This window comes from Lytechinus pictus, chromosome 2 (genome assembly GCF_037042905.1).
Source record: "Lytechinus pictus isolate F3 Inbred chromosome 2, Lp3.0, whole genome shotgun sequence".
Taxonomy (NCBI): Eukaryota; Metazoa; Echinodermata; class Echinoidea; order Temnopleuroida; family Toxopneustidae; genus Lytechinus; species Lytechinus pictus.
In genome coordinates this window covers 1,854,562-1,926,650 of record NC_087246.1, presented here as the reverse complement: position 1 = coordinate 1,926,650, position 72,089 = coordinate 1,854,562, and the positions used below count along the sequence as shown (strand labels likewise).

The window sequence follows — 72,089 nt, the reverse complement described above, 5'->3', positions numbered from 1 at the left end:
AATTATCCTCTATGTATCCTCCTCCACTCCTGATATTCACAAATCGAGGCAAGAATTCAAAAAAGCAAAGAAATCAGGCTTAGACACTCATTGGGAACTGTATAGACAATTACGGAATCGCATTAAAATTATTACCAGTAGATTATACCATTCCTATATAAACCGCTTATTTTCTGATGAATCCGATAATAGGAAGAGATTTTTCTCATTCGTCAGGGCCCAGAAAAAGAGTCAAGATCCTCTAACAATCAATGACAATAACATAATATTGTATGAGTCTGATAAGATCGCGGAGTTGTTTGGTCGATATTTCAATTCTGTTTTCACACCCTATTCTGATGCACCAATAGAAACCCCCCAATTAGAGGAAAATCCACTTGCTACATACTTACGTACTATTGAAATCAAAGAAATAGATGTGCTTAATGTGGTAAAAGGTTTGAAGAAGGAAAAATCTCCAGGTCCAGACAAAATCACTCCAATGATGTTGAAATTGGGTTCTACTACCATTACACCTGTATTATGTAAGATATTTCGCCTCTCACTCTCCCATGGTAGGTTGCCTATGTCTTGGAAACGTGCCAATATATCCCCTGTGTTCAAATCCGGGGATAAGGCTCTGGTACAAAACTACAGACCTATTGCCCTAACTTCGGTTGTATGCAAAGTATTGGAACGTATCGTAACAAACCGTATTCAAACACATATCAGTGACCATTGTCTACTTAACCCTAACCAACATGGTTTTGTGAAAGGCCGCTCTTGTGTGACTCAGTTAATGAATATTACAAACAAATGGTTGAATTTTCTTGATACCTCTCCCACACCAAAACTTGACGTTATCTTTTTCGACTTTGCAAAAGCTTTCGATATAATGCCACATGACGTGTTGATGAAAAAGCTCTCTTCACAATTCTTCATTAGTGGAAGTGTCTGGAATTGGATTTTTTCCTTCCTTCATGGTAGGGAACAAAGAGTAATTTACAGGGGTTCAACCTCTTGCTGGTTGCCCATAACTTCTGGTGTACCGCAAGGCAGTGTTTTAGGGCCGTGTCTCTTTAATCTCTTTAATTTGTTTATAAATGACCTTCTCTCCCAAACCATATCACCATGTGCACTTTTTGCTGACGATACGTTATTATACAGACCAATATTTACACCCTCTGATAGTTGTCAGTTGCAAAATGATATTGATAATATTCATTCATGGTGTACGAACAATAGAATGCGTATTAATTCATCCAAATCTAAAGTTCTACGGATAACATGGGCAAAGAACCCTGGAGTACCTTATTATACTTATGACAATATTGTTCTAGAATCAGTTCAGCAATACAAGTATCTAGGAATAATGCTTAATAATAAGTTACAATGGAATACTCACGTTGAACACATTGTTAAGAAAGCAAATCGTATGCTCGGTTTTGTATTGTCAGTCTCTAAGTCCTTGACCGCATCTTCCATATTCTCCTTGTTCAAAACAATTGTTCTTCCGATTCTTGAGTACGGTCAACCAGCTTGGCACTTGCATACGAAATATCTATCCCAAAAGGTCGAAAATGTTCAGAGACGAGCCACCCGCATAATACTCAAACAAAAAAGACAAGAAATGTCCTATCATGACAGATTATTAAAACTCAACTGGCAAACATTGGAATCAAGGAGGAAATTTTCACTACTATTTTATGTTGTCAAGGCTTTGTATGGTATTGTACGTTGTGATGCAGTTAGACGTTCCATTATCATTAACAGTCGGCATTTGGAGGACGTGAAGTTCAACCACCTCCGAGCGCGAACAAATCGACTTCATCTATCAGCTATTAATTCTTTTCCCCGTTACTGGGATGAATTGCCGGTAAGTTTGCGCTCTGGGGTGGTTGTTAGCTCACTTATCTCATGGACGAATGAACTAAGAAACAATTTTGTGCTTAGCCGATGATGAATGACCATGTTTATCTTTGCAGGAGTTTATTATTTAGGATTGTGTTTGTGGCAGTTATCCTTGTTGTTTTTATATCTTCGTAGCGACTATTTTATTTTTAAATTTAAATTCATTGATATTAATATTTTAAGTTAAGATGAAGTGATATCAAGTAGACCTATGTTATTCTATTATAATTGATCTTAAACCTTCTGTTCATACTCACTCTTTTATCCGCTTCTGTTTTATGTAAGCACCCACTGGATAGGGTCAAATGGTCTTCATTGACTACAGTAATTCAGTTAACTTTATTTGACCCTGGCAGTCCAGTGGGTGCTCAATCTATACCCTGTTATGTTTATTATGTGTTGTACTTCACTGTACCAATTTCTATACTTTTCAATGCCGAAATAAATAATAATAATAAAAAAAAATAATAATTATTTTTTTTCCCAGCTCGCTTTGCTCACTGGCGACTTTCTACAAATTTTCCCACATCGCTATGTTTTGCCCCCTCAAAACATTTGGGTTCATTACGCAACTGGGTTGAATGAATGTGTTGTGTAAAAGCTATATCCTGTATATGCCCGCGATTCGATTAAAATGGCGGCAATCTGCGAGGTTTAAATGGCTTTGATATCAAGAAGTTCCGGGGGCTCCGCCCAGGACCCCAACCACATAGCACTGTCGTATGTGAGTATGGAAGGGTTGGGCCATGGCCCCTAAAAGTTCTGCAACAAAAAAGAGGAAAGAAAAGCACAGAAAAAGTGTAGGACTATGATTTTATTTACTGAATATATTGTAAAAAAATATAGCAAAGTTAGATTCTCATGAAAAGGTGAATTTTTTTTCTCGCTCGCTTCGCTCGGGATTTATATTAAGCAGCTTTTTAGTACATGTGCCATACTGCGCCCCTGTTTTTTTTTTTACTCTTCACGCTACTGCTGCAAAAAATCCTATTCACAGTGGCATACAGACCACAACAAAAGAAATGGAAAGAGAGAAGATTGATATATATTCTCTGGATATCATGTCAAAATCTATCACAAAATTGATTCTTTGTATTTAAAAATGTCAAATTTTTTGCTCGCTCGCTTCGCATTCTCGCAACATTTAAAAAAAGATAAACTCTGCCCGATCCGCAATATCTGGCCCTCTCAAAATAGTCGCCTCATTACACCATTACGCCTAGTATACGAGGTTACGGTATGCTATATGACCGGGAAATTTTTGGCTCTTGCCCCCCCCCCCCCCCCTGGTCACCGACCCCTGTTACGCCGCTGGGCAGTGGAACGTATTTTTGTTGAGGGGGGGAAGCAAAAAAGGGAACTTATATGTCAAAATGGGCATTTGGTGCAAACGAATATTTTCACCGAAAAATTATCATATGCGTGAAGTAATTGTGAGTTTTGTGGTACTAAATTTGAGCAAAGCCTTTTTGAAGGGATTTGTGATTGATTACACATAAATGTATGCTTTATTTCTTCTGCGAGCAAACGATTACCGAAAAATTTAAAAATCAGTAAAAAATGAAATTCGATTTTTGGTGAATTTTGGTGAATATTAATGTCAAAATGTCACCTTTGCGAGATGTTACAAGCGCGAATCACCATCTCAAACTTCTGGATATTTTATGTAATAAGACAAAATAAAATACATTACGACCAGTTTTTGTTATGAAAAAAATGTCTAATCTAATTAAATAACTAAAGAATTTACGCAAGCGCGAAGCGCAAGCATTTAGTGACTGATGAATAGGATACATCTAACAAATCAGGTATGGGAGAGCGGGGCTAATCCGCCCCAGCAGCAAGTCCGCCCACAACTTGATCTGACACTTTGCCGTGACTGGATGAATTACAATTCACAATAATACATACATACATACATGATAAACAAATAATAATTGGATTAAGATGTCAATTTCAAAAAGTGAACGTGTATAGAAAATTAACTAAGTATTCAATAACTAAGTCCAATAAGTCGGAGAAGGTCCCTAGATCCCGAAAATACGAATAGTAGGCATATAACTGTAATTTTTCGTAAAATCAAAATATATAATTAGCCCAACACTGCTTATACAATGACTGCATATATTGAACAATTACACAATGTTACATATGTAAATACAAATGAGAGGCACAAATAAAAATTATATAAAAGTGCAAAAATAATTGAAATGAAAAAGCTGATGCAAGATTTTAAAAAAAAGAGAGGGAGAGACAGAGAGAAAATAATTCTTCAAGTCAATCACTGTTGAGTTTTATGTATTTGGAAAACGATATGCTTTTCAGCTATGGTTTAAACTAAGCAAGCTTTGGGGGAACCTTTAATCTATTAGCTAATGAAATCCAGAAATAATCTATTGCCCAATTCATATTTTAAGTGGTAATTCAGTGTTCTGTGTTGATCATTTAGTCACACATTGAGATATCACTATATCACAGGGGAGGCGCGTACTTGAAGCAGGGGACACATGACCCCCAAGTGCCCCCCACCCCCCCCCCAAAAAAAAAATAATAGTCGCAGGAAACTAATCCTTTTCCAAAATAGGATGCATTTCAAAATTAAATACGTCTTTTTCTAACGAATATACATTTTTAGAAGTAAATTATACATTTTTGGTTAGAAAATCAATACATTTTTGGCACGTGCTTCGCGCTCTATCAATTATTAGTGAGTAAGGTATACCTTATCATGTTTATGGTTTTCAAAATGTTTAGAATGTCCAGTATCTAAGTTTGAAATAATAACAAATTTTTCCTCGCGTTTCGCGCTGGCATCAATTATTTTTTTTAAACAAATGTTCATTATATATATTTTTGGTTAAAAAAATGTTAAAATTTTCAGTTTTCAGGGTTGGGATATCACAAATATTAAACTCGAGCCTCGAGCTCGCATTATTTCATTGGCGAGATATGTAGGCCTATCATATTCATAAGTCACTAAATGCTGACCATATCAGGTTCCTTTTCAGGTCAGAAGGTCCTATATATAAACAAAATCAGCTCGAACCTACAGCTGGCATTAATTCCTTAGTTAGGTACACATCTTTTTTTCATATTTAAAAAATACTCGAAATGTTTCATTTCCATGTCTTATTACAAGAAATGTCCGAATGTTTGAGGTCGTGATTCGACCTCAATAATTAGAATTAATGCCCTTTTATCTCAACAGTGAATAGCACCATGAAGCGAGTTTTGAAACTTCAGATTGGAATTTTTCCAAAGCGCTACTCTCTCGCGGAAAAAAGAGCCTATATATCTCGGCAATCAGTTAAAAAACTTACAAATTACTACAAAAACAACCAACTACTCCACGCAGATAGCAGTGTCATATAGGAACATTATACGTTTGCACCAGATGCAAATGGAAACATATGTACCCTTATTATCTTTGCATCCCCCCTCTCCAAATGAAAATATGTTAAGTGCCGGCCCAGATTTACTTTTTAAATCCATGTTATTCTAATTTTTAAAATATTCACGGACAATACACTCTATTAATTCTGGTTAAGTTTTTCTTCCTTTTTGGTTTGTAGTCCATTCTAAAAATACAAATAAAAAAGAGATTTAAGACATATGATAACCTGGTATTAAAGTACCTTTATTGTCTTTGCCTACCCCCCTCCAAATAAAAATATGTTAAGCACCGCCCCAGCTTTTACTTTTTGAATCCATGTTATTCTAATTTGTAAAATGTTCACGCACGAAACACTCTATAGGCTTCTGGTTAAGTTTTTTTCTCCTTTTTTTTTCGTTTTTAGTCAATTCTAAAAATACAAATAAAAGAAATTCAATACATATAATAACCTGATGAAAATAAGTTCCCTTATGTCTTTGCCTCCCCTCCAAATGAAAATATGTTAAGCATTGCCCCAGCCTTTCCTTTTTCAATCCATGTTATTCTAATTTGTAAAATATTCACGCACAAACCACTTTATATGCTTGTGGTTAAGTTTTTCCTTCTTTTTGGTTTGAAGTCCATTCTAAAAATACAAATAAAAGAAATTCAATACATATAATAACCTGATGAAAATAAGTTCCCTTATGTCTTTGCCTCCCCCTCCAAATGAAAATATGTTAAGCACTGCTTCAGCCTTTCCTTTTTCAATCCATGTTATTCTAATTTGTAAAATATTCACGCACAAACCACTTTATATGCTTCTGGTTAAGTTTTTCCTCCTTTTTGGTTTGAAGTCCATTCTAAAAATACAAATAAAAAGAAATTTAGGACATATAGTAACTTGGTAAAAAAAGTGCAGCATATTAGAGGCAATCGTGTGCTTGTGCATGTAGAGGATCCTATGCGTGCATCCGATCCCAAACAACACAGAAGCAAACACAGAGGCACTGCGCACACACACTGGACACATTTTCAATAGGCTAGGGAGCGAGTTACGCTATAGCAGTAGTTAACACTTTAAGACCTTAACAAACGTCAATAAAGCGCTGCTTCTTTGTACCTAATCACACACTGTTTCTAATTATGCATGTAAACCACAACAGCGTGGTCGCAGCGAACTCTGGAATTTCTCCTTCCGATTCGCATGATGCCCGATACTTCACCTTCGCGTTGCATTCTCGTTAACGTCCAACCAATCACGTTCCTTCACACATACTCATCGGCAGAAACTCATTAAAGATTTGACCAATCGGGAGACACGATTGAAGGATTACGGATAAGGTCTCATAATCTATAATGGCTACTGCCTTCCGCTTTTCTTATTAAATCTATGTCAAAGTTTGTTTGTAGACTGTCACGATGGAAGTAATTATTTAATGCATTTAAGACAATTACTCTGTCTTGCGAAACAATTGCTAATTTGTTAATTTTATCCACCATCTTCTGTGTTGAGTTTCAATAGCAAAGCATTTTACAAAGGTTTTCAAAACACAGATGCATGTCATAATTAGGTTTGTGATGTATGAATGAAAGCACTCCTGGGTCCTAAGAGTTTTTTTTTTTACATTTCATGGAGAAGCAAGGAAGCAAGTAGTCGTCACTCCTGTCTTATTCGAAGCAGACGTGTAAATTGAAAATATCATAATTGAAGCTAACAGTGGTCGTTGTCTTGACATGCATTTACCTTTTAAACACACTTTTCATCTCATGAAGGACTTTGTATAACGGAACGAATCGTGGATAATATTCTATTTTCAGAAACAGTCGCCACTGCTCCTAAACTTTTCAGGTATCACTATCAAAGCCTAAGTTGTTGATTTCAAATTCTTACGATTCCTTGGTATAACTGGAAATGAAGGAAGTCTAGGAAACGATTGTTACCATAGCGACTCTCTTCCAAAAATAATTTAAACAAATTCCTGAACTGCAATCGATATATCGATGACGAACTTTCGGACATTATTCGAATGGAGAAAGAAGATGATATAGTCGAAGATGGGATGCTAACCAATAGGATTTTTGCTCGTCATAGTAGTTGATATCAAGATGAACCTATGTCCTCATCTACGTCTATAGGGATTCATTCAAAACCTTTCGTATACACTATCAAGGATCTTCTGACATGATAAGGCTAATCTTCAGGAAGCTTACCAAGATAATTATCAGAACATATTATATTCCTAATTATATTTTATACACAGGAATAGAGACTGGGATTTATTTCCTCAGTCAAGGCAACATAAAGGTCTCAAATCCATCCTCGATCAGATTGATATTTTGGTAATGTTTACACCTCAACAATGACATAGCTTCACAACTTGAGTCAATCATTACAAGCATAATAACATGATATATTCTTTCCATGGAATGCATAATCGCCAGGCATTGGTAATCAATATAGGTATTCAAATGATTATAATCGATTCAGTATCTAGAGACATTTTCTTTATTATTTTGTAAATAACATATCAAATGTTACTCTTTAAATGTAGATATTTAAAGGTAATTGAAACTATATAAGCTGTAGCGACTGCAGAGACAACATGCGTCTGATGAGTAACAATGCCTGATCTTGATAGTTTTTATCCATTCGGTTGATTGACATTATTGTTTCTGTTTGCCTAATATTAATCAACCTTCAAAGCTGAATTACGATGTTCAAATAGCGCGTGCAGACACCCCCTCCCAAGCGCAGAGCGGGGTTGAGGCTTCCTGTATCGAGAGGGGGCATGGAGGGGTGTTTGAAAGATTGTTCAGGGTGCGTGCCAAACTTGGATCCAACTTATTTGTCATCGGCTGTGACTCGTAGCGTGGCTAGTGATGTTTCCATAGACAGTGCCACATCTGTGATGGCCAATGCTTCAGAAGTCGATCTTGATAGCAATATGGACGGTGGTCACGTCCATGAAGATGTGACGTCGAAGACGACGGCGTCGGCGAAATCCAGTTACGGTGCTGTTAATGAAGAGTACAACATTGATGTTTGTGATAATCAGAGGCACGATTGTTTAAACAGAAGCGATTCTCAGGGTTATGAGACTTACGGAGTGGGATTTGAGAGTTTCAGCAGCGATGCTTTTGGAGACTTAACCGCTGTTTTGGAGGATACAGAAGAGCTAGATGATGACGACGACTACGAGGATGATTTCACTGATGATGAAGAGGATATCGAAGAATATTCACCAATGTTACCATCCCCATCATCAAGGAAATTAATGAGGTATCCACGGATTGAGGAAGATGATGGTTATGGTGATAGCTTTGATTATAGTGGAAAGACAGAAACAAACCAAGAGGGAGATGATGAGGATGGTGAGTATTTCTCTATCATTAGCTTAATTGGTAAAGAAATGTTTCTCATTGCAATCACCTTTATCCGTTCAATCATAGCTGCACAAATCAAAATTAAACATAAAGTCATGCGGAACTCTACTTGTATTAGGGGCATATATTTTTTTAATTGTTGCTATATTTATACTGAGTAGTAGTAGTAGTAGTAGTAGTAGTAGTAGTAGTAGTAGTAGTAGTAGTGTCGTAGTTGTTGTTGTTGTAGTAGTAGTATCAGCATCATTATGGTGGTTATTTTTTCTTCCGATGTTAATGTCTGTGATATCCTTGATTTTGATTGGGTGTTGAACATGCGAGTAATGACATCATGAGTACTGGATGATAGCTTATTTTATCATGCTCATAGTTAAATATTGTGCCAATCAGATTAGGTGATCTAGCGAAATCATTTGACTAGAAACTAGTCACTGTTACTATGCTTTGAGTCAGGTTTGACTATAGAGTAAGTCTATAGGTGTTTGTTTATTCGGGGTCATCTTACGTCGGCTAGATCCCATGTCATTCATTTGACTCGTATTATCGTTCTAATGCACAAAAGTTATGTTGATTTAATCTGATTAGGTTGTTCATTCGATGATTTATTTCTTTATTTTTTCAGAAATGTATTCCTATATTCATTTTTTTTTTTCATATCTTTATTACTTCATTGATATAAATTTCGTTCAAAGATTTACTGAAAGATGAAACTGGATATCTTTTTCATAAAGTCATATACTTGTCAATCTAGTGTGAATAACCTTCTTGTTAATTTAGTATTATTAAAAGTTTGCTCGTGTAGAGAGATGGAAAATGAAGTGCATTACTTTTCATCATGTCAAAACAATTGAGAAAAAATTCTATATTAGTTTATTTAATGTGTGCTTTACAATGTTATTTTCAAAAATAATTCATGTGTGAATACTCATATTCAGTTTCATTTGATTCGATTGCTTTGCTGTAATTAATTTTATGTTATATTCTGCAGTTTTTTTACTAGGTTTTTACCTATTTCTAGATTATTGGAATGCTATATTCTGTAATTTTCGTAAATTGCTTTGCTTTTGCTAATAGTTGCAATTGTGTTATGTTAATTTTTTTGTATTATACTATCAAACTATGTGTTATGTATATGTTTCAGATTATTTTTTATGTATGTTTTTTTAACTGAATGATCAATTCAATAAAGATTATTAAAGATTTAAAAATGCAATATTCTTTAATAGATTACATTCAAAAGCGAGAAAGCTCATAATCTACTTTCCTAGAACTAGACCATGAAGAACATCATTTCCTTGTATTAATTAGTTTTCATAAATGGTTTATTAAAAAACTGTCAAAGGTTTGGGTCGTCCAAATTTTACTTTCTAATAATTGACATTGAATCTATATTCATAAGGAAGTATTACCCTCTGACATTGCGCTATCACGATCCGGATGATGTTTTTGACGGAGAGAGATTATACAGATTGGATTTTCCCCTAAAATGTTACCGCATGATAGCAACTAAACCTCCTCGTAACGTGAAATGTGGGAAACATTATACTTCAAAAAGCACCAACTTTGAATATTTTTTCTCTGATATAATCATTCATATGTTGTTGGTGCACAGTATGAGAGCAATTTCAGGTCAATTATAGTGTCTAAAAACAGTATTAAAATCGGGTATATTAGTTGCACCTCATCCGTATTCAATTTGTTGTTATGATTATGGTCGTCTATTAGTTTGCTGTATGGTACTCTAGGCTGAAAATGAAATGTTTTGAATATGCAGAGTAAAATCTAACAAGCACACCACTGGACATTGTCGTCAAAATTGGTTGAAAACAAAAGAAACTATAACAGTTTTTTTCATTATTTCGGTAATTAGCGACGTACACTGTATAATGAAATCCCCCCACCTTTTTTTTTTAAACATGAAATTGCAGTTAAATGTACAGACACTTTCCTCTCCATGAACGTGAACAGAGGATCGACTTCTGATTTAATATGTACAATCATCTTTCATATAAACATTTTTCTTACAAGTGAACATAAATATTTTCTTATAATGATTATAATAAATTTAGATTGAACGTTAGATCATCAACCTACTAATCGCTCATTCATGACAACGTTAACATGGTTAATAGTTTTTTTACAATACTACAGTACTTTGCAATTCATTATACACATTCAATCATGATGCAATTTTCCATTATTCTGTTATAATCTTTTATTCCTTTCAATCTACTCGATTTATCACAATCAGTCTATAGAGTATTCCTTTGGTTTTTTTTTTCAAACTCTGAACATCGAACCGTCTGATCCCCCACATTTGCCCCATTCGTAGTACGTATATTGTCAGCTGTCATCAGCAGAGTTCTTCTCGTTAGACTCAACTAATCATTTCATCCGGAGAATACAAAGAGAAGCTTGCGATGACATGACATCATATGCAGACACTGATATAATTATATACGAACTTTTTGAGTGTAGGACTTTGCTAATCCAAAAAGACAAAATCATAAAGTAAACTGATAGACTGCCATATACAATGATATAGTGTCATGAAAATCTTACAGCACTGGATGCCAAAACCTGACATTCTGTAATATGTTGTTTTTCTTCGGTTTATTTCTTTCTTGTCCTTTTCCCTTAACCCCCTCACCCCCCCCCCCCCTGTTTTACCTCTTCTTTTTCAAAAGATTGGGGATGTTTTCTTTCTAAAAGATGTAATGCGTGTGATCATGATTATTAGGATTGTCATGATTGGTATGAAAATGCACTAATGCTGCATAACCTCCACCTAATATTATTCATGGCAATTACATTCAGTGACGAGCTGCAAATTGGCAACGTCCTCGTGATGCATGTACAACCGACATTGGAAGATAAAGAAATTTTCAAATTAAGGGATAGGATCAGTATTGTCATGATACATGAAATCTGTAATAGTATGTGCTTCAAAATAATAATAATGCATGTTATGTGGCAATTAATAAAACATCTTTATACATGCATATATATTGAATTTCATCGTACAAAAAAACATGACTAACAAGAGTTAGTGTTGTTTTAAACCTATCCTTTGTAACAAGTCTTAATTTTTTTTTCAAAGACAATAGTGATAACCATTCCTTCCTAAACCACATACCATCAAATAATATGATAGCTCTCCCAAAATCGAAAGGCATTGGACTCCCCCCCCCCCCGAAAATATTGACACTCTCCGCTGTTGATTTGGAAAGAGATGACGCATCGAGTAGGTCATTCATGTTTCCGTTTTGAGGATCAAAACGATTACGTGTGCATTAGATAGATACAATCCAGAAGGCACATTACAGGACGGCTACTTCGACAAGAATTATAAACAATAAACGAAGTGGTAATTCTAAGGGAAAAGGATCTTTATCTGATCTTGAAATAATTATTATTAGCCGATCACGGCATAGAATAAGATCAACTTTCTACTTGTCCCACTTTGATCAAAGAATAGTATTACTACTACTATTACTACTACTACTACTACTACTACTACTACTACTACTACTACTACTGCTGCTACTACTACTACTACTACTACTTCTACCACTATCACTACTACTACTTCAACTACTACTACTACTATTACTACTACTACAGCTACTATCACTTCTACTACTACTATTACTACTACTACTACTACTAGTCATCAAAATTGAAATCATCTCAAAACATCTCAAAAGCGATATGCTACTGTAAGGTCAGTAGGTTTTACTAGTAGTAGCCTACTGTTCATCTATTTAAAAAAATTCCTGAGTAAATGTCAAAGGTAGTCTGTCTGGGACTGGGTAATTGGTTGATTCAACCTATGGGGAACAAGGAAATTTGAAAGGTTCCGCCCCACTATGAAGAGGAAGATGACCCACCGTGTTATACCCCTGTCACTACAATGAGATGAAAGTGGTGGCTCATAGGTCAACCTTTCTGACTGGTTTCTGTCGATATGATATCGTCTCTCTCAGTGTGTCAGGGTTATGGTCAAGAATAAATATAATTATATAAAAAAAAATATCATAAGTAATGATCAAAATTTCGATCGAAAATTTCCTAAAAGAGGTAAATTGTTTGACGACAAACCACATTATGTATGGATTTCAACCCCATCCTCAGCCCTAAGCGAGTGCCCGACCACCCTTTTCTGCTAAGCCACCCACCCTCCAAATTCATGTACGCCTTTTTCCAATTGTCTATTTTTTTACTTGTGCAAATGTAGTGACGATATGTAATAAAACGCATATCACATCTAATCTAGATTACTTATCATAAATTGCTGTCAAAATTGACTAAGATGACTAAGATTCATTAAACTAGTCTAAAATTAATTATAAAAAAATGTTTTTGCAATGGATTTTAATGCAACCCTTGTAGTTCTTCGATTTGTGTAAAATTGCGTTTCAAGGATATCGATATGATTTTTACTAAAATGCAATTTCTTTAAAGAATGTTTCCATGAACTTGTACTTTATATTCGAAAAGGGTGTTTTATCATAAATTAAATTTCTACTTGAAATACACAGGGAAAGAGTGTTATTGTTAAAGTGAGTTTAGGCTCGTTAGTTTTGTTGAGTTTTATGGGGGCCAAATGGGTAACAATTGTTAATAAAAATGTACTCGAAACTCCGCTCAATAGGATTCCAATTCTGGTTTTGGGAATGATCATGATTACAACTACGAATGAAAAGTGACAACATCGACTTATACCATTATATGGATCTTAGATTTTCTCATTATACCACATTACTTGTCGATATTTTCAAGTCTATATGAGCTGGATCATCCACACCCAATGGGTAGGTTGTTTACTTTCCTTCATTGCCTTCCTATAGAGAGAAACAAGAGTTTGGCTGAAGGGCGTTAGACAGATCACACCCATCCTAACCGATGGAGCCTGTCATGAAACGGCATATCGAATTTATGAGAAACATTGTTTATCCGACAGTAACCATAGTTACAGTCAGATACCAGTGCTTTCTAGCCAAGCAAATTTCGTAAATGGTTGTGCAAAACCACTTTCAGGCATGGCCCGAACTTTTGGAAACTTACATTTTTTACTGGAAATTTTGACAAAATTCACCAAAAGTATGCACGAAATCCGTAGATTTCACTTGACAAAATGCAAAAACGCCCCTATGACAAGCTCGGTCGCTAAGCTTTCTCGCTTTCGTGTTTTTATAGAAAAATTTACGCCTGTTGCCCTCCACCCAGTAAAAAAAATATGCGTACGCGGCCACGCTTTTAGGTGATTACATGGGAACGCAAGCAAAGCGATCTTTCGAACTAGTTTCCTGAATCGGATTCCAGTAAACATTTTTTTAGGATCGTAATGAGACTCTGTGTCTCTTCAATATTTTATTCTTCGGTTCTTCTCATTCCAGTTCCAGATCTTCACTTATAACCTGAACTTTAAATGTTTCTTCAAAAATTCATGTCTCTTTGTCGATATGTCTCTGTGTGTGGGGGTGCATGTGTGTGTGTGTGTTTTATATGGTATTATCACTCTACATTTATCATTATTTCAATTTATCTCTAAGACCGTCATATTGTGAACCTACAGTAATGTTTTCGGTAACACCTGAGTGGGTTGTGTCAGAAATTAAATGAAAAAAAATCCTGCTACATATCCTTGAAATCTAGGTGGGTATAAAATTTACATATTTTGTGACGTTCCATGTCAACAGTACACGGAAGAATAATATCTGCTTCCTATCTGGCTATTATCCAAACTAAATATCCCCTGTCTGGTAGGACAAACCTACCTTTCCCTTATTTTTTTTAGTGATCCTTCTTCACTTGTATCAAGTCCCTTTTTATTTCCTTATACGTCTTTGCATGGTGAAAAAAAATGCATATTTGTTTTTTTTTCTTTTATGACATAGTACATGTCAAATCACAATTCTGAACGTTGGGCTGTTTTCATAAAAAAATACTTCAAACTAGGCTTCAAAGTTGACTTTTAGTTTTCCTTTAATTTTCAAAACAATATTTGTGGGGAGGTGAAAGCTGAAAATTCCTGGAATATCGAAAATATATTATAACAAGATGATTCTACACTCTGTTATTTAGAAATTTAACAACTACTTACTAACTTAATTGTATTTGTGATCAGTGATGCCAAGGGGCGGATCAATCATTTTCCAGGAGAAGGTGAGACTATTCTAGATTAATAAAATAGACAAGCAAAAACAGTTCTAAATCCTCCAGTGATGAATTCCTTTTATTGCTACACCATTTCAGCTTTCAACATGTTCAAATTATAACTTGATTTTGTGATTGAGCGGGAAAGTTACTTCAAATTTAATTATATACTATATCATCAAGAAATTTATTATCTTACCTTCCTAACTCATTAATTCTTACATAGTTTACAGTCAAATAGAAATATATATGTCTATGTATATGTGTGTGAGGGTGAGGTTGCGTGGGTGTACGCGAGGGTGTGTGTGTGTGGGTGTGTGTGTGTTTGTTTTTGTAACCAGTTTGTTTATCTTTGAAACAGCCATAGATATTCGAAATAAAAAATTGATAATTATTCCTTTGATAACATGAAGATGGTAAGATAACCCTATGACAAAAAGGTAGTTTTGGTAGTATCCAATATGGAAATAAGTCAGGCTGTACAGCACATCACAATAGGATCGTAACCCGGAAGTGGTCGTAGCAACTCACCAAAAAATAACTTCCGGCCATTGAAAATCAATTATACTTACCAAAAAGTAAAATATTTTCATTTAAAACGACCCGTGTGATAAGATTTCATTAATAGATATGCTAATTGGAACAAAAAAATCAGTTTGTCATAATTATATCTCTTTAAAAAGGGAAACAATATAAGCGCATAAGGACATATTTTGGAAATCCAGAGGCGGATCCAGGAGTCGCGTGTTCCGGCCCGCCCTTGATCCTTTCTTCGTGACGTTTACGATGTCAGTCGTCTAAATATCGTTATTTCAAAGATGAACTAAAACTACAATTACTGAAGATGTATGAGAACAGATAAAGTCTTGACGGTAAAATAAAAACACATAGTTTAACAGTTCAACCTGTAATGATGGCTCGGCAGCAGACTGCTAGGTTGTGGGGTTTCATCCTCTACCGAATCATACCAAAGACATTTTGAAATTGGTTTATTCTGCTTTCCTGATTGGCAAATCAACATTATCAGATTGTAAAAGGAAATAAAGAGTAAAAATGACGTATTAGGACCATCTGGTAGAATAGTTATTACAACTTTCATCAATTTCTTACTGTAAATAAAATATCATTAATGCCAACGTTATTTTATCTCGATATCGACTTTGGCCCGGTTTAAACTCAAAACTGATTTTAGTCATCGTTCAATCGAACAACTGTATACATGATATACATTGTGCACAGTGGCGTACCGTGGGTCACGGCATTGGGGGGCACCAGCAAAAATTTTGAGTCACTAAGTGACGAAGCGCGCCCAGTTGCCAGATATACCTAATAGAGACATTTTAAGGACAGTGCCATTAAACGGATATGTCTCTCACTGGTCAAATAATGCGAGCGCGAAGCGCGAGCTTAAAATTTTTGATATTTAGACCTAAAAAGGGACATTATAATAAATCTTTTATAATCATGATATGTACCTGTCTCGCTAAATAATGCGAGCGCAAAGCGCGAGCTGAAATTTTTGTAAATATTGACCCCCCAAACAGGAAGATTTTAAGGACTATATTTTAGGAATCCATTAAGAGTATACACATCTCACCATAGTCATCTAATGCGAGTGCCAATAAGTGCTTGCTGATTTTGTTAGAATTACATCTAAACATGCACATAAAGCACTTGTAATCATGATTAACATACCCATCTCACTAATCAAATCTTGCGAGCGCGAAGCGCGAGCTGAAAATTTAGGAAATTCAGATCTGAAGAGGGGCATTTTAAGGCTTGTTTGTAAAAAATTCGCGAAGACCATACGTAGTTCACTAACCAAATGATGCGAGCGCGAAGCGCGAGCTGAAAATTTTTGATATTCAGACTAGAAAGACGGATATTTAAGGACTGATTCTAGGAATTCATGGAGAGCAGACATATTTCACCAATCCACTACTGCGAACGTAAGCACGGACAGGAAATGTTTTATATCAAGACCTTAAAATGGGGCAATCACTTTCAGTAGTCATGAAAAAGAAGCATACTATTGTACATAAAACAATAACTCGAAGTGCGAGGAAATATATTTGGCAGTTTGGTGTATATTGACTTGAAAACGGGAGGTTTTAGTATAACAGGATTATATATCTCGGTAAACAGACAATGCGAGCACCAGGAACAATGAAGACATAGGCCCTGAGCAAATTATGTTTCATAAAGTTATGAAAAAAAATGTTTCTTATGTAATATAACATAACATAATTATGATGTAATATAACATTATAATGAACAATAATGTCTTCTTTCCCACTACGTTTCTTTTCCTTTCTCCCTCTTGTTCTCCTTTTCCCCGTTTTTTTTTTTTGGTCAGCCGATTGGGGGGGGCACGTGCCTCCATGCCCCCCCCCCCCCGTAGTTACGCCACTGATTGTGCATTTCGATTATGATAATAAGTTGTGTGCCTTGTCATTTTTGTTTTGTTTGGGTTTGTTGTTTTGCTTTTGTATTTACGCGATAATAGTCTTTTACATGTTTGTGTCACAGTCATATCTTCAACATCGACTCCAGACCGCCCAAATCGTTTTACGTATGTCATGACATCGGTCGGTTTGGAGTCGGTTCGTTGGTGTGTCTGTAAAACTAGTCATAGGCCTTCATTGTGTTCACTTATGTCAATTTAGAATAGTTATCATATAAAAATATATTACAGGTGACATCCTACTCGATTGTTTGACAGTTCGACTGACCTTAACATCTTCCTGTCCATTTCACCTAAATGGTTAAACACACATTCAGAGAGGGAAACGTGGAATATCTGTGCAAGGCCATTTCAGTTTCATACCCCAAATTGTAGAGTATATTTACAAGCAATTGCAAAGTCGCTATTTATAAAGCTGATCGTTACAAGCTACCCTTCACGAACTTGATTTACGAAAGACTACGCCAATATTAGATTTTATTTTTATAAATTGTATTCTCAGTCATGTAGAATATCAGCAGTTAAAGTTTCGATGTCTAAACTTTAGTAGATATCATCATTGTTAAGAAGCAGTTCGATACGAAGGTTATAGTAAATTTTGTAAATAAAAATGAATTACATTCTAAAAAAACGAAGAGCTGCGAAGAACTGATTTGGCTCTTAAAGAGCGTGTATAGTGACTGCACTTCTGAGTGCTGATTTTTTCTCGTTCAAATTTGAGCTAGACAAATCAGCACTCCGAAGTGCAGTCATTATACACGCTCTTTAAGAGCTAAATTAGCTCTTCGTTTTTAGAGTGCAGGTTATAGGGAATTCAGTCATTCATTTTAATTCCATTTAGCATAAGGACATATCCCAGTCGTCGATAAGTCATGCGTAACTTTAAATCAAAACAGTCCTCACTAGCAAATAAGAATCATAGTCTGTACGCTTTGTTATATTGGTGTACACTGATCAATTGCATACTGCATACATCATGTTTTGATTAGTTTTCCGAAGCAGCAATAATGTTCCCTCAAATTCTCAAGACTTTAGTTGAACTAAGGGCTCGTAATATTTAACCTTTTCACTAATCTATCTTTTTTTAATTTCCTGAATCAATTCTAGGCATTACGTACAAGGGATTGAGCCATAAGACCACCAAAATAAACTATATTGGCTTCAATTACTGTGACGTAACTTTACACCCCTAATTTGGAAATGGTATCCTCTTATTCATGTCCTTCCTTTCTATTCGATATCGCTCTGATCGCTTGATTCTATCTTACTCATATCGAAAAGTTCGACGGAAGTATTAAAAAAAACTCACTTTAACCAGCTCATGACCGATTAAAAAACACTTTAATAAGCTTTGTATCAAAAGTCGCATTGTCAGGATATCATATACGCGATCAAGGTATATATAGCATGTATACCTTGGTACACTTTGATTCTCATACCAAACAATCATTGATAACTATCAATTTATATCGTGGTCTTCTTCGCGAACTTTATTTTCAGTGAAAAACTTTCATTTGTGCTGAACAAACAAGTGTTCATACTTAAAAGATCCATGGATATACCTTTCGTGTGCCTCGTGTGGGTAGACAATTTGGCTTGAATCTTGAAACTGTCGACGGAGAAAGTTTCTACGGATTGTGTTTTTACTAACTATATTTATTCGGAGTGGATCAAACCATTGTGATTATAATCAAGTATTGTTTATGGGGGCAACGATGGAATAAATATATATTACCTTTTAACTTAGAATTTTTATGACGTCATGGATTCAGCAAACAATGGTAGGTTATCAATTTTTCTATGAAGTCTATTTAACTGTCCTTAAAAATTCCATAATTATAGAATAGAGTTAGTTTTAATGGGTCTCTGATGACTAAAACTTAATTTTTATCACGTTGAAAATACCATCGTAATTTTTGTTTGACAAAACAGCCAAAGTTAACATAAAGTTACCGTGTAACTAAAAGTTATATACAATGGTGCATTGAAATACGATTTAAAAACACTATACATGTCAGCATACCATTCTTTAGTACTTCTTTTATTGAAGGTATATCCGTGAAATCTGAAATAGAAATACTCCGAAAAAAAAAAATTTGCCCAATCGATCGTGGGCCCGGCGGCCATTGTGCAGCGCCAGAATAACATAAAGAAATTAAGCTTAATTAGGACATTTATTTGATAAACATTATTGATTTCATTATTTGGGTTATTCAGCATTTATATAAACTTTAGAAAATACGCAGGATGGTATACATGTTTATGTAAGCTTATGTTTTTTATTACTGCTTTAACATGCATTTCCTCTGTCATTTCTGATCACTCGCATTTGTTTTGTAAACCATGGCGATCCGAGAGTGCATTCCTTCTCAGGACTTCATTAAAACCCTACAACGGGTCATCAAAATAAATGATAAACAAACAATGATAATAATAAAAATATTCAAAATTTAATCAGTTTTTATTTTTATGTGATTTAGTAACGCATCGATATGAATTTGATATTAAATGAATCACCATGAAAACCATTTACTGGCAACGTTTACAAAGAAGTTTCTGATCTCCTTGATCCCCTTTTTGCATAGTTTTGTTTCATGGGCCTCAATCAACCTACTCAAAATGGAAGTTCACTGTCACATCAAATATTGATAACCTTTTCAAACTGCATTCATGTACGAAATAATTTTTATAAAGAATTGTCCTTACATGTCATATAGAATTATGCAAGAAGAACAAGTTATATTGTTCAAACACATTTGGCCTATTTTTCGATTTGTTTTGCCTTGTGCCTTGTGCTGTATATTGTGATGACTTGTGAAACATTATGTTTCCACCTGTCATTTCAAACATTGGAGAACTTTCGATCAAAAGTCGACATCGCTTAAAAGTCTCTAGATATGTTTGTAAAAGTAACACAATGATGAATGATGGATATCAAAGAAAATAAAAGTATCAGAAATTATTTTAATGACTTTACTCATGACGTTGCACGTCTATTTCGTCTTTATTTATAATGCTAGGTACCTCTTTAGCCGATTTAACTGACAGGACCTTTAATTTAAAGTGATTCACTTCCCTCCAAACCACATGCCCTTTATTCATGATCATATTTTCGAACTTAAACATTGTGAGTAACTATATTACCATGGACTTGATGATTGATACTTTTATTTATAGGGATAGTAAAGAATTTATGTCTTTTAAAAATAACTTCCATATCCATAGAAACAATGTTTAACATACACAAGAGTCTGTCTTGCGTCATTACTCCACAGCTTTTTATATGAGGGTATGGACGTACTTCTCTGTCAGAGAAATAGGTCCATGATGAGGGAATGTTCTTGGATAAGGTAAATCCGACTCCCATTATCTGAGTATTATCTTTTTTTGTATAATACGAAACATTTTGAAATGTGAAATATTTCATATTTTTAGATTCGAAGATAAAGTGGTAGGGTATAGGGTTAACCATAGGTCCATGGTTAAACAAAGGGTAGAAGTTGATCATTCGATTAGTGAGTGGAATTTAGAGCGGAGCATTTGTCGCTGGTGCAGATGTCATGGAAACATTTTCAAGGGTATGATAATGCAAGGTAAATGTTTGCAAAAGATTGGCCAACGTAAAAAAACAATCGAAAATATCGAGTAGGTTCAGTAAATTCAATGCCTTCATTCATGGCAAATCCCTGTGGATAATAAGGTGCATAATTATAATATGTTAATATGTGCTCAAAATTAGTTTCCATGACATTTGCTCCTGCGACGATTACTCCGCTCTAAAGATTTTTAGTCTATGTTGGCAAACATTTAACTTGCAATTTGTTTATGAGACTGTTGAAAATACATAAACTAACAATGTATACGGGTTTTAATGGCTATCTAAGGCTGCAGATCTACTAGTCTTTTATGTATATAGATGTCATCATGAATGGAGTCTGTATTATTACAAGCATTGATAAATCGGCATGACTTCGTTTATTGTTGTTCCCAAATGATTTAATGACACAATAGGCACACCGATGAAGGATACTTTTGTTTTGGATTGATAATTACAGAACAACATTATTTCTAAGCATCCGACGAAAATAAACAAAGCGTAATTCAGCTAACGCTCGAGCGAAATAGGATTTTAAATTGATGGTTTGCTTTGTCATGATGAGATGTTTCCGGTGGAAGAATTAACTATTTTTTTATGTGTGTTTGTTTCCACGAATCAGTAAAGAAATGTCATGTCAATGTTTGGGGGTTGTGAGGGAAAACATTTGCTTGTCTTTAACTGAGCCATTCATGGGGCATCGTGGTCTAGTGGTTGACCCTCGTCTTTCAATCTGAGGGATGTGGGTTCGATTCCAAGCCATGACGTGTTTTCCTTCAGCAATAAATTTATTTATCTTATGCTCAACCCAGGTGAGGTGGATAGGTACCAGGTGTGAATCTATTCCTTGAAACGCAGCGCGTGTAACAGTTGCTCTGCTGAAGCCAGGGTAATTACACTCCATTACTGTAGTGACGATAAAGGTAATAAAAGAGCATTTATACTAGTATTGTGCAGCACTGTTATAACATATTCTACTATTCTTAGAGACTTCTATTTCCTTTATGCTATAAAAAACAAGGTTTACAAAATGCTGAGAATAATAGACAGCGATATATCTGACAAATTTGAAAGTGTTGACTTCTCTAGTAAGGTTTTTGGTCCCCTAGCATCTCTTGTGGCACGAGATATACCTTCTCCCACTGGATGCTGATAAAGGGCGATTCCATGCTAGAAAAATCAGCAATTTTCACGACTTTTTTCAACCTGTTGTCCAAAAAAAAAGAGGAACTTCCATTTGATTTGTGGTGATAATAAAGTACTACTGAGTAGTCATGTAAAAAAAATGACATCCATCATTAATATGTCGTTCATGGGGGAATTAGAGGTGAAAATGTTATGGGACACTTCTGAGTCCCGTCCGACACACAACATTTTCACCTTTAATTCACCTACAATCAAACAGTTTTTGTTGGTTATCACTTTTTCACATGACTGCCCACTCTAACTGTATATTTAACAAAAAAAGAAATGTCATTGCTCAAGCATTCAGCTAAAAGACTAGATATTGTCGAAATGTCCCGTACGACACGTATGGAGTCGCCCTGAAATCGATATTTAAGGAAGGCATCTGCCCCCCCCCCCCCCGATCGCCGGCCCATATATGCAATCCTAATAATATATATTAAAGTTTTATAACGCACTTTCCATCTCAATTCGATGATCAAGACGCTCAGCTTATGCAGTTTAAGGCATGATCAGTCTAACATTGGAAACTAAATCTGCTGCATATTCTCGTCAAGAATTAGTATCTTAGTTTTTAAACTGTCAAGTCATTAGTTCGTCATATCGGGTTCCAAACATGTAATATAGGAAGCCACTGCTAGAAAACAAACGGAATTAAAGGTTAAACCCGGTTTCCTATTACGAAGATCCAGACCGGGTCCCGTTTCATAAAGACTTCCAACTATGCTAACTTTCCATCAAGGGCAACTACCATGGTATATATTATAAATAAATAATCAATCACATTCACTGTTTCCGTGGTAGTTACAATTATGGCAATGTTTGTAAGTTTTTATGAAACGGGTCCCAGTCCCCAGATTCTAAGCACCAACCCTGTAAATGTATGTTTTAGTGAACTCTTCTAAGGTTCAACATGGGAATGAAGCAAAAGTACAAATTAATTCATTGTGTATATTGTACATTCAGGTAAACTTCATATCGGTGCATTTTTACATTGACCATTACTGTATGTAGGGTCATCGCGAAATGCTTTTGGGGTATATTTTTTATTCAAAGTATGATTGTGTTGGTCTAATATATGCTGGCATTACATATAAACAGTGGCGTTTCTACGGGGGGTAAGGGGGCACGTGCCCCGGGTGCCACTTTCAAATCTTGCATGCCTTTACCAAGTGATGAATATTTATGCCAACTTTTGATTAGTGACATACTTATTTCTCTTCAAGAATTCCAACAAACAGTCTATGAAATATTTCAATTTCAAACGCAAATATCATAACTTTTCATCTCTAGCTGCGGGTTTGCATTTGAAAAGCTAATATTCATTACTTTGATACGTTAATCTTAATTCTTACAAACAATTCTGAAATACAAATTTTTCTGGCTTAATTTTCAAAGCTTTTTATAACGCGCTGATTTGAGAAGGAATAAACAAATCCTCTTTTTTACAAGCAATCCTTTTATTGCATGGTTAGGATATATTGATAAAAACTCGTATTACACCAATGAGATAGGTACACTCTTACAATTTTGGGAAACATAATTTTCACACAACAATTGGTTAAAAATGTATCCAACTCTGGGTAGTTTTCAACCAATACGAATACTGTGTAGTTTTTACCCAAAGCGCACACATTATTGGTTTAAAACTACCCAGAATTGCATAAAGTTTTAAACATTTGTTGTGTGGACAGAATGTTGCCCAACATTTTTAAGAGTGTATATCCTTTTCATTAATTCCAAAAAAAATAGTCCTTAAAATTTTCCCCTTGGTGAGTTTATCAAAAATTTCAGCTCACCCTTCGGCTTGCGTTTATTGCTTAGTTACATACGCATATTGGGATTACTTGTTCCTAAAATGTCCCGATCTCATGTTTAAATATCAATAATTTTCAGCCCGCACTTCGCGCTCGCATTAATTTTTTATAAATTTATATACATCATGTTAATGATTACAAAAAGTGCTTAGAATATTTAGTCTTATGATCTAAAATAAATTAGGATCGCGCTTCGCCCTCGTATTCGGTCGATTTATTTAACGAGATACATGTCATCTCTATGAATTCCTAAAAAAGGGACTTTTTAAATGCTCCTTTTCAGGTCTGAACATCAATAATTTTCAGCTCACCCTTCCCGCTCACATTCATTGTTTAGGTAGCTAAGCATCATGTTTATCTTTACAAAAAAAATAAAAATCGAGTGTTCCGTCTTAACGTCTGTTGAAAAATATCATCGCACTCGCATATATATATATATATATATATATATATATATATATATATAAAGAGGCGCAATTTTAGCACTTGCCTCGGGTGCCGTTTGTCCTAAATACGCCACTACATAGAAATGTTGCTTTCAAACAATTAACAAAATATGTATTTTAGGTTATACATAAGCAAAATCGCCTGTCATACATTAAGTTGGATGAATTCATAAGATTTCGCATGACTTTAAAACACTTTTTTTTTCGTTAACAGTCCAAATGCAATTATTTTGTAAGCATTCTTCATGCACTGTTAATTGCCGAGGAAGATGATTTGAGCTCAAATCTTGACAATCTGTATTCCTGTTTGTTTGTTTTTTGCAAAACTTGCACTTTACAAAGTCATGCAGAGTGAAAGGCGATGCGTGATATCAAATTTAGAACCATCTTTCATAAGCCGATGAATGATATAAGCTAATTGATATTTGAGAGCAAACATTTCATTTCAATTTATTACTGGATTATGGGGTCTAGACAAATCGAAGTTCTCGTGCATTTATTTCACAAAACAGACTTTCTTGCTCTCAAAATAATCGTTTGTTTTTCGTGCCAAACTGCCATCCTATCCCCCCCCCCTAAAAAGTAAAACTAAATAAATAAATACATGTGCATAAAACAACGAGCTTGTGGCGTATTTTCCTTCGGCAAGAAATTTATCCACATTGTGCTGCACTCGACCCAGGTGAGGTGAATGGGTACCCGGTAGGAAGAAATTCCTCGAATGCTCGAGCGCCCTATCAAGTTATCCGTGCTTAAACCGGGGTAATAATAATAACAGGGCATGCTGGGAGAACAGTTTTCGGAACTGAAGTGGCTACCCTGGGTAAACATGCCGTTATTATTATTATTATCATTAACTTGTTCACCTATACTCAATTAACGTCTAGGCCAATTTATTGCATTGTAGCATGTTTGCGAGGTTGGTGTAGAGACATAGCGGGGTAATATTTATGTTTGGTTTTGTAATATCCAGGGGTGTAGAAAATCGGGTAAAAACTTTTACCCCAAATGTTATTCATGAAAAATCATATTCATGTTCCCTCCTCCCATGCATGGGTCCCGCCTTGATATAAGTTTATCGTCTTATTTGTTTGTCTTCTTCAGATCCCCTGTTTAGTTGACCAGTATAGATTTTGTACCTATTATCATCATTTTATTAGATTCCTTAAAGGTAGCATTTCGTTGATTCAGTCGAGTTTCTACAAGAAAGGTCTAAATAGACTTACACTAGGTGACTTACCAACCAAGTGAAAATCCTGCAGTTTTTAGTCCGCCCAGTAAATCTTTTAGGCGCGTTTCCTGATTTCCTGTTATTGCTATCTCTAACCTTCCCGTTGGGTTGGGGGGGGGGGGGTCAGCGACCAAACTAAAGAGTGACTTCATTGTATACCTGTGTCATTCACATGCATGGATCCAGGAAAGATGGCACATTGAAAGAAGTTGTTGTATTTTTTGTAAGAACATTTTGAAGAATTTGACACACTTCAACCCTATTCCATTCATCATATTACTGACAAAATTACATTTAAGTCGGTATATTCAAGTCTCTATTGCTAAATGTCTAATTTCGGTGATTCATTTACATGATTAGTAGATTTTTCAATCTGATATATCTTTCCCAATGGGGTTGTGAAGTTGTGTAGTGAAAAAGAATTCGTATTCCCAGGGTGTCAACAAATGGTGCTTTAAATAAACTTTGCCTTGTAACATGATCGTGACTTGAGGTTTTTAGAACTTTTTTGGCTAATGAAGAGTCATACTATCAAGGCGTGAAATCACGTCTATCATGTAAACGATTATTAGAAATGACAGATATTTGTTTTTTGAAAAGTGTAGTAAGTTCATGTTTGAGATTTGTGTTAATTTAAATTTCCTTTGAAAATTTATTCAAATCACACAGTATCAATATGTCTTATATTGTTTTACATGTAAATATGATGCACTTAAAATAGATAGGATACTTTTATATTTCAATACCGCTTAGAAGTGATTTTTTTCCACTGGACATTGGAATTGAATGGATGACAGTTTCTCATCTGGTCCTGGATTCTTTTTTAGTTCGTCCAGTTTTTTGTTTTTGTTTTTTAATAATCGAATAAGCCCCCTCTTACATATTTATGTATTAACTCGTAATTCCAATGGATTATATTAACTTGTTGTGTAGTGGCAGACTATTAAAATATAGAATTAATCTTGTCAACCGGATTTGTGGATTACCAAAAACAGTTTTACATCCAACCCTGGATGGCTCCCAAGTTTGTCTTAGTATTAGACTCCTGTATAAGCATGTTAAAAAAGTACCTCATTTCCTTCACTTCATGTCTCTCCGTAACCAAGGAGTTGTGAATACCTTCAAATTTGCCTAATCTTCTTTCTGTGTCAATACCTTTGTTCTATTATTATCATGGTTATAATTTTGAGATATGTAACTTTTCTGGTCGTTCTACTGCTTACCACCCATCTACAATAATAATTATTTTATCTTTGATGTCTTAAAACCTGTACAGTAATTAACGTACGTTACTGAATTGAAAAATACAAATGAATGAAATTGTCGGTGTGTAGGTCATTTTTTTAAATTCTTTTACAAGTTGATGGAAATTCGTATATTGTCATTAATTAATTGCATACTTGAAATTCTTTCAGGGAGAATTATTCGTTCGAGTAGCCTTTCTCGACTACAGGACGAAGATGAAGATAGCAATAACAAAAGCCACGATGGAGAAGACTACCAAAATCAATCTTCACCGAACGGAGCAGTACCTCATCCTGGTCACCGCTACTACACTCCTCAACCTGCTAAGAGGAAGGCCCTGAAGCCTAACCCATCGGTAAAAACTCACATCACTACCAAGCCACAAATCTCACAGAAACCCCAGACACCCCCTGTCCAGGAACATGGCTCCAGACAACCGAAGCTCACCCTTACCATCCCTAAACGAACAGGAACCTTCGGAAGCCCTAGCCCGGACTCTGGAGAGCAGACTGGATCGTTGGATACCAGTTTAGACAGCGGTAATGGAAGCGCCAGTGCTGGAATACTGACAAAGCGAGCCTTAAAACCACCAAGCGCCCAGGTCAGAGCAAGTATCGCCAAGACTAATAGTACATCAAGCACACCCAGTACGGCAGGAAGTGTGTTTACACCCGAAGGGCTCCGAATTACGCCGGAATATGACGAGGGCGAACCCATTCAACCAAAGAGGAAGGTATGACAGCTTCACTGTTTAAAGGGATAGAAGGACTTATATGAACCAAATTTCTAAATATAAAACAAATCAATTATAATCTAAAATCCAATTGGACTTTTACGAGACTGTCATGATGTTGTGGGTGACATTTGTAAATCAATAAAGTATATCCTTCTATTGAAACAGTACTTGTAGATTGAAGTGAGAAAATGGTCAGTGAAATCAATTCATTTTTGTAAATTGTAAAGTGGGTATAGCGATATTCGCTAACATCAGACAACATCACTTCTCCCGAAAACAAGACGTCTACCTCAGTTTTTCCCCTCGGGAATGAATTTGTTTTCAGTTACGTCTCTAACATGAGTCACTTGCCTTAGCTGATGATCTGGTTAAATTTGAATCACTACATATTGAGTGTGACCTTTACAGCAGCCAGTTAACAGCACCAATGCCAACTAAACAAAATACAATACAATATGATAAATCAGAAATGTGCATACCATGTCTCCTTATTGTAAAATTCTTGACAATCTTGAGTACTTCGAAATAAATATATATATATTTTATATAACATAATTCTACCATCACTTCCTGTCTCTTAGGCACCTACTAGGCCTCCTATTGGTCGCCGGAAGTCTGACCCGTCATGTAACTCTCGAATCAGACGAGCAGCCGCTGCCAATAAAGAAAGTATCAACGATTTTGACGATGAAAACACGAAGCCTAGTGAGTTACTCAACGATCAGCAGTATTTTCTCTGCCATGGCATGACCATTATCATATTCATTTATGCGACCATGTATTCCACTCCCATTACAAGCCCACTACCATGTACCTCAGCTCATATATTAATCTTTTTTTGTTAATTTGAGTTTGATATCATTTCATAATACTGCTATTATCACGATAATAGAAAACTCTGTCTCCATACCAGTTGCTCCATTGTGACAGGGGACTGAACACACTATTCAGAGCTCTATAATCATGACGTAAAAGTATTAACCATGTTATGATTTTGCATGCGTATGTATATTTTTGTCTAATTCATTATTCTAATCAGGTTGCTTTAATGTTACATCAATCAAGAGGAGACTATTGCTTGCATCCGGGTATTTTATCATCCGGGTATTTCGTCATTGCTGGTGAGATATTAATGTTGAAGAACTAATCTTAGAAAACATCTTAAATTTTGTGAACTTATGAACTTTTTGTAATCGGTTGATAGACAAAACTTCTCGAGCACTCCCTCTAACATTCAATTACAAAATGGATGCGGTTTTATGAAGCCAGTTCTGAGCTAATGAGATTAATGTTTGTTTTTATCACTGAGATGTGAAAACGATAGCCACTTCTAACAAATCGTATATAGTTCGTAATTACCGTTATTGAAATCAGACGGAGTTAGGTTAAACGACGTCTTAAAAATGTTGAAGAAAATTAAACAAGGCACGACATCTGTAGCAAAGCAACTCAATGATGAGGGCCATGCGATTTGTGTCCATGGTTTATTGGTAGAAACTAGACGAAGTGCATCTATATAGAAGGAAGAAAATCATATGTATGATAATATAAGAATTTTATCGATAATTGGATGATTTAATAACCTCGTCTCATATTTATCTTTATTTAAGATGCATATTTCCTATTATATCATTGCCTTGAGATTTTTTTTGAAATGCTAGTCGCTATACATAAAGGGTAGATCATTAACTTTTAATTAAAGAAAATGAAATACAAATAGATCGGGACTTATTCCTTGGGTAGTTATGTATTTTTTCTTAATTACTTACTCCCCCCCCCCCCTCTCTCTCTCTCTCTCTCTCTTTAGAAGTTATATCTGTATCATCAACTAATAACCTGCAATGTCCAATGAAGATATGTGGACTATAGACACGATAGAGTAATCTATTTCTATACATATAATACCTAGTTTCTTAAACAATCTCTTGGAGTCGTCTTATTTAATGCCAGTGGAAAGCACATTTCTGTGTCTTGTATCTAGTATTTGGTCAGTACCACTAATCTTTAAATTAAAAAAATAAAAATAGATTATCATTGATATGATCGTTGTATCACAGGAGTATCTCGCAATAGGACCCTTGAGGGAGGGATATCACCTTCTGAGATGGAGAAGTACATTGGGAGTCGTCATCGTTATTTCACCCCTCAACCAAGCAGACGGAAGTTTAGCTTTCGAGATGGTCAGGGTCGTGTGGCTTCTGGGAACAGTTCACCTGCTTCTACGTTACAGCATCCTCCTCAATATTCCAGGTCAGTAAACCAGAATTATGTGGTTTGTCCTTAACCCCCCCCCCCCCCCCCCCAACGCTACGCCCAAGCAGCTCTCGTTGCGTCAAATAAAAATGGCCATGACGCAGTGGGAACTGCTACAGCGCTCGGAGAGCGTAGCAAGAACTATTATTGGCATGGCATAGTGTGCATGATCTCAAGAGACAAATATACCGCTCCATGGACTTTGAACATGTCCAAAGTCCACGTAGCGGGAGCGTTGTCTAAAAAGTTCCCTAGTAATGACGCAATAAGAACCTACTGACAGGTCCATCGATGTGGCGGATACTGAAAGAACGTGGCAACAATTTTGTCCATGTCTACTGTACTCCCACACTGACCACTACTCGGCAACCACGCGAACTCAGTTGGCGCTACGTCCAAACAGACGAAGATATGACAAGTCATTGGTGGATGTAGAGAGGACGTAGCGGGATCCGTTACGACGCAGCATGGACCGCTTCTGCGCGCAAAATTATAAACTCAGTGGGAACACCGAACACACAACATAAACGTGACGAGGGTGTAGCATGAACGTGACAATTTCACATTTTTCTCGAGAAAATTAAACAAGTTGGCGTCGCGTCCTTGGTGTTCTTATTAATTTCAACAACTAGCCGGAGCTTCATCTGGTGTTAAGAGGGCTTGATACAATACTCACGTCATATTTCCAATAAACCTAGGTGATATAAATGTTGGTACTCTTTATACATATTCATCCTCTCAAATTGTCCCATCCCCACGGAAGACCAGCGGGCTATCCACCGTATTTTATGGCATATAATTGTGCTTTTAATACGGAAATAAATACTACTACTACTACCATGACTACTACTACTACTAGGTTTGGAAGTAGTAACATGTCTGCGTGCATTTTTTTTTAAATCAATCAGATGCAACTATGTCTTCGGATTGATCTTTATAACAAAATATGTGACACAGGGCACAGCTCCAGTATTTTGGATAAAAAAGGTGTATTTTCTGTGTATTATCTTATGCTCCAATAATAAGTTTCCATTAGCCCGCATGTACGGCGATGTATTAATATTGTTTAGTAGTTTCTGTCGTGGAATTAAAAGCATTTATTCATATAAAAGTTCAGGTTATGATATTTACCAGAGCTTGGTGATGTGAATTATGTACATCTTTGCTCAGCTTTCCTTTGGGAAATAGATTTATCCAGATCGTCTCCAAAACGATTATCAGTAACATTACCTTCACACGCGTTAATTCTACGGTCACTGATATCAATATTATTATTGATATATTAATCAATCGTATTAATATTCGTTGAGACATGAACGTACGACTTATAGTTATACAATCCAGCAATCCGCTACTTGCTGATAAAAGAAGATGAATTAACGACGAACGAGTTGCACAATAATTTCAAGAAGGAATGCAGTTGTTGATGTTATTGTTGACGTGTTTCAGATTTGGAATGTGGCTTGCCTTTAAAATCACGCTTGTGACTCAGAAAACGAATTAAAAAAGGAATTCGTAAAAATTGAAGTAATGTCAAACAAAACTGTATAATGTGAGAGCTACTTTAATATTTGTTCCAAAACACATACCAATATTTTTTTTTTTTCAGTCATGTATTTTCGAACGGAGTTAATTCGATTACCGGCTTGACTTAAGGAAATATTTGCCAGCCGCAGCTTGCACCATGATAAGAAATTGTTTTGGCTTTTCTGTAAGATAATGTCAAAGAAATGAGCTGTTCAACCTTTTAGCAGTTGGTCGCCCACAGTAAAACTAAATAGACCATGGATTAGGCAGTGAAAAAAAATGAACATAGATGGAACGGAGGTGGCGGTTCCGTTGCTATATCACTGCGGTCGCTAAGTTACGCAGACTGTGTTCTCCTTCTCTTTATGTCGAGCCAATGTTTTAATCTTTTTTATAGCGTATGATTTTCCTCAAAGATAATTTAATTTATCTTCCTCTAATTCACGCCCTCGCTAATGACGCAAATCCCTAGCCCACCGTTCCAGAGACTAAATGATATACTGATAGGTTGGCTACATGCTCAGTATTAACTAACATAGTTTATAGAGCCCGCTCTAAATACATCACTCGTCTCCTTAGTAGCTGAATGTTTCACGCGTGATTCGATTTTTCTAATGGGCGAGCTTGGTTCTGTTACTAAGTTTTATAATATGTGTTAGTTTGTTACGGTATTCTTAATGCTCAACACTGAGAAAACATCGCGAACCTAATCTTCATTTTTTTTGTCTGCCATCAAGAGTAGGTTCTTGGTTGGACATACAGCGTTCTATTCCCTGTTGGAGGAATATAACGGAATGTAACTCACACACTGGAAGATAGGTGACCATTGTAAAGTTGTATCATAAGTGGATTATGTATCCAGGCTTATGATCCCAAATCCATCTTAGTACACTTTTTTCCTTTTATATAGTAAATAATCTATATATTGAACTATGGTCATCCCTACACCTAGATCCCCTGTCGAGCGTCTTGCGAATCAGATGCGGAGTAATAAACAGCTTGATCGAGCACCAAGCTCTGAGGCAATGAGTCCAGAGACCACTCCGGTGAACTCTCCATTGAAGAAACCAAGAACACCAACAAAAGCAGCACCTCCTCCTCCTACTACTCAGGCAGCCAAACCAGAACCCTACGACTTCGTTACTGATGAAGGTTTGTTTCATGATATATTTTGAGTACCATCGTTGTAAGACTTGGTTTATGGTTTTCATTTTTTTTTTTAATATCCACATATCGCAACCAAGTAGGCTGAATTGCATTGGATTTACAAAATGTAACAATTCAATGATAAAATGATATAGCAATCAAACATTATAAATGTACCATTTACAAATATACCGACAAACACATTATCTTGGTTAGTCATGACAGATTTAGGAGAAGATGACCAGAGTACAGAGAAAAGGGAAAGAGACGATGATTCAGTTGGGGATGAGGTAGATAGACAAGAGATATACGGGGAAAATGTGAATCCTCGAGTCTTTTTCGGGTTTAAGTGGGGAACAGGTTCATTTCACACAATTAAAATGTGTTAAATCTGTTGAGACCTGTTCCCAAGCTGATTTCTGATGGTTTGACCATCAAATTAGCTTAAACAAAATGGCTGCCAAATTGACCACTATTTTAGAATCGTATTTCTGCAATATTCAAAGAGGGCAAAATAGAGGGAAGAAGATCAGAAATATACAGCAGATATTATTTTGATTTAAACCTAGGAGAAAATCTGAAGAGCGAAAAACAGCTCGTTAAATTAAAAAGGGTGTCTAAAATTATAAACATACGGTAATGATATGTCAATTACCTTTGCAATGTTGTCGAAACTAAAGAGAAATTTATGCAGGTATAAAGTATCATCATTTTATCAACAACAACAACTAATAAACACATGCATTCCTTTATGTGAAAATATCCCATGAAATAAAACGAAAATCCATATGATATTAATATATTCGTGGTCTGATTCGTGTTCTATTTAATTGGGTTCCTACTATCCAGTATCTTCAGTCTAGAAAATTGGAGAATACTACATGCAGTATATCCATTTAGCAAATATCTATTTCGTAAACAAAACATTACTTTGAATCAGTCTTTAATCAACAATATTGGTTAAAAAAAAGTAAAATCCCCTTTAATTCAATTTAAAAATGGTTTAATTGAAGGGAACGTGTGTCGCAGCCAAAAGCAGAATAAATTTACATATCTTGATGTAGTAGCCATGTTTACCCAATTTGGTTTTGTTGTGTTGGGGGGGGGGGTAGAAAATATCAATTTAACTTACATGATAATTTATGTTCATGTATATCATTCGATATATTTTGGTTTCGGTGAACATCGTCCCTTTCCCTTAACCATGTTAACATAATCCAATTTGCCATATTCCCCTATCCCATTCCGTTTGCAGAAGTCAATGTTGCTCAAAAGCATGTAGGTGGTGCACGTCGAGCCCGTTCAATGAGTGGAGGATCCATGCAATCCATTAAACGGCGACCCCTCCCATCTGTGCCACATCGACCTAGGTCAGGATCAGCCTCAAGAGCAGACAAGGATATACCTACCGTGAGTAGCTTGATTGGCTTAACGTAGGATTAGAGTCGTACTCACAGCCAAGGAAATCTCATCGCTAGGGGTATTTACATACATGATAAGTTCAACATGTTCAATGATGAAGCAATTACTTCATTCCCGAGGCTATTTAGTCATGACAGTAGGCCCTACCATGTAAGGACTTCTACAAAATGGAAAAGAAGTAGAACCAAAGCATTCAAAGTTGGAGAATACAGAGTCTGTTTTATTGCGCGTGCAAAGCTGACGGAGATTAAATTGTTAGTTCTTATTCCTTGGAAATATATCCTGGGATATCCTATAGGCACACTTGATTGTCGAACCCAACGCGTATATATTAACGCTCATCGTGAATGGACTGTTTTCCAACTCAATGATAAAAAAAACTTTTCCTTATTTTCTAGGTTTCAAACAAAGCAATTCAACGAAAGCGACGCAATCGGCAATCAGCACCGGCCGGCCGAGTGGCTAGTATTCTGATCGACTCCAACACATCCCTTCACAACGCCGCAGCTCATTCTGTTCCAGGTGAAAAGAGAAGAGAAACATTACGTGAGGAACTCCTTCGATCTTTGGTGGATGGTAGTCCTAAGAGTGCAACTTTACCTGTTAAGATGGACGGAACGACCATTGATGGTGACAAGATCAACGGCATGAAACAGGTAGAAAACTCCTTGAAGGTCAACATGGTTCGACAAAAGTCCGGTTACGATGAGCCAGACACGGCGCCTCGATTCTCTCCTTTGCCGGAAAAGGTACCAATACTTTACAAATTAGTCATAAGTATCTCACTAACTCCTTTGTTGCTTTGAAGACAATTTAAATTCAAATCCATCAAAATCTGTGTTAGAGAAAGTATCACATATTTTCGTATTTGTTACTACCAGATATACTTTAACGAATTCGTCAATATAATTAAATTTATCTTCTCGTCCAACGATATGTGGCAAATGTTCTGACTTGAAGTCCTAGTGAAATGTATCTCTTATGCAATTAAATTTTTCAGTAGGCCTATATTTTTTTGCCATCATTATCATTTTCCTATATATATATATATATATATACAACTTTCTTTATTTTCTTTAGAAAAAATCTTTCTCAAATGGTGGCAACACACCCTCTCCTCCGTCAACACCGACTGGCTCACCTTCAAGACAACATCCTAGAAGAAGACGAAATAAAAGTTCTTTGAGTAGCTTGGTTTCTGTACCTAAGAGTCTTGTGGCAAGCAATGAATTCCTCAACGACATTCTGCTTAGTGATCGAGGCTCACATAAAAAGGTATTTGGCGAAAGTATTTTTTTTCTTTTATTTTCTTTTCGAAGACGTAAGATTTTTTCTTCAGAAATCAGTTACTGATATCATATACCATCCAGACTGAGTTATGGCAACATATTTTTTATGTAAGTTATTGGGAATAATTTGTATACTGCAAGTATTTACTTTGACTCGGTTCAAAATGCAAAGGTCATGGAATGATAACCATATGATAGTCTGATGGGCAGACAAATGGAAGCAATTACTAATGTTAACTGACTACTAGTACCGCATAACCTAATCGCTTTATGTTTGTAATCTAAAGGCCAGTCCATTAATTACAATTATGTACATTTTCCACATGGTTTTGCAGCTGAAAGCCATTGTAGGGTTCCTGGTTGGACTCATCCTAGGTGGTCTCCTTTTCTTAGGACTCTACTACGGCCTCGACTATCCAATATATCCTGCTCTTATCATCGCCGTACTCGGGACTGCATTCATGGCACTATGTCTCGCCTTTACTGGTAAGAGATCAACTACTTTGTTTTAATCTTCGGCCTGCAAACCATATCAAATAAGTGTTCTCAGACAGCAAACTTATTTCTTTCACTTTCATATTGCAAATGTGATACTCCACAGCACTAAACTGGGACAGATACTGCCATATGCCATGTAGACGGAAGAGGATGGCGAACATTATTATGAACTGCCCTTCATCAGGTGCAAAGTACCCAGTGGTATTATTTTTATCCTCCCTGCCCCTGTCCTTGCCCGCAGTGTTGATCCTTAATTGGAGAGAATGTTGCTATATCAGTACGCACCACTGAATCGGTAGATAAAAGCCTTTTGATAATTCATATATATTTTATGTTACAGTACGTGCAAGGTGTGTTGCAGCCCTGATGGTGCCAACAATCTGTACCTCAAGAGGGCGGGCTGCCTTCCTGACCTTTATCGTAACCCTCCTACTCCGTGGACCTATTCACAACATCTATCTGAACTCCAACGAAGTTTCCGACTCGATGAGCTGCAGTGCACAGGTATACCAAAATATACTCGTTATACTTACTTCTGGTAACATCTCAGAATGTCAGAAATTGATTAGTACAATCTCCATTATTTTCCAATGCTGATTGATTCAATGTTTCCATTATGGATTATCTTTCATCTGAACTCGTGTATTACAGATATGAATGTCTTCCAAAAAAAACTACACCTGCATCCATATGATGCCATGTATCGACATTATTCATGGGTAGTAATGAATGATTAGTTTAAACATGGAGCTCCATGGTTTAAACGTTCAGTCTCGTTTCATATATCTTCCATCAACTCATCTCTCAATGAAACACTTTAATAGTCATATTTGGTATTTGATACAATTACTAATGATGCTAGAAAATGCGCAAGGCGCTGTAAGAAGACCACAAAACAGTAGGCAGAAAAGAAGAAGTTTAGTGCCTTTTTTTAAAACATTTTGGTGTTATAAAACAGAAGAAATAAAGCATTAATCATCCGCCCTTGTTTTTCCCTTTTTTCTGTCTCAATCCAGCTCGCTTACAACCAGTCCCGTGAAGTACAGGAAGCAGCACAACGTGTCCTAGATGCTTATGTCAGGGGTCTCCTAGACAGTGTAGATCGAATCCAAAGTTCTGTTGCTCAGGTGCAAAAAGTCTTTGAACCGGTTGAAGATGGTCTAAACGTACTCAATCAAGGACTCGATGTAAGTTGTATTTGTATTGATCGTAAATCGCATGTCAAGCATGAATTTGTTACCTTGCCTACCGAATCTAAACACACATCCCACGCGAAACCTTCTTGCATTTTGGTAACAAGCATTTGTTTTCAAATTTTAGTTGTGAAAAGATTGATCACAGAAAGGGGGCACGTGCATGTGATAATAAGGATGAACCCGCATTATTATTTGTATTTACAACTCCCCATCCAATTGATTGAACTGCATTGTGATTTGCATTTCTCCCCCCCCCCCCTTAACATATATACCTTATCATCGAGCTATCGTTGACGAAGTGTCGGAACAGCGGAATATCGAATGGTCAGTCAATCACAGTTTTGGTTGTAGGTATTTTCAGCCGTTTGAAACCTCTTAGTATGAGGCAAAAGCGCGAGTTTTTTAGATAGTCCATTATCTCATAGAACATGTAGAAGACGACTCGCGACCAGGAACATAAAGTGTCGAGGACCAAAAACATATCGTTGGTTTCTCCTTGTAGCAAGCCTCAGAGGCGCTCCGCCGGGCTGCAGCCAGTTGCACTGATATCATTACAGGAACTCATACAGCGTGTGTCTCCTCCATTGATAACGTGCGTTCAAGTTGTGCCGATTTATTGTCGCAGCAGAATTTGTTCGAGTCTGTAGGTAAGAATGATATTACTAATATACACACCTCAAAAGTAAAATTGATTGCAGTAAATCAAATGACATAATCAATAATACTTTCTGTAGGGCCGTACATACATGTCCAAATAATTGATTGATAAGTTTTATTCAGGGAGAAAATTGTATGTTAAATATATTCACCATCACGCATCTTGCTGTTTTGAGTATTATTGTTGATTTTGAAGTGGCACAAAGATGCACATACCCTTTTTTAACAATAATCCAGAGTTTGGGGTCTTTCTTACTGCTTTTCTTATTTGTAGTATACCTGAAAGTCATGTTAATCGATAATATTTTATAAAGTACCCTCTCAGTAACTAACGTAAATTGATTTCGCCGATGTCATCTTCTGCAAAATATTTCTAGCACGAATTTTGTCGAGTACAATTATGAAGAATAAAACTCGTTCTTAATAAACAGTTATACAAGACACCCATATGTGTTTTTGTATTTAGGTGGAGTCTGTAACATCTTCGACGCACGACCATTATGTGCCATTCTGAACATCGATACAGTCTGTGTTGTACCTGCTTACGTGGATGATTATATAGAAGAGTCATTGGCAGGCACTCGGAGGGCCATACAGATAGTCATTGATACCTTCTCAGCCGATGTGGATGTTTCCCGCGCGTTCGATCGCGACTTTAATCAGAGCAAGACCGCTGAGAACATACAAGAAGCCATTCAAGAGGAACTACAAAGAGCCTACAGCAAGGTCGACTGGGTTCTGCTTATTTCGGATAAACTCTTGGCACTCACTTTCGTTTGGCTTTGCATAAAGTCCTACATCTACCACTCGAGCTACCGCTCTAAAGATTCATTTGATAACCATTACATTACCGCTCAATTTAAAAGGTTGGACGCCGATCGTAAGGAACGTGGAGTGTCTCATATTCTCCCTCTAAAGAAGCATGAACGGAATCATCTCATCGACGTCACCGATTTACGTCTTAGCCGGACAGAGAAACGGTACCTAACCATGGGTCTCTCACGAGTCATCCTTCACGTCGTCATTGCAGGCATCCTAATGTTTGTAGATTTCGGTCTCTACTGGCTATTGAGTAAGATTAAAGAACATGGCCAATATGAAATTGAGGTGTCGAGTGGAACAGGGGTTAATATACAAGGAAACGGCATTCTCGCCAATTTCATCCGCATGCTCTATGTAGATGGCTTCAACGCTACGGCTTTTAACACTACAATTAACACAACTGTGTGTCTCCCACAGCCAAGTCCACCAAACAACAACATGGCTGTTGCTATAAGCTTTCTTTATGCATTCACCGTTATCATGGTGCTGTCTCAGGCATACGCGCTCCGGTTACTCCGTTACATTGCCGCCTATTACTATCCCGAACGCGAAGCAGAACGAACAAAGTATCTTTATGGACGCACTTTGCAGAAGCGCCAAACACTGAAGAAAATGCTGCGCGATGCAGTGAGAATAAACAAGAAAGAGCATGATGCTAATGATCGTATCAGCATCACAGCGTACCTTGCTAGGAAATTTTCTTGTTGTAAATTTCTTCTAGATTGCTTTGGAAATTGCTGTGGATTTAAAAAGTTGGAATGTCTTGGGTGCCGGTGTCCTGATGATGGTTACCTTGTGTATTGCTCAGATAGAGAATGCGATGGTGTATACTGCGAGGAATGTGCACGCACATTGAAGGGAAAATGTTCCGTTTGTGATGATATTATTAACCTAGGACATAAACCTTTAGAAGCGGAACACCAATTCTAGAGATTTCTTATTCTAAGATATAAATGAAATTACAAACGAAACTATCAAAGTGCCCTGGTGCACTGGTTCTGACTCTCGCCTTATAAGCAATGGTTGTCTTTTTAATTCCACCGTTGGCCTATATATCCTCCTTCGGCAAGGCGTTGATCCACACATGACTCATCACCCATATGTTAAATGGGTACCCAATATGAGACAATAGCCAGTGTACTATGTCTAGCAATTGCTTTTGGAAAATATCGATAAAATGTTCCCTTTGAAGTGGAGAATGTCTTACATTGTGTATGGGCAGGTCACAATCCCACAATTGTGGTGATTCTTTATAGCACTTAAAGACATCGCGATGTACTTTACATATAAGCTGGTCATGACAATTATTAACACGTTCAATAACTTATTATTGATTATCATATTTTATGTGTCTCTCATGTACTTCTTAAAAGTAATGTTACCCTTTAACCCTTGTTTTAATATGTTATGCAATCACATAACACATTAAAGATTCAATAATATTACCATGTTTACACGAAGGGAGTCGTTTAATCGTAGGAAGTCTCTTTAAGATTAAAACAAAATTGAAGGTCAATTTATAAGAAACCACTGCGATACAACTTTTCCTCTTCAATACGCTATGGAATTACTGGATCAGCATTGAACTGGTTTCGCTCATACTTTAATATCGTACTCAAAATGTTGTTGTAAATAGTACTCTTTCTCATCCCTTTGTCCTTAGCTAAGGCGTTCCTCAGGGTTCAGTAATGGGGCCACGGTATTTCTCAATGTACACATCACCGTTAGAAGATGAAATAGAGAAATGCGGTATTAGCAGAATGAATGGGAATGCCCCTGCTTACCTCGGTGATTTAATTCATAAATATCAACCCAGTCGAAATCTTCGCTCACAATCAAAGGATCTTCTCTCTGAAATACGAGTAAAGTCCGATACTTTTGGTGATAGAGCTTTTGGAAAAATGGCACCAAAATTGTGGAACAATCTGCCTCATAATATAAGATCAGTAACATATATTTCAACATGATTCAAATCTGTGTTAAAAACATATCTTTTTAAGAAACACATGTATTAGCCCTATAAAAAACAAAAATTCTTCTACACGCATATAGAATATTTATATGGTATTATGCGTCTCTAAGAACTGCATATTATTATTATCATATCCTTCCATAAGCTGCTTTAGTGATTATGGTGATGCAACGCTTGTTCAGCCCATTCCGTTTGCCTATATTCATGTATTTCATTGGCAACCTAAATATATTCATTCATTCCTCTCATCAAAACACCATGCATAGTAGAGTGGTAGCAGCACTGCAGAATGGAAAAATAACGTTTGGTGATTGATTATTAAAATCCCGTGTTATCAATACAAATACAAACTTGCACTCCTCTATCATGCCTATGGTTATTTGTTATGTACTAATTAATTTCTCACTGGTGTCATCTCTCTCATTCGTACTATGTAATACCAACTCCTTTACAGTACTTTTATTGAGTAAGGAACTTACAAATGTACTATTTCTAAAATCATTATACTCCCACCTTGCACTAAATATGCTTCTGGATGACTGTTTTTTTCGTGTGCAAAGTACGAAACTAGGTAAGAACTTTCTTAAATTATAATTTTACCTCCAATTTCTTTACAGTGTAAGTAAGAAAGATGTACTACTTGGAACCCTAAAGAATAGCTTTCAGCTGAAAAGGGTGTTCCACTCATGAGTTGAAATAAATGAATAGATAATTATATAAACTTAAAATCATTCGTTCCATTTCATAAAGTTAAATGCATTTTCTCATCAATTGTTTTAGTTCTAAGTCAGAAACTTAATATGTACTACGTTCTCTCTATATCTGTATATATGAGTGTACTACATTATTTGACATAATTTTCATCATTACACTAAGTAAAAGATATCGACTGCTCTAAAAACATTACTTAAAGTAAAAAAAATAATGGTCATGATGTTCATGATGGTAATTTCGAATCCTTCATTCCAACTTTGCATCCAATGTACTACTTTATATAATTTGATGTACTAATACTAATAATAAGAAAGTAAATGGTCATGATATTGAACTATTTCAAATCCTACATTCAATCTTTGTACTCGAGGCCCTATATTTTCAATATTTTACGGAGTTTTTAAGTAAGGAAATTGATGGTGTATTTAAAACCATACATTCCCTTCTTACACTAAAAGTAGTACTTATTAGTTATTTCTTTACAGATTTTGTTTAATACACCGAAAAGAAACTTAAAAGTCTACTTATCGACTTAAAAATTACACCTTTGCGCTAATGTTATAATCTTCGGTAGTTTTACAGAAAAAAAATCAACACATGTATTATTTACAGTACTGAATCTTCGTACTAAGATACATACTTAGTGTACTATTTCATAATCATACATTTCCTCTTTCCTCCAAAGGCACGATTCATCGATTAATTCACTTTTTTTCTTATGTTCTAAGTGCTAACGTGTTTTGACACATTCCCTTTTTCGCTACATGATAACGTTTTACCGAATTGCTTTTTAAATGTGTATTTTAAACTTCCCTTCTAATACTAAAATTTTAGATAGAAGTACTTATGTATCTTGTTTATATCATCTACCTTGTATATGCAGTACATATGTTTATTAAATTCTCTCTTAGTCTTACGAAGTAAAATTAATTTGTGTTTCTTATTTTTCAATGTTCGATTCAGTTAGGCATACATATTATATCTCCAAACACATTTTACATTATACCATGTGTCAATTGATATTTTAAAGACATTTCTTCTTATTACTGATATGTTTCATACTAAATGATAAAAATATCACAAGAAGTATACACAAAATAGTTTTTCACTGTATAATAATTTTGACACTTTGTTCTACAGTTTGTTCTTAATTTGATAAATATTCTTGAACTTTTTAAACAAGGTGCACTTTTATCGTGAACTAACTTTATCGAAATTCACTTTATTCTATCCATGCATTGATTTTCGGTATTCCCATTTTATTTATTTTTCAACGAGATTTAGACAAAGAGGAAGCCAAGGTTTTTGATGACCATGATATTCAATGTTTAATGATTATAATAAGGCGATGAAGAAGACCATGATGATGATGAGGAGCATGATGATGATGATGATGATAATGGGGTTCTGATGATCTTTACGATGATAACGATGGAGAGATTATAGCGATGATGACGATGGTGACGACCACATAATGGTTGTCATAGTGTTATTGTTGATGCTGTTCGTTATACAGTGCGTTTCAGAAAAAAGGTAATCCAAATCTAAAGGGCTGATATTCGAAGCATATTTCATTTTGTGACATTACTGTGCATGAATATAAAAGAAAAACCCATCAGCTTTCCATTGATACCCTATTTGTGCCATTTGCGCTACGCATGACCGAATTAATTCATGTTGAAGACAAAAGGTGCAGAGACCACTTTTTCCAAGTTTTGAAAACTTGATGAAAAGGCAGATGCTGATGTAAATACTTTCATCAATGTCTGAGCTGGCAAAAATCTTTTGATTGGCCCCTTTTTCTTCCAAAGGATTGTTAATAAGTGAATGTACTTGTACACCATTAACGAGGAGATCGTACCACATTCATGACATTTGGACCAACATTTTGAGAGACAGTTGTGAGGAGTGTACAGGCATCTTTAGTGGATTTAGGACGGCGCTCCTGCCCATCGTTCCAGCATCATTCGTGATAGACTCTTTGGACATTGCGTTGTTGCCCTCAACCATGGCATTGAAAGGCCACCAAGAGCGCCTGACCGCACGCCCTGTGATTATTTCCTTTAGGGACACTTAAAAAAAAGGTTTTTGCAACTCTTCCCCAAGATTTTGATGACTTGCATGGCCGAATTCGATATGAGGTGGATGCTTTGGACAATGATCCAGCATTGCCATTGTTGAGACGAGCTGTCCAAGATATCCTTCCACGCTTCTGGCTTTGTTTTCAAAGGAGAGGAAGACATGTTCAAGGTGTGGGTCAATAAGTCTAGGTCCATGATAAGACATAAACTTTTCACTCATCATTTCAGAGAAATGCCTCAAGGAACACTTCATTCCAAAATTACTTTGGAAAACATATTATTCTATCAAGTTCACATTTTACCCACTTTAACAAAACTTGGAAAAAGTGGTCTCTGCACCTGTTGTCTTTAAAAGCGATTGACTTGGTCATGCGTGGCACAAATGGTACAAATAGGGTATCAATGGAAAGAAAGCTAATGAGTTTTTCATTTATATCCATGCAGAATAATTTCACAAAATTAAATAAGATCCGAATATCAGCCCTCTAGATTTGGATTACCTTTTTTCTGAAATGCACTGTATAGGACGACGCATGTTGTTGGGTGATGGAAATGATGGCAATGATGAAAGGCAACTGATGATGATCGGTATTAAGATGATCAAGACGATCATAATGGAGGAGGCCGAAGATGGTTATCTGACTTATTTTGAATTACGTTACTCATTGCTACTATAGTGCATGTGCATTGTGAATGCAAGCATGAAATCGAAGTCTAGTATAATGAAAATAATAACATTCGAATTGACATGGTCCCGTATAAACAGCTTTCCACTCAATGGCCATAAAACAGAATTCAAATAATTATTCTGACAAGAGGATAACGGGTATGCTAAGTCATCAGTATGATACGATCTTTGCAAGTTTTAACAAGACATTTCAGCTTTCCTGTTTCGAAACCTTATTCGCTGCATTCAATTGTTCTCCAAAATTATTAATATCCAGATTCATTGTATAAAACAATCACTTTTATTCAGAAGAAAGGCTTAAACCACTAACAATTCTCAAATAAGTAACAAAACACTCATCGGACTTGAATAAAAAAAAAAACAACGGTCAATGAGTGTATTCGTAGCGCTGTATCGTTTGAAAAATGCACGTTCTATAGGTAAAGTAAAAGTTAATTGATCTTAGTACAGAAAGGGTTCGATCATCGATTTTTTTTTGCCTGATGTGAGAAATGCCAACTTATATCAACCTCCTTAATTATGGAGTTAAACTGGACCCTTCCAATTGATCCTATGATTCACTTTCAACTTTGAAAAGTCATTTAACATGATGGTTACTTTGTCCAGGTGGTAAATGCTAGCTGACTAAAACCATGAAAACGATAACAAAATAATAAACAATGGATTGTCACGATTACAATAACTCTGAATTAATATGTAATTTATTCATGATAATGTTTCTGATTTTCCATACCTTATTTTGATATGATCAATTTCAAGTCTTTCTGAGACGGCGTTCATATTTGCGTCGGTCTCAAACAGATAATGAATTATATTTTTTACCTTGAAAAATGAATACAACGCAATTTAATCGGTTTCTAAACTCCAGGCTGTAGGAAACGAACTTGGGAAGGCTGCCAGGGCTTGTGATGACATCTTAGGATCAGCCTACAGGAGCTGTAATAGGAACTTGAATAATGTTTACGTCGACTGCCAAACTTTTCTGAGGAATAAAGGGGTAGCAAACAAAGTAGGTAAGTTCACCCTGAAAACAATACTGCGTGATTGCAATGCACAAGGTTGGTAAGGTAAGCAAATGAGCCATAATGTACATGTATGTAATTTCAATCGGCCACGCATGTTATACTGCATCAAATATAAAGATGTTCGATACCAAGTCAAGAGGCATCAATCATCACAAATCTAATTCAAATACAGGACCATTGATGAACTACCTAAAGGGGATTTTTTTTTACTACAAATCCACCCTTCCCCCTCTGAAAAAGACTATAATAATAATGAAATATGATAGTAAAAAATATATAAATCAATAAATCAAATAACAATAATAGTAATCATGATGATGATGATGATGATGATGATGATAATGATAGTAACAATAATGATAATAAACAGCTATCGTTACATTTGTTACTTTATCAGGTCGTTTAAGAACAGGGAGATTCTGAATAAATCTTGAACTCTGTGATAATACATGGATCTCTCGTGATTTCGGCATTACGTTTCTCACAATTGTAGTGGATCGAGCTTTGAAATTGCAATATATGCATTTAAAATTAGAAAATATCCAACGAACATAGTAACTAGATGATCATAAATTTAAATGTGATTATCAATCCTTCTAAGCCGTTCTAAAATTTAAATCATAGTAGCTAGAATCAAGGTATTTTAGCTTGTTTCATATTTCAAGTTATTTTGAATATTTCTATTTTGCTTTTTTTTATTTCCAGGCGCCGTTTGTGAGATTTTCAACGCAGATGCTGTATGTAGACTTCTGAAAATCAATAGTATCTGTGACACCCCAGCTTACTTGGATGGTGTGGTAAACAATGCCCTTGGAAACACGCGAAATGCAATGCAGTCTGTCGTCGACACTTTTTCGGCAGATGTTGACTTTTCGCGGTACTTTGAAAAACGTTCGAACTCCAGTACGACCGCTGAGCACATCCAAGATGCTATATCTCAAGAACTTGATGAAGCATATAGCTATGTAGACTGGATTTTGTCATTCTCCGACAAACTCCTGGCGCTGTCCCTCGTCTGGTTGCTCTTTAAATCATACATGTATCACTCAAGTTACCGTACCAAGGATTCGTTCGACAACCAGTACATCACTGGACAATTTAAGAAGCTAGACGCCAACCGTAAGGAAAATGGACAACCTCACCTCTTACCGCTTAAAAAGAACGAACGGAATCGACTGATCGACGTGACTGCTGTTCGGTTATGCAAATCCGAGAGAGGTTATTTCAAATTTGGTCTAACGACAGTCTGTCTGCATTCCATCATAGCTGGGCTTCTTATGTTCATTGACTTTGGACTGTATTGGCTTCTTACCAAGATCCAGGAGCATGGTGACGTGCAGATAGCAACTTCCGGTGAGACCAGCACTGATATAGAGATCGGAGGCAACGGTGTGGTTGCTGAGCTAGTGAGGATTCTCTTCAACGAAGGTTTTAAAGCCTCGTCCTCCTTCAATACCTCGCTCGACACAACTGTATGCCTGCCGCAGCCGGTTAAGCCTGACAGAAACCTGGCTATCATCATTAGTGCCCTCTACGTGGTAACGATCTTGATGACCCTGTCACAGGCCTACGCTCAACGTCTTCTCCGTTATATTTCTGCATATTATTATCCTGAGCGAGAGGCAGAACGTATTGTTTACCTGTATGGTCGCACTTTTCAAAAGCGACAGTCTTTAATGAAGATGCTTTGCCAGTCTGTCAGGCGCAACAAGAAGGAAAAAGATGCTTACAACAAAATCAGTTTATCTTCTTATTTGACGCGGAGGTACCCGTGTTGCAAGGGTCTCTTCACAATGTGTGGTTTCAAACAAACACGTTGTTTAGGATGTAGTGGCCCAGATGATGGACTCATGGTGTATTGTATTAACCAAGACTGTGATGGGGTTTACTGCGAGGAATGCGCTAGGGCATTGCAAGGCAAATGTTCTTTGTGTGATTGTACAATCAATTTGGGAAAAGTACCATTAGAAGAACAACAAAAGATTTAGAGAAATTATGCTTAGTTGGCATGTAAACTTGTGATACAATTTATGCATATGGTGACATAAAATCATACCGCCCTCCACCAGAGGATATAGGAATATGTGTAAACGGAGTTGTCAGAGATGTGCCAGCTGAAAATCACCAAATTAAAGCATGCAAAGCAATTGTTTCAACCGCTAAGATGGCAGCGCGATGATGTAAGTACGTAAGATCTATTAGCAAGAATTTAGTGTATCCGTCCTGGATTTATGACTTGATTTTAAAAACTCGTCACCGGTAAATGATGACTGCGAACGAGTACACAAATACACACAAGTGCAATCAAAAAGAATCATTGAAAAGTCATTTATGATTAATAAATAAGTAAGTAAATAAATACGGGCATTAAATTGCAGCAATACTCCATGTTCTCTCTTAATAAAATAATACCAAACTAATATGTACAATCATTGTTACTATCGATAGGACATGATAAATTAGGCATAAAAAACATGTCGTTTGATTTGATTTAGAATACAAACGACAAGTGCCGCGTCTGATTCAATTTATAAAACAAATAAGTTTAATAAAGACTTGGTTGTCACTTGTTATTATCATTAATGCTCTGCATTTAAATGTGCACTACAGTTTCCTAATGTTTGTTTGTTTTAACTTTCACAGAGCTACTTTGGTTTGATTTGAATTTATTTTTCCACTCTAGTTTTCTTTTATAATTCATAATAAAATATGCAAAATACAAACCAAGAATAATTGACTTACATATATAGTTGACAAATTACACATAAAATTTAAAAAGTGAACATGTCTAGAAAAGTATTCAATGACTTAGTAAAATAAGTCAGAAAGAGGTTTCTGCGCAAACAAGTGGTGAAACCTAAATTACAAGCAAGTCCCTTTAAAAAATACAAATAGAATAATGATAATGTTGTTTTTGTCATGAAATAAATAACAGAATTAGCCCAACAATGTCAAGACTGACTACAGAATAAGATAAATACAAAGTAACAAATATAATGTGATAGGTAAAAGAAAATACACACTCAGCGATTAAACTAAGATTAAACTTTATATTATTGTAATAATATAACAGTGGAGACATGAATAAGAATGAAAAAGCTGATGTGAAAGAGTTAATGAAATGGAGATAGAGAGAGAAAGTGGTATATACAAGTCAGTCAATGTTGAGGTGAAAGGTACTTGGATATGTTGTTCAATTATTGTTTAAAGCTAAATGAGCTCATGCAAAGAACATGAGCCGGAATACATGTAAAAGCCAATTACGTAAATGTAATAATGTGGACTGTACTGCTTAATCATGTTAGTGTAAGATGTGTTGTGTTTAATATATTGTTGTAAATTTGTTTGACATGGATGGATCTTAATTCATTGATAGTTTCACTGAATTACTAGAGTAAAATGATTAACATTACTCCCGGTATAAAGTTCGCATACTCAAGCCTGTTGAAATAAAATCAAATGATCCTCCGTTATAATATTTAGGACTTTGCCAAAAGTCACTGTATATACAATGGAATACATTAAAGTAGACGGGTATGATGCAATAAAATAATAAAATATATTAAATCATTAATGCCCAATCAATTTTGTATGTTTATCAATATGCTAAAATCATCATACTGATTAGTTTTCGAAAGAATGTGGACATCAAGCCACTCTCACAAGAAGATTACAAACAGTAATTGCAATACCCCCCCCCCCCGTAAATAATATACACGAAGGAATACCCCCTTGCATTTTTTAAGACAAAATCTATTGTAAAGAACTACAGACCGAATAACAATAAACTTCATACTAAATTCGATTCCATTTTAATATTCATAGATTATAGATTATTATAATTTTATCAGAGCATAGTTTATTGTGACTAGAATAACATTTATACTGCCATTTCAGAGATATGTAAGATATTTTAACTCAAATTATAAACTTTATGAAGAATTATATTGTATATAAGAGAAATTTGCTATTATTGTGGAAAACTTATTAAAATTCATAGCTGTAATTTATACAATGACGGTGTCTTATTTCTGCGTATATACAGCGCGTCCCAAAAAAAATGTCCCTCTGACATAGGGCTGAATTAATTCTAAAATGTGGTAGTATTCTCAAATAAATGTTCATGAGTGGAAAGCTCATCTCCTGATCTAACTTCTATGAAAATTTCATTGGTCACGCTTCAGCGGTTTGGAATACACACTCTGTTACGTAACAGTGGTGCATTTTAGCCCATTCCAAGTTTGCAGCATTGATGCATTTCTGCATTGTGTATGGCATATCAACTCAAATTTTTACATCACGGATCTGAGCAGGGACATTTCCCTTATCATATCCAGGCTCATCAAATCATAAACTTTGGCATGTTAAGAAGGATAAGAAACACAAAAATTAAGATTGTTTGATGATTGATAAGGGGGGTCAGTGCAACATCTTGGAAAGAAAATGTGAATGATGGATGAGTAAAATAAGCTGAAAATAAAGGATAATCCACAAGTTAATCACCCTTTGCGAAAAGGAACTTTACCAGAGAAATATTTGACTTTTTTAAGTTACATTGGATTAACTTATCAACAGTAGCTTATTAACTAAAAAAAATAATGAAAACAAAAATGCAGTATTAGGCATGAATTAGGCATGAAACAGACATGACCTGTTGTCCTAATCATTGTGCATCTCCAGTTATCAAACATGAAATGAACTGTCAAATATTGTTTTTGCCCTTCTGAACATGCTAAAGGTTGTGATTTGACGAGCCTGGTTAGAACATGGAGATTTCCCTGGTCAGATCAGGGAATTCCTTGGTCAGAACTTTCAAAGGGGGTTGATATGCTAGAAAGTGCAGAACACACAGCAGTGCTGCATACATGCAAACTTGGAATGGGCTGAAAAGCACCACTGCTGAATAATAGACTGTGTATTCAAAACCACTGAAGCGAGATCAATGAAATTTTTATAGAAGTTAGAACAAGATATGAGCTTCCTAGATCCATACATTTCATTGAGAATAATTTTTATTTTTTGAAGTAATTTAACCGCATATCAGAGGGACATTTTTTTTGGGACGCGCTGTACGATTCTAGTGATTATCAGGGAGTTTTGGAAATCAAAGCTGCAGTAGATTATATCAGGATAGAAAAAGATGGCTCAATGCATGCACTCTTAAAATGTTGGCCAACATACTGTCCACACAACAATTAGTTTTAAAAATGTATCCAACTCTGGGTAGTTTTCAACCATTACTGTGTACATTATTGGTTTAAAACTACCCAGAAATGGATAAAGTTTTAACCAATCGTTGTGTGGACAGTATGTTGCCCAATATTTATTACAGTGTGTACATTGGTCTAATATGCTGTCCTTCTCACCATTACACCTATACCGTCTTATTTTCGAAAGCTCCCACTATACAATGGTATGTATGCATCACAGGAAGGCAAATAAAACCACAAGGTAATTTAAAATCATCATTTAGATCCATAAAATTGTTTGATATTAAAGATTAGAAAGTAGGCAAAATTAAATCTACTATTAATATTCTATTTCTTTGCCAAAATGAAGATAAAATAACAATGCAGATAGCACAGAATTAAAGATACATAATATAAATAAACCACTGGAATACCATGGGCAGAAATAGGTAACTGAGTGGCAACCAGCCTTCTGCCCCACTTCAAGTGGTTATAAACATAGGCTGATATACATATACATGGTTCTAAGATATCAAGATAATAATATGCAACGTGTTAAGATCTATCTTGAGAAAAAATGTATTGAAACTCTCTCTTCTTTTTTTATCATTATTAATTTTCAATGTAAACGATTTTTGTACATTTCTTCGTAAAACGGTAAAGCTGCATCAGCTAGCTCGATGACGTCAGTGGTCAATTTATCATGTGATGGGAGGTCTTTGGGTGGAGAGAACCTTGTGGTTGATAACACTCCTTCAAAAAATCCTGTGTGAACGTTAATATTTCAAGTGGTTTTCCATGACTGAATATCATCCAGAGGAGCATTTTCCCATGTTGTTGGTAAATGGCAGTCCTTGCAGTAGAGAGGAAGCACCGCAGAGAGATTCCTTTGCAAATCTGAAGCATCAAGAATTACTGGTTCAGGATCAATAGTTTCCTTGATGTACTTCCAAAGATCATACAGACTTCTGGAGTAATCAAAGGGTTTGTTCATTTCTATGTGCCATGTCATATCAAATTCAGTTTCACATGTATCATCTTCATGCAGGAGATTATTGCCCTTCAAATGTTGATAGTTAGCTTTATGGAGTGATGTGTACATCAGGAGAGGATGCCGGATCAAAAAGTAATGGCGATATCCTTTAGGAATCAACTCTCTGAGATCATCACGCTGCATTGCAAGACCTATATCTTTCACAAAGACCACCTCTGCAGTGGAACTCTCTAACATCTTCTTTAGTTTTTCATATCTGCAGTGGATGAACAAAAACATGAATGTATTTTGTTATTTTGACAATATTTATAATTATGAACTTTTCGTTCCGAATAATATACAGAAATGAACAAGGATCTCGGGGCACTCAATTGAGTCGTACACTTGCTACGAGCAACAAGACTTTCGAAACACTGTTCGTAAAGATTCGGGGGATTTTTGACACAACTGGATGTTCTTCAAGGGGAATCCAGTCGAAACAACAATTTGTTTAAAGGGAAAAAGAAATATCAGACTATTAGACAGATGAAAGTTTGAACATCATCGGACAAACGATAAAAAGATTATTTTTTAGTTGAAATAATTAGTATTTACTACATGTATATCTATGGAGACTTCAAATTGGCCGCATTGGTGATGTCTTAAGGCCACAGCACACCTTACGACTGGTCGGCGACTCGATTTCAGAATAAAATGTAGTAGAATTTGATGCTAATATTGAGACTTGGAATATCTTACTATGTAATGTTCTAAATCATCGTACGAATACCTATGTTCAAATCTGTGACTATGCTATCATCCTCCTTAGAATAAAAGCGAATTCAATATCTAGTCGTAATGACGTCATAGCAGTCGTACGATTGACTACGATTTGAAACTAATTTGGCGCGCTAAGTACTGACCTAATAGAGACATTTTAAGGACAATGCCATTAAACGTATATGTATCTCACTGATCAAATAATGCGAGCGCGAAGCGCGGGCTAAATTTTTTATATTCAGACCTAAAAAGGGACAGTATAATCAATTTTTTTAATCATGATACGTACCTGTTTCGCTAAACAATGCGAGCGCGAAGTGCGAGCTGAGATTTTTGTATATATTGACCCTAAACAGGGACATTCTAAGGACTATATGTTAGGAATCCATTAAGAGTATAATATCTCACCATAGTCATATAATGCGAGTGCCAAGCGCATGCTGATTTTGTCAGAATTACATCTAAACACATGAAGCACTTGTAGTAATTGTAATCATGAATAACATACGCATCTCACTAGCGCGAGCTCAAAATTTAGATAATTCAGATCTGAAGTGGGGCATTCTAAGACTTGTTTGTAGGAATTAACTAATACCATACGCATTTCACAAACCAAATGATTCTAGCGCGAAGCGCGAGCTGAAAATTTTTGATATTCAGATCAGAAAAAGGAACATTTTAAGGACTGATTTTAGGAATTCATGAAGATCAGACATATCTCACCAATCCACTATTGCGAACGTGAGCACGGACAGGAAATGTTTTATATGAAGACCTTAGAATGTGGCAATCGCTTTAAGTTGTCATGAAAAAGAAGCATATGTCACTACATAAAACAATAATAACTCGAAGTGCGAGGAAATATATTTGGTGTATATTGACTTGAAAACGGAAGGTTTTAGCACAACAGGATTATATATCTCGTTAAACAGACAATACGAGCACCAGGAACAATGAAGACATAGGCCCTGAGCAAATTATTTTTCATAAATATATGAAAAAAATGTTTCTTATGTAATATAACATAACATAGTTATAATAAAATATAAAATTATAATGAACAATATTTTTTTCTTTCCCACTATGTTTCTCTTCCTTTCTCCCTCTTTTTCTCCCTTTCCCCGTTTTTTTTTTTGCCAGCCGATTGGGGGGCACGTGCCCCCCATGCCCCCCGTATTTACGCCACTGGACCTGCGGTTTGACTGCATGGTCGCGCCTGGTATCCACTCGTCAATGGAAGTGGTCCCCCCGTGAATTTGAAATCTAATCCCCATTTCGGGGGAAAGTAAGACATAATGCCTATCACATAATGTGCGAGATGCTGGATTACCGTTTGTGTAGGAGGAGCGAGCAAAAGATTCGGATGGTTTTTGAGACGGATATTGCATGATGTGCACAAACATGTTGTATTAACCATGGAAGTAGAAAGAAATGCGAAATGGTTTAGCTGGAAAGATGAATATGACCAATTCAATTATCAATTACCAGTGATGCACCAATAATCCACGTTAGATGCAATATCGATTCGATGGATTGTAATTATACCTAAGCCTTAATTCAGTAAGTTTCTCCTCACTTAAAGGGATGGTCCAGGCTGGAGATATAAAATTAACTAAGCAAAATGCTGAAAATTTGATCAAAATCGGATAACAAATAACAAAGTTAACGAATTTTAAAGATTTGCATTATTCTAGTGAAACAGTTCTAGGCATGTCTTTATGAATATTCATTAGGTGGGCTGATTATGTCATATCTCCTCTTGTTCTTTTGTATTTTATTATATGAAATAAGGTTTATTCAGAATTTTTCTACCAAGAACTAAAATAATTGGATTGACAACTGATTAAGTGCATTAGTTATTTATTGCCGCAACTTATTTCATCATATAAAATGGAGACACATCATTTACAGATGTATGAAAAAATGAAACAATTATGATTTCATGTCATAACATAAGAAAAGGGAAAATGGGGATGGGACATCATCAGCCCACCTAATGAATATTCATGACGATGTGCATATATAACTGTTTTCGCAAAATATTGATAAACTTTAAAATTCAATAACTTCGTTATTTGTTATCAAATTTTAATAAAATTTTCAGCATTTTACTCTATTCATTTAGATATAAATATTTTCAGCCCAGACCATCCCTTTAATATGTGCTCGATTTGTTTGAAAAACCACTTTCTTATCCATGTCATAATCTACCATGTAAACCTATAGCGCTGCCGGAGTACAGCCCCGGGCTCAGGTAGGCATGGTATGATGACAAGACATATGTACATGAAGGCATGGGATGGCATGCATTATATCGCATGAAATAATTTTGCCAATTCATTATATTCATTTTTTTACTAGTGACACTTGTCTTTATGTAAACAAATTAATTCAATATCTGAATGACAAATAAATACAAGAACAGACCAAAAGTAGCAATTTTTACAAATTTATTCTGAAGAATATCAATTAATTCATTTCATTGATTACATTTAATTTATCTCATTCAATTTTATGACGAATCGGAAAATGACGGTATATTCCAAAAATGAAATACATTATTTTTATGTGAAAAAAATACTTACAGAGGTCTACTATAGAACCATAGAAAACTAATTTGAACATCATTTATATAGCTTTACTTTACTGGCCAGCAGTATATTATTGCATGATGTCAGAAAATAAACAAATTGTTCCTAAGTGATGCTCTAAAGATCCTTATTAAAATGAAGTAAAATACCTTGATAAAACGAAACTCTGAATCAAAATATCTTCAGTAGCAAACTTGTGGTTTACAAACACTATATAATTATTTTTTTCATATCTTGCACGACAATATGATAAGATTGCCTATGTGACTATGAACAAAATATTCTTTCTAGTCTCATAAGGTATGCAGCAAATTCACTTCATAGGCCTATCTAGAAATATAAAATAATTCATATGAAAAAAATAACTGGCCTGTCAACACTTACCAATTCAAATTTATTGCTCAAATGACTCAAGCTTTATACCCAATTGTAAGCCACAGTCATGTGCATTAAAAGGAGTTGTAAATATCAAAACACGTTTATTAAAAGGAAAAAAAACAGCACTTGATGAATTGCACTTTGGTAAAAAAAATAGAAAGAAGATAATTTAAAATATTGAAAAATATATTAAGAAATAAAACCAAGTGTAACTAAATGATAGTAATCATGACAATAAGAGAGGGTTACACAGACTATGATGAAATATTTTCACTTCGTATCTTCTTTATAATCATTTCACAGATATGAGTACATCTTATCTTATTGTCCTCAAGACAATCACTATTTACACGGAATGTTTCTATTTTTTATATTATTTACAAACTGCTTTCCGTACATCAAAATAAACATGAAAAATAACTGTAGCTCAAATTCAGAACACTATTTTTAGATCAATATGATAAAGCAAACAAATAAAATAGCACACATTAATAGCTACTGATCCATATAATATCAGATGATATTATATTATAATATACCATTGCTAGGATTTTCATGTTTGCAAAAGAGTCATAGGAAACCATCATTTCAATGCATTCAATCCCAGTTAAAATTCTCTGAAATATCACCTTCCCTCCCCTCCCCCCCCCCCTCTCTCTCTCTCTCTCTCGTCTTTCTCCTTCTGCTCCTTCCTTTCTGCTATATCTCTCTCTCTTTCTGAAATATCTACAGAAATACATTGAGATAAAATGTCATGTTTTTACATGCAAATTAATTTTCGAATCATGCAATGTCCTCTTATATAAAAAGAATCACCACTTTGTAGATCATTTTCTTGTCATAAGCATTAAAATCTTGGTCTTATTATTACTAATCTTAAGATAAGGGGCGAGTATTATCGTGCTAATTCCGTTCTATACCAATGCTGACATGATTTAGTCATAGTCCAATGGTAATTAATGTACGCTGAGTAATAAAAAAAAACTAATCAATTATAACTTAATAAAAACAAAAATCAGCTTTATCAGACTTTCCGGTAATGTTTGTGATACACAAAGTACTATATTTTTGGTAGCAGAAAGGCTCTCTCCCCCCCCCCCCCCTCTCCCTCTCTCTCTCTCTCTCTCTCTCTCTCTGAATCCGGTCCGGGTGTTCTGGGTAGACAAAGCAGAAATTGTATCAAATTATTCGCAGAGCGATAATTGCATAATGACCGCTCTAGTAAGCTCAATTTATGAATAATTCATGTTCCATAGGATTTCATATAAGGAATAAAATTTTCCTCCAGTTACCGTTTTGGCAACCTTGATTTAGCGATTGATTGGTGTAAACAGTATCTTTGGAATAACAATAACAATAATTCATTTCCACCTTTATATAAAATGTACTACCAGACATGGGACCTGACCTTATTCGGTAAGAGCATTAATGCTTGCAAGCATGTCGGTCAATCTGCTGTTGTACATAATTATGACATGTTAATAGTTAACATGACACGAATCAGCTTATCGTTCCGATACTTGTATTATAGACTCGAATCTGCTGTCTCTGAGCGAACGGTTAGTTCTCTCCTCGGGAATCAAATTGAAAAATAAGATTCCATTCCACCACATTGTGGATTTCAGAGTTTTAAACAGTCGATACTTTTCATCTTCTCATTTTGCGTGTTTATTGAGTCCAGAATAGAGTGTTGTCACATAGGTAAAAACACATTTCCAATCTGGTTTATCCCCCATCTCAATCATGTCATCTGTGTCAAGTAAACGAGGTACTGTGGCGTATTCCCTGAAATAATCATGAAAACAATGAAGAGAGATTTTAGTTCAGCAATAAATTTGAAAATCTTTATAGATATAAAATCAATATTTATTTATTCTGTTTTCCTAACAAGTGCTATGAACAACTACTTGTGGGAAGAAAATGATGACAGAGAAGGGAGACTGGAAAACAATGGAAAGTTTTAAAACTCGGACTCTTTTTGCACCAATAACTGGGTTAGTTTGTACTACAATCACAAATCGATTTATGATCAAAATTTTTGTTTCATGAAATAGTGATTAAAATTAATACCGTATGAATCCATATATCGTCTTTATTTCGCATCATCTCGTTATTTAAATAATGGACAAGATGTTTCAAACTTTAGATCTTTGCTCATCATTACAACAATAAAATCAGGAGAGCCTTTAAACAGAAATAACAATAATGACAATTTTGATTAGGTAAATCCAAAGCAATTGTTGTTTACATGATATCTAGGCCTATGAAGTTATTTTTCTTTAAGTAGACATTTAAAACATTTTATTTACTTACTCGGCTGATGAAAAAGCGAGATCAAAGTTGTGTCTCCTATTACTGCCACTAAGTGAGTTGAAATTGAAAGCAGTTGGGAAGAACTTGTGAACTAAAGCACAGAAAGCCAGACCATCAGCCCATGATGAAGAGAAGTTGGACACACAAACACCCTACAAAGGAAGAAAATTATTGATTTATTAATATATTTAGCATTTAATTAACTTTTTTTGGATTACAGGCTCATTATACAACAATTCCACAACACAACAAATTATTCTAATTAATAACAATTATCGAGGTGGTGGTGGTAATGAGAAAGGGTTATGTGAGAGTGATGATGAAGAGGACGACGATGTCAATGGCGATGATGATGAAGATGATGATGATGATGACGATGATGACGATGGGGATGATGGTGATGATGATGATGGTGATGATGATGATGATCATGATCATGATGACGATGAAGATGATGATGGTGATGATGATCATCATGATGACGATGAAGATGATGATGATGAGGATGATGTTGATGATGATGATGATGATGGTGAAGATGATGGTGACACATGGAAGTATATTGACAGTAATAATGCAGCAATCTAGTGTTTGCGATTCAGAGATAGTTGATGAAGTGTATAACAGCCAATATTGAAATAAGGCCTCATCATTTTTACAGATGATGAAGGAATAGCATTTTCAGATAATTACATTATATAAAATGAACGAAATAGATGAAATAGACAAAGAGAATATACTTACATCATATCCTTGAGTATGTATCTGGCACCATTGAAGTAGTTTCTGTGTCTTTGTTGTTGGATTCTTGATGATGTTTGTTCCTTTAATAGGTGTCATACTACTCACATTACCAGGTGATGAGAAGAGCTCCTTCGTGTCACCAATTGATTTTGGTCTTCAGAATAAAGAAAAATTATACAAAAAAAATCTTAGTCTGAATCGAAGACAAGTGAACTCTCATCAAACTTTCCTCAATGTATTAATAGCATGTTTGTGTCTACAAAAAACGGACAAAGAAGGAGAACCTATCATCATCATCATCATCATCATCATCATCATCATCATCATCACCATCATCATCATCACCATCTCCACACTCTAAACTTCATCTTTACTATTTTTTCTAATGTTTTGTATAATGTATTATTATTTGTATTGATTTGCATTATCTTTCAAACATTTATTGAATTGAATTCACCACCATCATAACCATCACCACCATCACCATGTTCATCATGATATTATGTACCTTGGTGACGATACACTTTGGAAGTTATATTCTGTCTTGGGTCGCTCTTTTGGTTTTTCATCTCTTCTCGTTCTCTTGGGTACAGATTCCTCAAATTGAACCCTAGATGGCGCTGTTTAAAAATAGTTGAAGATCAATACAAAGAGAGGCTTAATTAATGGTGCATCAATGTTAAATAATATTTTGAAAGAAAAAGCAATGATTTTCAGTTAATGATCTGTTTTGATAATTCCAGAATAAAATGGATTCAAAATTGCTTAAATTATATTTTAGAAGCCCCTCGATAAGTAAAATATATCGTATATTTTGTTCTAAACCATCGACTAAACTAGATTTACATTCAGGCATATTTTTGTCTCCCAGACTGTGAACACAATCCCTCATTCTTTTTTGAAAGAATTAACTTCGTACAATTATTTTCGAAAGATAGCTTACTCGTTGTCTTTGGTGTTGAGTTGATGCCATGTATAAGAGCACTGGTCCGATTAGCAATCAGCTGTCTAGCTCTTTCTTTCTCAGCTTCAGCATCTCTATTATCAACAACCCTGAAAAAAAATGGAAAATGGTTGTAATTCTCCGAGCTGAAAGAAATTAGTATTCTGAATTTCAAATGGATATATGCAAATACAATAGTGATGAACATATTTATGAGAGTGAAACCTCTAGACATCACACCTGGTGCCTGCTTCCCGAGCGAAGTGAGGGATTGCTCGCTTTTGCTTCGCTCGGGAAGCAGCCGCCAGGGCCTCGACAAGAGGCTAACCCAATCCATGACCTTGTTGAACAAAAGCTGATCAATTCTAAATGATAGTATCGAATGCAAAATATCTCTGGAAATCAAATTGCATGGCTTCGGTAAGTTACATAGCATAGTATCAAGTGAATTGCACATTATAAATACTTTGCGTGTATATAAAACAGGACAAGTTTTAGCAATTATTATTTGAATGTTACCCCCTCCACCCGATACCATGGATGCTTATAAAATGAAGAAGGAATAGAAGGGATACTTACGATGTACTAATAAGTGGAGACTCCTCGACCTCATCTTTACTCTCATGTTTTGACTTGGCTGTAATAAAAGAAAGAAAATAAAAAGAAATAACATGTTGTGCTGTTTCAGAAATAAAACCACTTTTTCATTTGAAATAGGTATGTTAATTCCAAATGAAATATGTATGTTTATTCCAATAATAATTTTATTATAAAAGTTATAAAAGGATGCATAAAATCTTTAAGATGTAGACGCAGGAGATGAGTGCCTGAGATCCTCTGGTTTTATTCAAATGGCGGTTATTTTGGTCTATCAGGGGGTAAGCAAGCAATCTTGTTTGACTTACTTCTCGTGATATTGTTCAATCTGTTTAAAACCATGCTCTTTCGTTTCCTTGGTGATGTGTCTTTGGTTGGTGATGCTTCTCTGCTTGGTGTCTTAGTTTCTTTCTTAGGTGACCAATCCCGCCAATGTTTACGAGGGGATTTATTCTTCTCGTTTTCTTTTTCAATGTGGTCTTCAGCTCTGGCAAAAAAGAGAATATTGGAAGACATTATTTCCATACTAAATCCCTAGATTCCGAAGCATTGTATAATACAATAATTTGAAATTAATCAGGTATAGTTTTGGGGGATATATCTTACAATAATATTTGATGTTCATTTACACACAATACGGTTCTGTTTTTTACCTTTGTTTAGCTCTTTGATTGTTTTCTTTCTTTTTTTCGTCAACTTGTTCTTCATCATGCTTCCTTATGCTTTTTCCTCTTTTCTCTCTCTCTCTCTCTCTCTCTCTCTCCTTCTCTCTCCCTATACAATGTTCTATTTATTTATCTGTCTGTCTACCTCTCTGTTTCGTATTGTTTTTCTTCAGTAGAACTGTGACGTCATATCTTACCTCTTGTCATCACCAGCCTTCTTTCTCTTCTTATCTTGTGTGATAATCGTCTGACCAACCGGTGTGACAGTCGTTCCATCTATAATCAAGTTAATTAATAAAACATTGGTTTATAGCTGGAGTTACCCCCTATACATCAATGCACCATATTATATGTAAGTTACTGAAAATTTTTCTATTAAAGGACAAGTCCACCCCAACAAAAACTTGATTTGAATAAAAAGAGAAAAATTTAACAAGCATAACACTAAAAAATTCATCAAAATCGGATGTAAAATAAGAAAGTTATGACATTTTAAAGTTTCGCTTATTTTTAACAAAATAGTTATATGAACGAGCCAGTTACATCCAGATGAGAGAGTCGATGACGTCACTCACTCACTATTTCTTTTGTATTTTATTATATGAAATATGAAATATTTTGATTTTCTCGTCATTGCCATGTGAAATGAAGTTTCATTCCTCCCTGAACACGAGGAATTCCATTATTTTAACATTTTGTTCTTCAGGCAAGGAGGTCCTAATCATCAAATTCATAAAAATTGAAATATTGTATTATTCAAACAATAAAAAACAAAAGAAATAGTGAGTGAGTGACATCATCGACTCTCTTATCTGGATGTAACTGGCTCGTTCATATAACTATTTGGTTAAAAATAAGCGAAACTTTGAAATGTCATAACTTTCTTATTTTACATCCGATTTTGATGAAATTTTCAGCATTGTGCTTGTCTGATTTTTCTCTATTCATTCAAATCAACATTTTTCTGAGGTGGACTTGACCTTTAAGTAGGCAGGAATATTCCCAAGGGCGTTAATAATCAACTTCTCATGAATTACATCACTGATGAAACTTAAGATTCTGTTAGTTAACATTAAATGTTGCAGTATGTTCTAGGACAGGAGGTTATCATATACATTAACATGTTATAGTGGTGAGCTAAATTAAACCACCCGTTCAACGATTTTTGAAGATAAAATTTATGCATTTTAAAGATGGTGGCGGGGATATTATATAGATGTTAATGGAAGCTTACCATCAGAGCTACTATTGAATCTATTTCTGAGAGCACTGATGCTGGTAGTTGCAGTGGTGGATGCCGTTGTCGGTGTAATTGCTTGATCGACCTGGTTTCCCGATGTCATTTTCGTATCACTGGGTGTACTGAAATTCAAGATAATGATATTTAGACACTTAGATGCAGGCTTGATTTAATTATTGGTAATCCAATGTTTGATACAGTACATTCTTGACTGACATGAAGTTCTACTTCTTATTCTAAAAAGTAGAAAAAGAAGTATTTCGAACACATCGCAATCAATTACGAAAGTGGCTTTAGACTAATTTGTCCTAATTGAAACTAATATCATATCCCGCCGCATTCTGTTATCTACAATTAAGATCATTCTGAGAAATGTTTTGACATTATCAGTAATCAGTTAGAATAGACATTTTCATGATAACCGCATAATGATTGCATGAATCTTATTTCAAGGTGATGTCACATTTCTAACAGTATTTCTCTTTGGTTTTGTGGTATACATGGTAGCTCCGTGAATCAATGAAATCCTCGTGTTAATAGATGACTAATTCAGGCGCATGGTTTTGATCATCCAGGCATGACAGAATTGAGATTTCCTCGTGGTTTTAAAAATCGTTACTACCCCATAAACAAAGCAAAAAACATAACAACACCTAACATAATTAAGATCGGGAGAGGTCTTCCAGGATACCCGCCCTTAATTGTGAGATTGACAAGCGATGAAAACATTATCGGATGTCTTTAAATTGGTGATGACGTATAATGTAGCCCGTATGGAGGGCTCCCGCACCCATTTAGAGGATTAGGCGTACCTATCAGAGTGAGTGAAAGTTGAAAGCGGAACCACAAAGTTATGAAGACATCCTGACTATGCTCCTAGTCAGGATGGAATACACTTTCGAACCCAACTCCCAAACGGATAGAGAGCGGGAAAATTATTCTTTAATCACCCTTTAAACACGGAGTAGATGCGCATTTGATTTTCGAGACATTCAAAGTCAAATTGATTACGAACAACTGGGGGTCTAGTTAAGATAGACCGTAACAGGACCAAAGCGTGGTCGATAAAACCGACATAAATTATTCACGATTTTGTATAACCTCGTCATCGTCTATGAATTTCCTAGTGATTTGACAACGGGACCTCAATGAAAAATACTGACCCGCACTTGGACCATTATTCTAAGACTAACCGTAAATACAAAAGAAATAAAGGAATTTGCTTTTGAATTCTTCCCATGATCATGACCTACCTTGATTTAAACAGTGACAAATAATCAAAAGGAGAATTATACATCGAAATGAATACAACGGTTAATATATATATATATATATATATCATTTACGAATTTGTCCACAAAATTAAAACAGGTTCCGTTCGGGTCACCTTATATATAAACCTCAAGATAGGATACTTTATTTTCTGAGTCATCGATTCTACATCTTTATTAAAGTAAAATATTAATAGTTTCATCGATGTAAGCCATAAGGTTACTCCCTGGTGAATTTTCTTAATCAGTACTTTTCCCGCCTTGCGTCCATTCAACATGCCGTCTACTAATTCCAAACGACATTTGACGTGTTATAGTACTCGCCCTCATCAAACAGTCGCAAGGTAACTGGTGTGTTACGGAATGATTCATAACCAACATGTAGCCGAATATAGAGGTGGCAGCTTTTCTCCCCTCATATTTCCTTATTTTACAAATATTTCTTTGCAATATAAAGCTTCACATAAAGGTCGAAGTGCCTATTGTCTGAAAAGTGTAGGACCAAAAAACTACACAAATCACATGATTTTAAGAAGAGTTGATTCTTTTTTTTTCCGTGGGTGCGAACCGCGTGTCATTTCACCAAGGTACTTGGCTAAATGAAGACTTCTTGTCTTTCGAGGGAATCCCAATTTAACATTTTTGTTCATTAGTCTGCACCTTGGCAGGAATTGTATGCTTATCGTTGTCATGGTGATGAAGATAGCGGATCTTGATCACGTGGTTGATGTGGAATGTTAATAACAAGTATATTAGTCACTTTCACCTGACTTAGCTACATCATTTGAAAATTTAAATATAAAGGCTTCTCATGCGCCGTTGTCTTTCAGGAGCGGTCTTACATATTACATTTTACAAAAATATCATTGTGTTAAATCAATTTTCCATTTACTTAATAGGATAAAATTAACGTTTTCTAAATTAAAGACTTTTTTCTCTATATAATGTCCCATTAGCGCATAAATTCAGTTTTCAAAAGGAATTAAATTTCAACCCACCTGGTCTGGTTTGGTTGCCATTTGTTTGCCACACCACCAAACTTGCTAGGTGTTGCCACAGTCTTTGTTGTTGGTGTTGAAAACGGTGTGGTTTGTTTTGTTGTCGGTGACGGCGGGGTACCTAATAATAAACAAAACATAACATCATTACTCTATACTATAACGATTTCAAAACTGGCTGGTAATACTAATCACAAAATTATTCAAATTATTCTCAGAAAAGAAAACCCCTACCGGTGACATTATTTCAATAAAACTACAAGAATGTTGTTTTAATAATAATTATATTCATTTGGAATTCTGCTAGCTAAAAATGCTGGTCATGAATGTGGAAATCAATGTTTCAAAGCACCTGCCCTGTCGCAATGAATTTCACACAAGAATCTTATCATGACAATGAATGGGGTGAACCGGTATTTTTGGCAACTAAATAGATAAGGAGAAAGTATTAAACTCTACAAAACAATTATCTTTATCTGCAGGTCAATGATAATGAGTACAGGGTCTTAATATAGCCTAGACCTGCAAGTAGACCGAAAGGAAAGGGCCTGGCATTATGATAGGTAAACGATATTAACAGGCGGATCAAGGATTCAATTAAAACAGAGGCCAGCGAAAATTTCGACGAGCAAAAAAGTTTTCATCCTCAAAAACTAAGCACCACTCCCCCTCCCCCTCCCCATTCCTGCCCGTTATGATATTGACAGAAGGGACTCACCTGCATTTGTTCCTCCAAATTTTTGTTTCAGAGCGCTTACGTTTCCGTCCGCAATTCCGTTCTTGTCATTCGGTTTCTGGGGAGTTTCCTCCAACCTTCATGATGGTAAAGAAAGGAAGTATTTGAAATAAAATAACAATTAAACGATAAAAGGCAACAAAATAACACCCTTTTAAATTGGTTACTGTTTGTATTTAGGTGGAAGTCTATTGGTATCATTGTTCTAACGTTGACTGATGGAGATGGAAAGTAAATAGGCCTAGGCCCTAGCCTAATAAAAGAGGCCAACCAGCGTATAACTGGGACAAAAAAGAATTCATTATTGTTTAGTAATCGTTTCACACAATGCAGAGCATTCTGTTTCATTGTTGTAAGTGCTATAAATTACAAAGTGTTGGGGGACATTTCAATTAATTGCATTTATTTTTATTTGTTTAACTTCTACATTTTCCATTCATTATCAATTAATGTCACGGATTAAACACTATTAATAACAGTTAATTTCCATTAGTGTTGGATTTGATTAAGAATGCTATGAGAAGAATTGTGCTGCAAAACACAATGGGAGTCAAATAAAATGAAACAAACAAACAAAGAGAGGCAGTTGTTCAGGGGTATATTATTACGCACATGGTCAAAGACTATTTGCGCCTTTTTTCAATATTCTTATTTAAAACTGCTGGTACTTTATCTCTTTATAAAAAAAGCTTCAAAAGTCTGACAATGATTACAATAATATTCATGTCCTATCAAGGAAGATACTGCCCTAATCTTCAACTTTTTTTACTTACTTCAGTATATCAAATTGTCACAAAATACATCGTAGGGTGATTGGTATTGAATGGTCCAGTGAATGTATCAATGGACCTAACATATACCACTGTGAAATCGAATTACTACGATGTAATTCCTACACTTATGTCATAATCAGTCTAATATAACCATCTGTTGAAAACAATCCATTCTCTCACTCATCATTTGTCATCAGTCCAAGAATTGGAATTGATTCATTAAACAAGATACATCGCAAAGATATGATTCGCGGTCGTTTATAGAACTTAAGCCATGTAGATCCCCGTCTATAATGACTAGAGCGATCAAATAAATTTGAATACCAACTGCCAGGATATATATCTCATATTTGTTTGTTTTGAATACAAATGAAATCGACATGAACAATACCAGTGGTTTAATCCGAAAATTACTAGAACTATAACCCTTGTTGAAAGAATAGACAATTAATAAATTAAAAATCAGTTGCTTCATTATTCCAAAATGCATCATTTCATTCATATCCCTTATTATGTTCGTGTTTATTGGGTCTGTGCATCACTCCAACTCAAACTAGACTCGGAATGTATCAGCTGCAAATATTCCAATACGTCGTAGTATGTAGCGATTGTTTGGGTATTACATTAATAGAAACTGGAATTAAGGTTTGAAATGAAATTTAACTGCTGATAAATTTGTATTTCACTTTGAAAAAATAACGAACATCTTGATGGGCTCTATACTCCCTTGTACACTAATGCAGTAGCTCCCTTATTCCAACCCCAACATGAAACAGCTGACTGTGCTAATACTCGACAGTGTCATTACCAAAAAAAAAACATTATGATATGAGAGAAAGTACGTGTGTTTTCTCACCTGTTAAAACCGAATGATTTCCTGTGTACTGGTTGATGAAGTTCAGTGTTAGGTGAGTCTTTGTTAATCCTTGATGCTGGGTAAGAGATTGGCCTACATGGTGTACCTATAGGGGTCATAGAGAAGCAGGTCAAGTTCAATGTACTTTATTATAGTCTCATCCATATAATAGTTAATCATTAAGTCTTTTAATAGGGTATATGCTTACATAAGCATTATTCATCCATGAACACAAAGCTAACGGTGTAAGGTCAACGGTGAATTTGAATACTTTCAAAGTACTTGACTTTTATCTTCAAAATCAACTGCAAAAAACATAAAAATAAATCGCTGGAACTCACTCGCCCTAAACTGTATATAAAGAAGTTTCATAATTTTTTTTTATTATAAAAGTCATTTTTTTGAGCTACAATTTTTAATCTGCATCGTGTACTTTCAGATAGAATGTTGTTGGAATGAAAATACCACATAATTGGTTGTCATGGTGATTTATACCACAACATAAATAAAAAGCAACGTTGCGAAACCAATAAACCACTCCTTGGCCAAACCCAGCCCTATAGGCCTACACACGCACCTTCCTATAACCAAAACGTATGTTTGCTTTGGTTTGAATGTCTTCTTAACAAAATTCATTGTAAACAAAAAATAGTTTGAAATTATTCTTGGCCTTGCTGCATTTTTTTATAAGAATTCAAAACCTGGATCCAAATATGTAATTACTTAAACACTAATTTCTGATTGGTAACAGATTGCGTGTATCCTCACTGCTATATATGTGATTACTAAATGTTCTAGCATATCTTCTTCTGACAAGAAGAAAAAGTACAGGCGATCTCAATTATAAACTGAATGGAATTGAAACAAGTACTATAGCACGACTTGGCGCTCATTTGTTGTTGTCTTTGTGTCGTTTGTTATGGGTTGATACTTTGACATTCAAATTATGTATAGGTGTTCAAACTATGGGAACACTACAAAGTACTTACTTTTCACCAATTGATATCAATATTAACCGAACCGATAAAACCATTTTATTTTCGATAAGCCTTTCATCCATGACTTCACGATCCTAAATATTTGTTCTTTGAATAGTGCATGCACCTTCATAACGCCATATACTGTGTTATTATTTACTGAACTAAACGATGCAAAAACCGTAAAAGTAACAATGACCTTGACAAATCTGATGCGGTTGTCCGATGACCAATATCACAGAAACCATTATTTACAAAACCATTTATCATGTTTTATAAGAAAAGCCGCCAAATAAATGGACACTATGAACAACGAATTGGTGGTCACATTATATTTGAATTAAAGGGTAGCTGTCAAAGTATTGTTCGTGTTCCAAATTATATTTTGTTCACAATTTTTGATAAAACAAATCAACAATGGTCACCATGGTTACTAAGCAATTTCTAATTTATGAAAGTTTCATAAACAAATTTTCGATCATGATAACACTTTGATAATGATTATGGAAATTACTATGGGAATTAATCAAAACCAAGGGTGCCATGGTAATATAATGACGAAGTTACCATTTGTGATTATAAACATGTTTAGTGAATTTATTCTCAAACCTACCTGTAGCTTTGGCGCCAAATTTCTCTCTGAGAGCACTAACACCCGGTCCTTTAGGGGAAGGTGGCCGACCCTCATATACCGTTATAGGTCTGAAAATAATAATAAAATGGATTATAACTCTTCTCAAAGTCCTTTATACTGAATAACGGATATTGTTAAAATGTATATTTCAATGAGACAAATGGAGAAACAAAGTCATTACATCCAATTTTAAAGAGTTTTATAGCAACATGGAGCTATCACATTCCACTAAACTCTCTAAGAAGAGAAAGGGCTCTCAAACTGTCGAATGCTAATAAAAGTGAGCGTTGTGCTTTATACAACTAAATGCTATTTTGAGATCTGTTGTAGAATAAGATTAAAGAAAGTTAGATCAGTTTCAAAGCCCTTATCTCTCAGATTCTAAAGCAAATCAATTCGAAAGGGTCCGATAAGAAGAGAGAGAAAGAATTATTCAAACAGCCGAGATTATCTTTCCATATTATGACCAAAGGTGTTTCTCAATATAATAGTTTTCAGTCCGTCTCCAACTTGAAAAGTGGAAATAGAGATCAACACTTCACAAGTTTGATGAGTACTTCACTCGAAACTAGAGGGTTTACTTCCGAGGTCTTAAGTGTCTTTTACTTGGAGCTATCAGCACTCGGTAATTGCATTGTCACATTGACAATATGCTGTTTATTGGTTTTAATCAGGGCAAGGAGGTGGTCTATTGATGGGTTATGAAATTCATAAGTAGAAATTATAGATGGGTCATAATAAGACATATCCAATTTTCATCAACTTATTAATTTTGGTTCGGTCGGAATTCTGAGAATTAAAAAAAAGGCTTTGAATATAGTAGGAAAAGATGGTTAAATTTTCTCCTCCTTATACAGGTCCTGTTTACTAGCATTGTTAGTACATTCAAATCTACTGCACATGCCAAAAACCCGGTCCTCTTTCCATCGTACAACCACCTTCACAGTTATAATACAAGCATACCAATAATTACAATTGATCGTAAATATGTTGTCACATGTTCAAAATATTTAATTTCACGAATTCTAATAACTCTTCATTCTATCCTTTACAAACAAAAGTTTATGGAACGTTTTGAGGTATGTGGAGTTGATCGCCGCAATCGAAACTGACGACGTATATACCTTTTGATCACTCACGAAGATATGACTAAGAACCGTTCGAACAGAAAGAGTGTTTACCACATTTTAGAATCAAAACCTACCAAACATAATACTTTTGAAGTCAATCACAATATGAAATCACATATTGTGCATCAATCAATCTGACGAGGAGATCAGATAGTTGGCAAGCACGTAGTTAGGATAACGTTTTTGCTTAAATAGTTTATGTGAACAGTTTGACGATTATCTTAATACCTATGTTGATTTAGAATGCATAAAAAAGCAGTATTCCTTAAAAATTATTGTGATATTCACCATTCAATTTCAGAAGAAGAAATGATGATTCTTAATTTCTTTTTTTTATTCATTGTGCACCAAATTGATTATTGTTTTAAATGCTCCTTTACAATAGGACTTCACTATAATCAAATTACGAACTTCAAGACAAATCTTACTCAATATCAGTAAACTTTATCATGTACCAATTCAAAACACCTCGGTATAAAATTTCCTTAAAAATCAAAGAAGTTAAATAATACCGTAATTAATTACAGCATCTAGCCAGATAAGGTGAAGAAATTAATTGATTTCCTAAAATATCAGATATATTATTTCAGCATGATAAAGTCGAAGTTTTGCAAGTACTAAGTATGCTAGTCACAGCATGAATTATCATATTGTCGTACGACGTTTTAAAAATTTGACAAGTTTAAATGTTCACGGTCACACGATGAATGTTTTGATATCGTTCAGTCACTCACCTCGCGTTTTCCTTGCCTCTCATATTGTCAGGATCAGTTGTTTCAATTTTAACAGATACTGTGACGGCGTCTTCAAGGTTTCGAGTGTCTCCGTTGAAGTTGGTCACGTCTACCCGAGAAAGGTCAGAGAAAAACCAAATGAACAGGTTGAAAACATCTTTTAAAGTTCATGTTCAGACAAGGGATATATTGAAGGTCAATGTATGAAAGGAGTTTCCAATGCCATCTGGTAATATTCAAATATTCTTAACTTTCCAGTCGTTCTTAAATAAGAGGGGAAATTATACTGCGACAATGGTGATTTCTTACAAGAATAGAGAAAGTGGAAATGGGTAATTCATGAATCTGACCGTGATTTTATTTGCATCTTAAATGTTTTACCCCAAAAGTAAGGGCCACCCCCCCCCCCAAAAAAAAAGGTGTAAATTTCTTAGTATGTTTCTGAGAATGACTACTCTTTACTCCTAAAATGTTGGTAATATTTGATGGCATTATTCATCATGCTTAATTCTTTGACGAAATAGATCGATTTTGAGTTCCAGTAAATATGATAAAAATTACAAAATAACAGGTGTTTAGGATGATGGACAGTGTCCAAATTAGAATATCAAGAATTTAAATAATGGTAATGATGAACATGGAATGTAGCCAGGCTATGTCAATGACACGTGTACATTTCATCTTTAATTAGGTGATATGAGCCTAAAATTGGCGCGAAAATATTGATCTTAAAATTTGTGCATCATCATCGGACGTGTTAATGAGGTGTTCTAAATGAAGCAAGGAGATAAAGATCGTCTGGTTTGGGATAAGCTTTAGGTGATGAGCTAAGAAGATTTTAAGTCTTAGAAGCTGGTGCTAACAGGTGTTCTGGTTGACATAAAACTTCCATTGCGTTTCTTATCAATGTTTCTAATTTACTAATCAGCATTAACTTGCTTAACAATCAACTAAACGATGTGTAACCCAATCGGGGGAATTAGAAGAAATAAATAAAAAAGAAATGTTGAAATCTGATAGAAATCATTACGATTAAAAGTATTCAACAGCTAAGTACAAAGAACAACAAGTGTACAATATGAATATGTTTGTATTATAAGCATGATAAGTGTAAAAGTAAAATCTAAACACACATGGTCAGCGTTGATAATTATGTTGCCACAAAAATGAAAATTATGAGACACGTTTACTTACCAACAGAATTCGTGAGATCCGATATTTCTGGCGGTGGAGACAATTCTTTGTATTCAGCTTTGTTTTTCGATTTCCTGAAAGACAATGGAACATCAGACCAGCTTGAACATATTAAACGTTGGATGGATTAATTGAGATGTAGCTATTATACCAGCATCTTTTCAGGAGAAATTTGGGAGACTAGACTCGCACGCTGAGGTGGCGATTCCAAACTCTAGGCCAGCTAATCAGGGAATGAACTCAGATGGTGAATTGTCAGCAATTAAAAGGAAAAGAACTATCTGTTTGACTCTTGATACAATTGACAGATTTCGATTGTTTCGAATTGGCGCTGTGTTTACAAACATATAACAATGGCCTGTTTTCTGATCGGATATGGGTTGTTCAGATTGCTACCATGACAATGGGTAATGGGTGTTACGAAAGAGAAGTTTTATTATTTTGGATATCAAAGCGAGATAAATCCGAAAGGTAGACAGTCAATCTGGCATCTGGGAGTCAAAGAGGATTTAAAAATGATCTATTTATCTCCCACACTCTCAAGAAAAAGGTTTCATTCAATTCCTTTATACCAAAGATGGCATAAGTACTTGCATTATTTTCGGTTTCCGCACGCCACACACATCTAAAACCATGAAAACTGAGGAAACTCTTGTTCTGTAGTGGCGAGCGTGGGTACACACTCAAAGATAAATCAGATTAAATTCACAATAAATAGAGATTAATACTTACTTCTTCTCTTTTTTATCCTTTTTCTTCTTCTCTTTCTTCTCTTTCTTCTCTTTATCTGCTTTCTCCTTTTTATCCTTCTTCTCCTGTTTCGCTGTCTCCTTTTTCTCTTTTTTCTGTTTCTCTTTTTCTTTCTTCTTCTGTTTCTTCGACTGATCGGCTTTGGCCGAACTGCTGGCGCCTTCGACTACGTCGTTTTCTGAAAGGAAAGTCAATTGAATTTTTTTTCAGTCAATCGTTTAGGGCTAAATAAGACAGCCGGACTATCACGTGAAAAGGGTTTTAACGTTGTTATTGGTTACAAAGTGATATTTCTTAATTTTCATTTTTTAAATGAATGATTATTTTAATGCGATTTCTAACTACTTCGGTTTCAGGACAAGATTTCAACGAATTTCGACTAATAATAACCTGCGTATTATTTTCTCAATTTATATTCTGAAGCAGAACTACTTATGCACAGGCGCGTAGCCAGGGGGGCGGTGGGGGCGGTCGCCCCCCCCCCCCAACGTCCCCAAAAAGAAAAAAAGAAGGGAAAAAAGAGAGGAGAAAAGGAAAAGCGAAGGAAGGAAAGGGAAGAAAGGTAGCTTTGTGGGTTTTTTTATTTTATTTTATTTTTATTTTTCTTAAAAAGAAACTCCTTCACTCTTGCTCTAAATTTATATACAAGGATTTTGCTTCCGCGCTGCGCGCGGTTAAATGATATTGCAGTTCCCCTTTGTTTCCCTCACCACTTCTCTTACCCTGTTTTTCTGCCTCAGCTATATGTGTTTCTTGCCAGTTAAAGTTCAAATATATACATTAGGGCATAAAATTAGAATAAGGA

General features: G+C 35.4%; 2 protein-coding genes across 5 annotated transcripts in view; one reads left to right on the top strand and one right to left on the bottom strand.

Annotated features, from left to right (window-relative positions):
- Positions 1–18,539: 18,539 nt before the first annotated feature.
- LOC129255021 (uncharacterized) lies at positions 18,540–48,824 on the top strand. Of its 2 annotated transcripts, none has more exons than XM_064107104.1 (13): positions 18,540–19,054; positions 26,963–27,525; positions 28,110–28,233; positions 29,586–29,778; positions 32,261–32,460; positions 33,710–33,864; positions 34,275–34,625; positions 34,957–35,151; positions 35,501–35,651; positions 36,004–36,167; positions 36,680–36,850; positions 44,662–44,806; positions 45,524–48,824. In XM_064107104.1, exons 1-13 carry the CDS (start codon positions 19,036–19,038, stop codon positions 46,804–46,806), a joined length of 3,714 nt encoding a protein of 1,237 aa, XP_063963174.1. In that variant the 5' UTR covers positions 18,540–19,035; the 3' UTR covers positions 46,807–48,824. The 2 variants fall into 2 exon arrangements, with proteins under 2 accessions (XP_063963174.1, XP_054749544.1); XM_054893569.2 differs by lacking the exons at positions 44,662–44,806; positions 45,524–48,824 and adding exons at positions 37,362–37,506; positions 37,983–42,259.
- A 5,369-nt stretch (positions 48,825–54,193) lies between these two features.
- LOC129255022 (smoothelin-like) overlaps positions 54,194–72,089 on the bottom strand; it is a 22,577-nt gene continuing 4,681 nt past the window's right edge. For all 3 annotated transcript variants that reach the window (XM_064107086.1, XM_064107093.1, XM_064107091.1), the window contains exons 2-17: positions 71,267–71,462; positions 70,535–70,608; positions 69,341–69,449; positions 67,456–67,544; positions 65,866–65,971; positions 64,219–64,313; positions 63,501–63,621; positions 61,226–61,353; positions 60,189–60,267; positions 59,635–59,813; positions 59,309–59,366; positions 58,730–58,839; positions 58,295–58,406; positions 57,787–57,940; positions 57,043–57,194; positions 54,194–56,514 (exon numbers count right to left, since the gene is read on the bottom strand). In XM_064107086.1, the coding sequence (XP_063963156.1) occupies positions 56,385–56,514; positions 57,043–57,194; positions 57,787–57,940; positions 58,295–58,406; positions 58,730–58,839; positions 59,309–59,366; positions 59,635–59,813; positions 60,189–60,267; positions 61,226–61,353; positions 63,501–63,621; positions 64,219–64,313; positions 65,866–65,971; positions 67,456–67,544; positions 69,341–69,363 (1,536 nt within the window). In that variant the 5' untranslated portion in view covers positions 69,364–69,449; positions 70,535–70,608; positions 71,267–71,462 and the 3' untranslated portion in view covers positions 54,194–56,384. The remainder of the gene's footprint in view (positions 56,515–57,042; positions 57,195–57,786; positions 57,941–58,294; positions 58,407–58,729; positions 58,840–59,308; positions 59,367–59,634; positions 59,814–60,188; positions 60,268–61,225; positions 61,354–63,500; positions 63,622–64,218; positions 64,314–65,865; positions 65,972–67,455; positions 67,545–69,340; positions 69,450–70,534; positions 70,609–71,266; positions 71,463–72,089) is intronic.

What these genes read in the sequence shown, in the direction of transcription:
- LOC129255021 (XM_054893569.2), top strand. An exon ending in ACTATGTCTCGCCTTTACTG is followed by an intron (nt 35,652 to 36,003) that starts GTAAGAGATCAA and finishes TTTATGTTACAG; the next exon opens with TACGTGCAAGGTGTGTTGCA. An exon ending in CGATGAGCTGCAGTGCACAG is followed by an intron (nt 36,168 to 36,679) that starts GTATACCAAAAT and finishes GTCTCAATCCAG; the next exon opens with CTCGCTTACAACCAGTCCCG.